The 56,694-nt window shown below is 33.6% G+C and overlaps 5 protein-coding genes and 1 pseudogene across 5 annotated transcripts; 5 read left to right on the top strand and 1 right to left on the bottom strand.

Moving 5' to 3' along the window:
* The first annotated feature begins 5,162 nt into the window (after nt 1-5,162).
* Nucleotides 5,163-6,515, top strand: LOC145002415 (uncharacterized). Its single transcript, XM_078961697.1, has one exon. It carries the CDS (start codon nt 5,163-5,165, stop codon nt 6,513-6,515), a length of 1,353 nt encoding a protein of 450 aa, XP_078817823.1.
* A 10,206-nt stretch (nt 6,516-16,721) lies between these two features.
* On the top strand, nt 16,722-18,074 carry LOC145002414 (uncharacterized). The gene has a single exon (XM_078961696.1). It carries the CDS (start codon nt 16,722-16,724, stop codon nt 18,072-18,074), a length of 1,353 nt encoding a protein of 450 aa, XP_078817822.1.
* Nucleotides 18,075-24,891: 6,817 nt separating this feature from the next.
* LOC145002496 (pentatricopeptide repeat-containing protein At3g42630-like) lies at nt 24,892-26,651 on the top strand. The gene is made up of 3 exons (XM_078961753.1): nt 24,892-25,135; nt 25,266-25,369; nt 25,433-26,651. Exons 1-3 carry the CDS (start codon nt 25,054-25,056, stop codon nt 26,531-26,533), a joined length of 1,287 nt encoding a protein of 428 aa, XP_078817879.1. The 5' UTR covers nt 24,892-25,053; the 3' UTR covers nt 26,534-26,651.
* Nucleotides 26,652-27,586: 935 nt separating this feature from the next.
* LOC145002413 (uncharacterized) lies at nt 27,587-30,080 on the top strand. The gene is made up of 3 exons (XM_078961695.1): nt 27,587-27,859; nt 29,266-29,317; nt 29,419-30,080. Exons 1-3 carry the CDS (start codon nt 27,587-27,589, stop codon nt 30,078-30,080), a joined length of 987 nt encoding a protein of 328 aa, XP_078817821.1.
* Nucleotides 30,081-36,340: 6,260 nt separating this feature from the next.
* Nucleotides 36,341-37,642, top strand: LOC145002412 (uncharacterized). The gene has a single exon (XM_078961694.1). The coding sequence runs from the start codon at nt 36,341-36,343 to the stop codon at nt 37,640-37,642; it is 1,302 nt and encodes a 433-aa protein (XP_078817820.1).
* A 282-nt stretch (nt 37,643-37,924) lies between these two features.
* Nucleotides 37,925-38,317, bottom strand: LOC145002411 (protein SMALL AUXIN UP-REGULATED RNA 12 pseudogene; annotated as a pseudogene).
* Between the last annotated feature and the right edge of the window lie 18,377 nt (nt 38,318-56,694).

Here is a 56,694-nt window from a genome sequence, read left to right as displayed (position 1 = left end):
TCGTCGAGTTGACCTTTCATCTCGCATCCATAATGATTCCTACTCGGCGAGTTGGAGCTCCTCAACTCGTCGAGTCCTAGTCCAAAACCCTAAAATTTTAGAGAAATAAATGATACCTGGAACAAGCGTTACAGTTGAATTCGTTCGATTAAAAAAAATTAAAAAAGAATATTAAAAAAACCTAAAAATTGGTTGAGATAGAGTGACACTAATCCAAATAAAAGTTATACGACAAAACTAAAAAAATAGTCCATGTGGTATGCATTTTTTGGATTTGTGGTCCTTTTAGGTATTTGCTTGTGGTTTTGGTCTATCGGAAACTTAAAAAACAAAAATACCCTTTTATTTTTATTTTACATTTTTAATACTTATTTTTATATTTTATTAATTAAAAAACAAGAGAGCACCCACTCATTTCCTTTTTTCCTCTCTCTCTCTCTCTCTCTCTCTATATATATATATATATATATATATATATATATATATATATATATATATATATATATATATCCCATAACTAGGATGTAAAAAATTCAACAAATTTACATGTGTTCTAGAATCAATTTTAACATTCACGATATCTATTTCACACACATACACACACATATTCAATCAGATATTTCTCATCATAGACTCGTTGGATCAGATATGATAAATTTGAGACCTTATTAGCCATTTCCAATTCGTGAATCTCCTAGGCTTCTGGAAATAAGTTGAGATTTTTAGGTGTGTAGTTGTAGATCTTTTGATTTTGGGCTTTGTAACTCCATTCTTAAATAGAAATAGTGAATTGGAGTTACGAGGTGCATGTGTGTGTGATTTTGGTGGTGTTTTGTGTAATTAAATCAACACTTGCAATTCCAAATCAAATTAGCTCCGTTTTCCAATGATCTAACATACCCAGTAGTTTTCAAATGCATTAACGTTGATGAATAGTTTTGTAACATAATGATGAGTTCAGCTGTCCAGAAATGGAAAACACACACACATATACAGTAAAATCAACGAAACTTCAGGTGAAATGGGTTTCTCTCATCATTAATCTTGGAAAACCAAATTCAATTTCAAACTATAACTCTTTGTGTTCCTATCCGCTCAATCTTTCCTCAAAGGGGGTCTTCTATATCGGTCGTTGCAACATTGGTGGTTGTGGGTGATGAAGGGTTATAGGTAGCAACCGACAACATGCGAGCTTGCATTCTTAGGTAACATCCCATGCACCATTGGGATTGATCTTGAAAATCAATTTCTATCGAAATGCAATTGAAAGAAATCTACATTGAAAGAGGATACGAGATCAAGAAATAAATCTACATATGTATATGATATACCTAGGGAAGGATGTAGAAAAAGAAAAGAACTTGTTGCTTGTGTTGTGTGTGAGTGATAAACCAAAAAAGAATAAAGAAAAGTGTAAATATAATTGGAGGCCCATATTAAATCTCAAAAAGATCCTTTGTGGAGAAAAGAGAGACTTCAACATAGGTAATCACTTATAAGATCGTATGTGCACCGATGTGAGATAGACTAACACTCCCCCTCAGAGTAAGAGGCTCGATAAGGATAAACAATGATGTGTTGAGCCACAATGGTGCATGACGCCGACTCTGATTCCATGTAAATATATGTGGAGCCTCATGTTAACTCTCTAAAAAAGCCCTTGTAGAGAGAAAGGTAACTCCAACATATATAATCACTTATGAGACCGTGTTACACCAATGAAAGATACACTAAAAAAAATGTGTGAGTTTGAGATGGAAGAAAGAAAAGAAAAAATAATGTTCCTATGCCTGCTATGCAATGAAGAGAGATAGAGAGAGAGAGAGAGAGAGAGAGAGAGAGAGACCCTCTTTTTAATTTTAAATTATTAAAATCAATTAAATAAGTATTAAATTAAAAAAGAATGAAAGAAAAATATAAATTAAATATACTAAAGACATTATAGTCATTTCAATTTTTGGATGGACCAAATATACAACAAAACTAACTCAAAATGACCAGTTATCTAAAATATTTAAGGTTTGGATCAAAACTAAAAAAAAAAAAGCAATATAATTTTTACAGTTTTGTCAAGTTATCAACTGCGTTTTAAACCCTAAAAACCCTACACATATTAATTTTTACAGTATTGTTGAAAGGTCTCCTGTTATTGCAATTCAAAAATTTATTACGTCCTCCCTACCAACATAACGGAAGATCGTGAAAGAGAACAAAGAAGGAAATGGAAGACCTATATTGTAACATCCAAATTTTCCAAACAATTTTTACATTTTCAAAAACATACTTTCATTCATAAATATTATAAAAATCTCATTGTATCACATATCAACCATAGAAACATAACCCAAGATCATAATGCATAAAAACTCCTCATGTGTGTACTGATCATGTCGGCGCCTTCCCGCGATCCTGACTAGTACCTGAAACATATAACACAACACTGTAAGCATAAATGCTTAGTGAGTTCCCCAAAATACCACATATAACACATAATAGCCACTTGAGGCTATAACTCTGTGGACCCTCCGGTCCTAACTCTGTGGACCCTCTGGTCCTAACTCTGTAAACTCTGAAACATACATAGCATAAACCACATAGAAATCTCATCATGCAAAAACATACAATTACTCTGTCACATAACTCTAATTACCACTCTGGTAAAGTATAACGAGAAGACTCACCTCGGGTAACTCGGAAATCTCGAACTCTGTAAAAATCTGGTCTAGCCTCCGCCTAATCATATGAAATAAACACTCTTAATTAATACATCTCTCAAGGCCAGACTATTCCCCTCTCTTTTCTCTCAGAATGGTAAAAGACCATTTTACCCCTCTCGTGGCTCAAAGACCCTAAAGTTGACCAAACCCTAAAAGTTAACAAAAGTCAACTCTTCGGGTTATGCTGCGCGTACCAAACATGTACGTAGGGCGTACCCGACGTCCTCACAGAAACGGGGTACGCGACCCCTTACATCACGCATATTGGGATTACGCCCCGCGTAACTCCCAGTTTCAAACTCCTTAGCTTTTGGGGTCTTAAACAGTTAAGATACACTTCCAACTTTTAGATCTGACCATCCCTAAGCCTCTTAATCCATAAAGTTGGTGACTTTAAGCCTTTGCATGGCTGGACAAATCACTAACACCAGTAACATTCCATTTCCAACCCTAGAAAGCTCATAACTCAAGCATGACCCCTTAACAATGACCAAGTTGGAATTTTTATGGATCTATAACACAAATATCACTGAAATGGGACAGATCTAGGTCCATGGAGTCCATTACACTCATAAAGTCTCCACCTTTGGGACTTTTAACCCTAGAAATGGTCCATGCAACATCAAACCAAATAAAGAGGAAAGTTTTGAACTTTATACCTCTAGATGAAGCTCCTTCCTCTGAAGATTTCAAATCCAAACTTGCACTTCAAGCCCTAGCCTCCACAAGCTCCTCTCCTTCTTCTTCACTAACACACCAAGGCACTTTTAGCTCCAAAACACTTACACTCAAGCTAAGGATGATGGAAGGCTCTCTTAGGGTTTCACTATCTGAGATGGAGGCTGGGAAATGAGCCTTAGCATCCCTTATATAGTGCACAAGCCAAATATTAGGGTTTGCATCTGGGCCCGCTACGCCCAGCGTACTCAGGCGAGTTCGCGTCCAACTTAAGCGCATGAGTACGCGCAACGTACGCCCAACATACTCATTTGCTACAAGAACTCACTCAAGGGACTAATCTTGACAACTTGACAAAAGGGAATGGTTAAATAGCTTTACTTGAATTTCGGGATGTTACATAAATAATCATCAAATTGAATCTTCATGCTAGTTCATTTCTCAACATTCAATCAAGTAACGTACACCGCCATCGTAGAGGATCAAATAACCGGGACCCAAGTTCGAAATGAGTTTGAGTAGTAGTCTAGTGTAATTTTGAACGAAATCATAGCACATTATCGATCATTGGCAAAACCCGCCGCCATGAGCAACCATCCACCACCGTTTTCGTTGTCGCTACGCCTAATTGTCCTCTAGACTACCCTTGAAATCTTGAAGCAAACCAACACATCCATTTTCTCTACCAGCCAAAGCCTCCTTATGGTCTCCTTCTTTCCTTCTTTTTGCTTTCTTTATACAGTAACATCAAAATGGCTACTCATTTCCTCACTTCCTTCACAAATAACAACCCTTGCATAAAATTCGTCATTGATCGAAATACCCCGTCTCCAATCTCACATCCACCATCACCACGAAATGCCACTACCAGCTCACTGATTTATATTTTTATTTTATTTTTTCCATTGGGGTTGTCAGTACATAATAAAGATTGAGCCAGAGAGTGATGAAATCTAAATTTAATTTTCCCATACATCTTAGAAGTTAATTATGAAGGGTCCCATGCATTAAGTGTGTGATGTCTATAAAAACATGAGCAACAACAAGAGAAACATTTTCATCTATGTTAGTTTCCACCAAACATCTTATAAGCAATTGTAAGTGTCGACTTCATTATAATCAGATGGGTTCTTCAATAATATTTTTGTTTTCAGGAAAAATATGTATAGGTGTATCCATATCCGGGTGCGGTGGCTAGAAAAGATGATTGATTAGTTAATGATAACCGAAAAAAATGAAATGATTAAATATGTACAAAAGTTAATTTAATGATAAATCTTATAGAAAACTTAGAGTTAATTGACGTTTTTGAACAATAAATGCGATTTTAGTAATATTTTTTTTTTTTTTTGAAGATGTAAACAGTTAGATTTGTAATAATCTGTCGAAATAAGATTTTATTTAAACGAACCACAATATATATTTAATTATAAATCATGTGAAAAAAATTATTATATATATTAATATATACTAGAATAATAACTTATTACCCAAAAAAAGGTCATTTCACTTCCGATAATACACAACTCATTTAATTGACTTCTTCTTTCCCTCGCAACATAACGGGAAAGAGAATAAAGAAGGTTAGAGAAGACCTATAAATAATCACCAACCTGAAAATCCCTGCTATCAAATCTTCATATCTCAAGATTCATCAAGAAGCGGAATCCCACCATTGGAGAGGATCACAGAATCGCAGAGAAGTAAATTGAATTCGGAATCAAGTTCAAAAGGGTTTTACATCAGTCATCGGAAAAACCCGTCGCCATGAACGACCATCCACCACCTCGGCTGCCGCCGCCACGCCTAATTGTCCCCCGGACTACCCCAGAAATCCTGAAGCAAACCACCACCTCCATCTTCTCCTCCGGCCAAAACCTCCTTATCTTTCTCCTTCTTTCATTCTTTTTGCTTTCTTTACGCGGTAGTGTCGAAATGGCTACTCATTTCCTCACTTCCTTCATCGACAACAACCCTTCCATAAAATCCTTCATCGATCGAGATAACGTCCCTCCCAATCCCACCTCCCCTACCCCCACCACCACCACCGCACTCCGCCAGTTCGTCCAGCTCATCCGCGGCGGGATCGTAGACGATAATTTCTTACCGGGAGACAACTCCTTCAATCGCCAATTGAATGCCACCTCATTCATACTCGACTCCTTTGATTCCCACCTGGGGTTCTCCAATTTCGTATCCGATAACGGAATTAGGTCATCTGAAATTGTCCGTTCTACTGCTAAGATGAATTTCAGATCAATCAAGATCATACAGAAAGAAGAAATAAATGCATCTGCACAGTTTAACGAAACGGGTATAAGTCAAATCTACCACCAGTCTTTCTTGAAGAGATTTGACCGCGAACTCCATGAATATACTGCAATAACGATTTTCATTCTTGCTTTCGCTGCTTCGTATTGGTTTTTGGTTCAGTCATTCGTCTTTACTTATACTAAGATTCATGGGATTATATTCGTATTGCTTCTGAATGATTTCTGTAAGAGAAGCTACTCTTTCGCCATTACTTACTCCAATGGTTCTTCTTTGGCTGTTGAAAGATTGTCTGGAAGCTTCATTGTAATGAGATGGGTTTTCAGGGATGTTTTCATTCAACTCATGTGCTTCTGGTTCTTAGGAGGAATTGATGATCCATATTCCCAAATAAAGATCTTCGTTTGGTCTAAGTTCATGCCATTTTCAATCATGTCGCCTTGGGATAAAGGTTTTGAGAAGGAGGTTTATGAGTTCAAGGTATCATGTTTCTTATTGGACATGCTCATGTCTTTTGTGTTTCATGTGGGTGCTTGGATAGTTATGGCGGATTCAAGAAAGAATATGAATGAAGTTGTGCAAGAAGTTTGGCATTTGCTATCTTTAATGATTGAATCCGCTACTGAACTCAAGTGTTGTGAATATATAGTTTGTGGGAGGAATACTAGATGGGTACTTACACTATGTTTTGGTGAGTTGTTTGCTATGGCTTTCCAGTCTTTCATGGAGGTTTATTTCATGGTTGCATGGATGATGTATTACTTGTCTGTGAAGTCCATTGATGCTAATTCTAGAGGTCAACCTTTTGGTGAACGAGAGCTTAAAGCCATGCTTAGAGATGTTAGATGAGACTTGATGTCAATTCTTGTAAATATGAAGTGGTAACCTTTTAGTGTTTTGGATTGGTTAATGTGTTTCAACAATTGTAAGTAATATTTTAGATGACATGAATCCAAATACTTTGTGTAAAATATGTGAATAGAATGGTTTTTCTTTTCCTCATGATTTTGTTGTTAGGAAACCTCCGGCTCCATTTTGAAACAGTTTATTTGATAAGCATCCTTATTGTAGTACTCGAAGCATCCGCACCAAAAATGTGAAAATTTGACATTTGGCTTATTGCTTCATAGGGTGTAATACTTGAGTGTTTGGTGATTAATGATCAATTTTGAGTAAAACATCACCGCATACTCCGTTAGGGTATCAACGGTGTATTGAACTCTATAGAGTTCACTGAATTGCTAAATTATTTTTTTATATTTCATACAATTCTATTATTTTTTTCTACAATGCATTGAACTCTACAAAGTTTAATAAAAGTTTACAAAAGCTAATTTATAGTATATATTTAAAAATAAAAAACTTTCATTTTTTCCATTGAAAAATTCAATGGCCATTAAACTTCAATTCATTGAATGTCAAGGTAATATCCCACTATGGTAGAGTTTAATCCATTGAACGACAAATAGTTTGTCACCTATTCAACCCTCCCATTAAACTCACAATTGTCAATGTTCTTAGTCCAAAAGTTTAATGGAAGGCGCTCATGTAGTATTAAAATGAAATCAATTTATTATTATAAGACAAAATCAAATCAATGGACTCTGTCGTTTTCTAAGTTTGCACCTACTGTATCTAACTTTCTTTTTTACGCGGATGGTGCTTGTTGCTTCAATTTCTTGTATAGTTGGCCTTGTGATTTTATTACAAACTACTTGCGAGACCCATGTATTACATTGTTTAATTTATAAAAAAAAAATTAAATATAAATGTTAAAATATTTAAGAACTTTGAATTTATAAGAAAATAAGAAAAATAATGAATTTTTTTTATCTTTTAAATTTAAACAAATAATTTAAATAAAGAAAAGAAACTAATTAGCTTTAATTTTGAAAATTTTGAAATTAAAATGTAAGTTTATTAATGAAATTAATATCCATTTATTGCAATTATTACATTAAAATATTATGTGAAATTTAATAAAATAAAAAAAAACTCATAAAATGACATGTGAAAAAAAATTAATTCAAAATAACCATAAAATGACATCTGACAAATTGAATGAGAGTATAACAAGTGGCAAAAAAAACTTCATTTATTATAAAGGATTTGATTTGGAATTACTATTTTATACATCATTAGATTTTTTTCTCTATTTTGAATATAAATTAAATAAAAACCCATTAAATCTATCCCCTAAACCCTACCCCATCCTTTATCCCCTCTATTTCTTCATCTCCTCCACTTTCAAGACACGAATAACCGATTGCCGGCTTCCATTGAAATTGTTAATTTTCATCAGCAAATCCTTCTGTTTAGAGTTCACTTTTTGATGCTTATAACAATCCAAGACACCCCCACCTCAATTGTTGTTTGAAGTTTTCCAAAACTCTCTCCAAAAAAGAATCCGCTCTTTGGTGATTTCCATGTTCCTAGTCTTCCAAGAAAGCGTCGATATAAGCCTTACTAAATGTTACTTCTTCCTTTTCAGACCATTTTCAAAAATTTTGACATAGGGTATAATTTCTTTAGGATTAAGGGATGGGTTGGGGTTCGTCGTTTGATTCTTCATTTTGGGCATGAGGGATGTGGGGGTTCGTTGCTTAATTATTTGAATTTTACGTTTTTAGCATTACGAAATTGCGATGCTCCAGTAATAGAACATGAGAGTTAGGTTTCAGGAATGAAATGTGGCTATTGTAGGACCGGTAAAACCATAATGATAACGAAATAGCCGAAATTGGTTATACAAATGTTGCATCTAAGTTGACTATATTGGAATTAATATGATAGGAATTAGGGATAATTTGGGATTTAGTTTCGGGAATGGAAATTGGAAACTTAGGTAAACCGCTTTCGTATTCATTTTGACATTTTAGTCTTCATATTGACTCGTTTTTGAATTTGCCATGAATATAATCCATTTGAAATGGATAATAAAACATTGGAACAAAATATAAAGATTGGATGGAATTTTAGAGGTGTGATTTCTGAAGTGGTTAAGTGTGATATATAGATGAAAAAATACTTCTTTTAATGATCATTGGTGAATGGTCTAAAAAAGATAGAGACTAGAGAAAAAGTGGGCTTGTTGACTTCCCAACCCGCTTTTCCCACAATGTTGTGATATTGTATGGTGGCGGATCTGTACCGCCGGCACCCAATTCATGACTAAACCGTGTCGACTTCGTGCACTGTTAATCCATACATTTTAATATGGACATACAAACATAAGTTACAAATAATGAATGCATAATCTTTAAGGTTTGGACGGATTCACTTACCCATGGATAGTGATGGATTCAATATTTAGATTTGTTGGGGGCATAAAATATATTTAATATTTTTTTTGACGGGTCCGATCGAAACAATTTCAAATATATGTAACAAAAACAATTGTGATATTACAAAAGAAAATATTAAAGTGCATACTATAATTGTTCTCTATGACCTCTCATATCTTGAAAACGATTAATTAAAATTTCATTTGGTGCTTGGAGTTAATAAAAGGGTTAACATCATAAAAATGTAACCAACTATCTAAAATGTTTAAAAACACTATCCAACTAAAAAGGTCATTAGAAGGTAACGATCTATGGTCTTGTTTAAAAGAATATCATTGTTAGAATGATATTTATAAGAAACAAAAACAATAGTTCGAATGATATTTTATAAATCAATAAAATAGTTCGTTACCTATTGATGATCTTTTAGTTGAATGTTTTTTTAAAACATTTTAAATAATTGGTTACCCTTTTATGACTTTAACCCTTAAATAAAATTAGGTTAAACAATTATTTAGATGAAAGACATTTTTTTTGAAGATTTTGCCCTGCCCGTAAAGGCGTAGACCCCACACCCTTCTAAGGTACCAAAAGGCCGGATGGAATGGGTGCGGTAAGAGTGAATGGAGGCGGCCAGGGACGTAGCTAAGTAAAGTGAACGTGGGTCTTAGGCCTCACCTATTTTTTAAAGATAATATAAGCTATGAATGAAAAAATGGGGACATACTTTTTGGTTTTTAAAGGGCCTACCTTAGAAACTTTGCCAAAAAGAAAATGGATCAAAATATATGAAACCTGTAGTTTATATTTCACTCAAATTAAAATAGTTAAGTGTTTCACTCCACTTAAACTTTAATCATTAGGTGATAGCCCAATTTATTTAAAATTAAATAAAAACAATAGCAAAAAGCTTGAAATTTGAAATGTCACTTGGCCTAAGGTGTGATCGAAATATCCAAAGCATCATTGTGTACCTATACCCAAATCCCCACATCCATCCCTATCCTCATCGAGCATTAAAAGCCTATCCAACCCCTAATGGGTAACGGAGATCCTCGTCGGGGATTTTTCTGCATCACCCTCAACTCGTTTATGAAAAGAACATAAACAAGGTGTATCCTGTTCAACCCCGACTCACAAAATTGGTGAAGCTTCAAGCACGTTTATTTATTTATTTTACTATTTCCGAGTATCAATATGCAATTTAGAGCCTACCTTTTTGAAGGGAATTAGAACATTTTGAAATGAGAAATTAAATATCCTCTTACTTTTTCTTCCTACAAATCTTCCTATCCAATTAAATGATGACATGTGTCACATTTAATGCTCATTTAATGGTATTTTAACATACTAGAATGACATGTAATCATTTAACTTTTGTTTTCTACAAGAAGCAATGTAGGATGCTAAATTCGAACTTTATCTCCATCTTTTATACAACCACCAAAAGCTCCTATTTGACTCTCATTTACCGATTAAAGATTTATTCTCAACAATATAATTAATTTGCAATTTTACATTACTAATTCGTGATCTACATCCTAAATTTGGCTAACCAAACTCACTAAGATCACGTCATTTTTGTGTATACTACATTAGCAAAAGCTTTATAAAATTATCATTATTAGCAGGGTTGAAAACTTGGTCTACTCGATCGGGTACTCGGAATCGGCCCTCCACCGAGGCGAGTTATGTGAACTCGGCAAAAAAACTCGGATTAAGTCAAACTCGGTAAAAAATCGGTCAACATCTCTCTAACTCGGTATTACTCGGTCTTACTCGGGCCTACTCGGTCAACAAAGTCAAACTCGGCCAACTCGGTCAAATGGTCAAAATTGTCATAAAAAGAGAAAAAAATCAAGAATTTCAAGATTAATATGTATAATACACTTAATGATTAATTATTTAACACACACATATGATTATTACTACATATATATATATATATATATATATATATATATATATATATATATATATATATCTTAAATTTTAAGTAATTATTCACAAAGTAAGACAATTGTATGTATTTCAATTTTTATGTATTCACATGTATTTAATTTTATTATATATTTCAATAAAATTATGTTTTTAACTTATGATTTGATATATATAATTTTCCTAAAAATATTTTTAAATGAATTACCGAATCCGAATACTCCCAAATACTCTTTACTCGGCAGTCTCAACCGAGCAAGTATCGAATAGTGAGTTCTACAACCTTGATTATTAGCCCAAAAAGTTAAGCTACATAAGTTGTAATTCTTCATAACGATACATGTAGGGTTCGGGATCGGATTTAGAGATTAGATGTACTCTCATCCCCATCCCCATTCCCATTTTTTAATTCATAGATTATCCATCCCCGGTCAAATCGTGTTCGGTTATTGGGTTACCCATTCGGTACAAATATTTTGTCATCCCTAGGTGCGGGGTATCCTCCCCATGTTTTCTCTTCTCTCTTAATTGGACAACTTAAAGGTTTTTTCCGTTTTTTTAATATTTATTAAATTATATATATTAAAAAGTTATAAAAATATATTAAAATTCATGGTTTTAAATTCCCTGTAAAACGAATATAATATTTGTATAAAACAATTTTTTAAAGAAAAAAAAAGATAATAAAATGTGACAAGTTCTTGGGTTTTTATGAATAAAAGGTGTTAGAGAAATGATTATTTAAATTAGTTTCTAATAAACCGTTTCTTAATTTATTTAAAAGTGTTTATAACTTGTGTTTGTTATACACAAAAAACTAATTATTCTTTTGTTATTGGTTTAGATTTAAAACATACGAAAATTGAAATGTAGTGTTTTTTTTTCATGACCACCAAAACACATATATACATAAACCTCACATCCAAACCCATACACTAACCACAACCACACACTAATTATATGTATATATAGTTTAAACCAATTTTATAAAAATCCCGACTAGGTTTCCATTAATTTTCGATTAATCCTTAGGTGGTATCCAAGCGATTAATCCATGCCTACAAAATGAGTGAAACAATAGCAAATAATGAAGTTTTAATACTTTGAAAAGTTCTATCTCAGTAATATTTGAGTAATGATTAGTCTTCTAGTAATCATATTAACTTATTTTGTTATGATATTAGTGATATTTATAATTTTTTTTTATGATATTTAAGATATTTAATGTTTTAAAATTCAACGAATTAACAATTTATGGTCCCCACTTAATCCACCAATTAATCCCCGCCTAACCAATTAACTTCTTAATCTCGCTCCACTGATTAGTTAACGTCGAACGTTTTTTACAACATTGGTTAAAACATTTAAAAGAATCTGCCAACTTATTGTTTTTTGGTACTACACAAATTAATACAAACACCTTTAAAATAAACATTATTACAAAAAAATATTAACTATTTTAAATAATTCAAAACACCCCTAAAATTAAACAACATATTTGGTTATGCAAGTACATTTTGTTTTTTTTTTTTCTCATATCACTAATTTGATGCTCTTCCTTAGTCCTTACTTTTATCCTTTTAGCATTTTCCATTTTTAGGACGTGTTTTGTTCATGAATTTTGAATATATTTTAAGGAATTGAAATGTAAATTTCAATTTAATTGCATTTGTCAGACAAAATAATAAAAATTAAAAAAAAAATCCATATGTTCGAAGTAGTTAGAGTCCATTAATTATGTTTGTTATAATAGCAAAAATCATTCTCATCTCCGTTTTATTTTAGTCATGATTCATTAAATCAAAACATATTATGGTCATTTCTCCGACATGTCACCCATCCATCCACCTACCGACCCTACCCTCACAACTCCACACTCACACGTATACATCCGTCTCACCTTATTCTAATACATATAAAACTTTCTCATCCCCACTCCATCCTAACACCCACACACCCTTGGCATATCCCATTTACCCACTCCACACCCACACCCGCACACTAACCACACCCCAAACCCAAACATCACCCCACCTCCAAACCCACACTGTGACATCCCCATTTTCATGGCCAGAAAATACCGATTTTATTTATGCTTTATAAAAATCAGAGTACTTCTTTTCATAAAAATGTTGCGGAATTTGTTCCCAGAAAAATACGATAAATACGTTATCAAAATATTTTCAAAGAAACGTATTTTATTCATTTTAAAACGTTTGGGATGTCATCGTCAATACAGAAACATAAGCATAAACAGAACTTACATTTATTTACACTAGTGATCTACATCTCTTTAATCTCTCAGTGTAATGTGACTTCATATCAACACATGTGATATAAATAAACTGAGTGGGTCAGGTTGGGAAACCTGGTGAGTACATAGGGTTTTCAACCCACAATAATATAATTATTATGTTTAAACAATCAAACAATCAACCCAATTACCAATCCCATTATCTTCTTTAATCTTAAGGATCTACCCTAAGAATCAGTTATTCCTCGTTCATTCATTCCTAAGGATCATCCTAAGGAATCGGCACAAAGTCCATCGTTGCCACGGTTTACACAACGGGCACTAAGTCTGCATAGTCGTCATGGTTTAGGCATCAAGTCTGCATGATCACCAAGGTTTAGACATCAAGTCGGCATGATCACCAGGGTTTAGGCATCAACTTTGCATGATCACCAGGGTTTAGGCATCAAGTTTGTATGATCACCAGGGTTTAGAGTACACCGGGTGAACACATCGTTCACAACACCTACAAGTTGCGAGCCTGCTAGTGTTTCACTGGACTATCTAGAATAGTCTGTGGTTGTCATCCATACTCTGCTGAATGACGGGGCCATCATTTGGGAAAAAAGGCTTCTCACATCGTCCACCTCTCACCCTCACCTCGTGGTCTATAACACCTCTCAACTCATCATTCAACTCATATTCTATCTATAATATCTACCCATGTTTACCCCAACATTATCGTAGATATAAAATACATATACAGTTTAAATCATTTAAAACATGTATAAAATCGTTCATTTAGCATAGACAACAAGTACTCAGATAATATGCACACATAGCACGTAATTTATATAAAATACTCCATATCTATGTGTAAGATGAAAGTAACTATGCACTTACTTGAAAAAGTGGTGATTTCGAACTCAGACAACGCTTCACTTCTTGAAAAAAAAAATTCCTTCGACGAAACATAATATTACTACCACTAGAGTTTAGTCTATTATTCACCGAGACTAATTAATAGTTGAGCTATTATTACTATTATATACCCGTTAAATAATACTTATATAAACCATAATAATAGCCCAATTGCATATTATATGTTCTTAATAACGTTAATATAATTAAATAAAAGCTATATTAAAAATAGCGTAGGTGTAGCTCACTTACAGCGGGTTTTATAGAAAACCAGGCTTTGCTTGGAGCAGCATTCCCGTGCAGAAAAGCTCTTCTTCTCGGAGTCGTCGAGCACTCAGGGGCTTCCGCCTCGTGCTAGGGAGGTTCCCTAGGCTTTTCAGGGGGTTTTGGGGCTAGAGAGAGGTTCTAGAGAGAGAGAGAGTAAAGAGAAGAAAGAATGAGAAATGTGTGAAGAAAATGAGGGTGGGAGAGGTTCTATTTATAGGGTGAAAATGGCTGAACTTGGTGCCACATGTCACCATCTAGTGGCAAGACTTAGGGAGAAAGCAATGGCCAAGATTGTGTCACATCACCCATTTTCGCACAACACACTTCCGACTTCTAAAATCCGTAACTTTCACATACGACCTCCGTTTTTGACGTTCATTAAATCCACGCGTAGGTAAAAATAATATCTACAACTTTCATTTTGACTCCGTCGGCTAATTCTCGACCGATCTTAAATTTAACAGTGCGAGGCGTTTAGACTGTTAAATGACCGCGAAGAATTTGTAACTCCTTCATACGGACTCTATTTTCGTCTGTCTTTTTACTGTTAAGGTCCTATTAATGAGATCTTCAACTCTCATTTAAGTCACGTAAGCCAAAAACCGCTCGAACTAAAATTCGAGTTTCAGGCCGTGCACTGCCAAGTTGAATCTTAGAAAAATCATAACTTCTTCATACGAAATCAGATTTGGGCGTTCTTTTTATGGATTTTCTCGGTTTAACATATTCTACGACTTTCGTTTAGATCACTAAGGCTAAAAAGTCCTCCATCGTAAAATCACTATTTACGCTTCCCGGTGTCGTGCTGGTTCCGTCGCGAAACTTCGACGGGTCATAACTTCTTCGTTATAACTCGGATTTCGACGCTCTTTATATGTACGGAAACCTTGTGACATATTCTACAACTTGGTTAAGATTATTTATTCTAAATAATCTTTTGTCGAAAAGTCATTTTCGACCCCTATTACCTCTAAATTAACTAGCCCGGATAGGGATGAGCAAAAGGACCGAACCGGACCGGAACCGGCTTTGGCCAAAATCAAGAACCGAACCGGCCCGGCGATTCTATCGGTCCGGTTCTACCGATTCCCGGTTCCTACCGGTTCTTGTCGTGTCTTCAAATGTTGGAACCGATCCTTGAAAAATAGCATCATACGGTTCCGGTTTTTGTCGGTTCTACCAGTTCCGGTTATATCGGTTCCGGTTCCTACCGGTTCCCGGTTCCAAAAATATACAAAAATAACGTCCCGGTCCCGGATCGACCGGTTCCATCGGGCTCCGGTTCCGGTGCCAGTTCCGGTACCGGTTTCGGTGCCGGTTCCGGTTCCGGTACCGGTTCCGGCCGGTTCCCCGGTCCATTTGCTCATCCCTAAGTCCGGATCTACGGGCGTTACACACACCAACACCTATATGCACACTCATACATACGTTCACGCCCATATTAGACCTCGATGTCTGCTCCATCCTATCCCTACACCCACACACATACACCTATCTATCGTTCACCTACCCATCACCTATATATCTCACCCTTAATCCCTACACCCATGCCCGTATAAACACCATTGCCCCAATCCACCCACCCTACCTTTATACCCACCCTACCCTCATACTAGCTAGCACTTTCCCACACATCCCCTTCAACCACCCACCCATGCATCCTTCCCACTCCACATCCATACCCACATGTACATTTACACACCTAAGCACGCTCACACACCCAAGTCAACAAGCCCACACCAATGATGCCGACACCCACACACACTCGTCACATCGACGTAAATAAATGCATATAGGTTTGAGTGGGTAAGAGTTTAATATATAAAAGTTTTATCTTTTTTTTAAATATTAAAAAGTTACAAAAAAATCAATAAAATAGTATTTTTGTAGTATTATATAATTACTTTTCAATCTTTGACAAATATACAAACTAGACATAAAAATGTCAATAGAACACATAACAAAATTTAATTCTTTCATATTCAAATTCATTTATATCAATTCCTTTGTCATATTTCATTCTTTCCAAAAATATTATACAGAACAAACACTCCTAAATAATGAAAATCTTAAAAATTATACTTTAATCATCTTGATTAATGGGTACACTAATACATTATAAACCCTTTATAATAATTTCACACTTTATTTATAAAACACTACTCATTTTGTACCTTTTGACTTATATAACAGGAAATCTTGAAAGAGGTCAAAGAAGGAAATAGATTAGCTATAAATAATCACCAAACAAAAAATCCATGCAATCAAATCTTCATTTCTCAAGATTCATCAAGAAACGCATCCCGCCATTGGAGAGGATCAAAGAATTCCAAAGAAGTCTAGAGTAATTTTGAACCGAATCTTAGTTCATCTGTGTGCACATCTAGTGCGACCGTTGTAGAACCCGTCGCCATGAGCCACCATCCACCACCGCGGCCGCTGCCACCACGCCTAATTCTCCACCGGACTACCCCTGAAATCCTAAAGCAAACCACCACCTCCATGTTCTCCACCGGCCAAAACCTCCTTATCTTTCTCGTTCTTTTCTTCTGTTTATTTTCTCTACGCGTTAACGTCGAAACAACTACTCATTTCCTCACTTCATTAATTGATAACAACCCTTCCATAAAATCCTTCATCAATCGAGAAAACGTCCCTCCCAATCCTAACTCCCCTACCTCCACCATCACCACCACCAGCTGCCGCCGCCACTTCCTCCAGCTCAGCCGTGTCGGATCGCGGATTCTAGTTAGTGATTTCTCCTCAGGTGACGACGAGTCCGATCACAAAGTAAACGCCACCTCATTCATACTTTACTCCTTCGATCTACAACTGGAGAGCTCCAATTTCGTATTCGGTAACGGAATTAGAGTGTCTGGAATTGTCCGTTCTACTGCTAAGATGACTTTCAGATCAATCAAGATCACACAGAAAGAAGAAAACGTAGGCATTGATAAAGTCAATGATTCTGCACCTTTTAACGAAACCCACTTTCAGTCTTTCTTGAAGAGGTTCCACCTCGAACACCATCAATTTACTGCAATAATGATTCTCATTCTTGCTTTTGCTGCTTCATACTGGTTTATGGTTCATGTATTCGTTGGTACTTATACAAAGATTCATGGGATTATATTCGTATTGGTTCTTAATGATTTCTGTAACAGACGCAAGTCTTTCTATGTGACTTTCTCTAGTGGTTCGTTTTTGGGTGTGGAAAGATTGTCTCGCAGCTTCATTGCAAGGAGATGGGTATTCAGGGACGTTTTCATTCAACTCATGTACTTCTGGTTCTTAGGAGGAATAGACAATCCATATTCCCAATTAAAGATCTTTATTAGGTCAACGTTCATGCCATTTTCAATCATGTCCCCTTGGGATAAAGGTTTTGAGAAGGAGATTTTTGGCTTCATGGCATCCTGTTTCTTAATGGACATGCTCATTTGTTTTGTATTTGATATGGGTGCTTGGATAGTTATGGCGGATTCAAGAAAGAATGTGAAACAAGTTGTGAAGGAAGGTTGCTATATGGTGTCATTAATGATTGGACCCGCCATTGAACTCAAGTGTTATGAATGTATAGTTTGTGTACTTACACGATCTTTTGGCCTATTGTTTGCTATAGCGATCCAGTCTTTCATGGAGGTTTACTTCATGGTTGCATGGCTGTTGTATTACTTGTCTGTGAAGTCCATTCATGCTAATTCTAGTGGTCAACCATTTGGTCAACGAGAGATTGAAGCCATGCTTAGAGATGTTAGAGTTTAGATGATACTTGATGTTAAGTCTTGCAAATATGAAGTGGTAGTCTTTAGTGTTTTGGTTAAATGTGTTTCAATAATTGTGACTAACATTTGTTGATGATATGAATCCAAAAGCTTTGTACAAAATGTGCGAATGGAATGTATATATATGTTTTCATGATTTTGTTATTAGGAATAGGAGACTATGTGGATATAATTTATTTGATGTAGAATCCCTTAAAAAATGGGGCATCATACTTTACACTAAGATTTGGGTGTGTGGTCTCAACACCCACCAACTCGGCATCATCGGCGGGAAAATGACTTAAAACCCCAACGAAGTTTTCAAACCATTCAAAAAATCTCAATCATGTTTTGTCTGTTCAAAAAAACCCAACGAACCTAACATTTTATCTAAAAAGTCCAACAAAGTTTCAAACCGTTCAGAAAATTCCAATTTTGTTTTGTTTAAGTTCGTTGGGTTTTTTTTTAACAGTCAAAATATGATTGGAGTTTTTTAAACGTTTTGGAAACTTCATTGGTCTAACAAATCATTTTCCGATACGGTAATAAGCCACGTCATCTGCTTTCCTTATTTGACTTTCGAAAAAGTGTAACTTAGTTGGGCTTTTTAGATAAAATGTTAAGTTTGTTGGGTTTTTTTGAACACACAAAACATGATTGGAGTTTTTTAAACGGTTTGGAAACTTCGTTGGACTTTTAAGTCATTTTCCCCATCATCGGCACACACCACATACCGCCTCTTGGCTTCAACATGTCAAGCAAATGCATCTTCCACATCAAGCGTTTGTCGAGCCTCTCTCCTCCCCTTTACTCCCATTCTCTCTTCCTTAACCCATCCATCCTAAATGACAAGTTAAACATGTAGTGTGGAAACATCAATATGATAGTGATGTAGCAGACAAAAAAATAAGGTGACGGTGCACCAATTGTGACACCACTCCTCCAGCCGAAAATGTGACACCTACTCATTGTCACCATAACACCATGCCATATCCACTTGCTCACCACAAACCTAGGAAACACCTACCATTTGATATCAACTATATCATTTTATTTTTTTAATTTTGAAATACAACATTTTGATATACCTCCAGCAGCCTAAATATATCAAGAGTGGGAAATAATACATCCCACTTGTAACTCTAACTCTCAGATTTTCATACTAGGTATACCTTAGAACTTAACATTTATTTACAACATATTATCAACAACATGCTTGTAATATATTTTGCAACATTAACTTAATAAAATAGATTTATGTCTCTTTTTCATCATATGAGATTTTAAACATATTTTATACCTCAAAAAATCTTACTCTGAAGCTATCATATAATCATCGAACATTTTATTAAATTGCTTTGGATATACTCTGTCCAAAGTAATTATATCATTCGATACGTCTATTTAATAACTACTCTTCCATACTGCCACACAATATTAATATTCACCACATCTAATGTGTATATAAAAGTTAATAATAGCATAATATAAATCTACTATTTTGCAACAACACACATCAATATCATCGAGTATTAGAGTAGAGTTACTCATCTAGCTAGCTAGTAGATTGACTCCAGCTTTAATCTCTAGCCATATTGCCTCTCAACTTGCCATATACCAATACCTGTATAATTATTAACAAGTTCTTAGTATATGTAACAACTTACTACGAGCTAAACTCTATGACCATTGGTCACCAAACTAATTAAACTCCATAATACAACTACCACCGACTTAACCTCATAAGTCGTTAGTTGAATCTTGCACATCTGGTAACTCCTGTAAATTAGGGCTTATAACCCTCGCTGTCCAGAAGATATTTATAACCATAATATTTATCTACCAATCTTTCTATCAACACTATATCATGAACTCCTATAACACATACTCGGGCCTAACAATTCTCTATGAAATATTACATAAACATAATCATGTAATAACAAGATAAAAATACCTCGACTCGTTTCATAGCTTAACCCTGATATCCTCGTCTACTAGTACAACTTATGCAGTTATAAGTCCTTAGAAATGCCTCTTGAACCTCTCTCCCGATCGTGTGTGCAAAAACTCTTCAAATGCCACAAAACACAAATATTTATACTACCTCAAAAGCGTGTCGCGACCCCTTCCTGACCGCACTGCATTTTGATTTTCCTTGAGAACCTGGCACGTAATATATGCAATCGGGGCAAGGTCATATGAAGTTAAAAGGTTACATCACGTAATATATGTTTGTATCATATTGCATAATATGATTCTTGAAGACGAATGAAGAACGATATGTCGGTACAACGAAAATGAAGTTTTGTTAAATGTTGAAGGAGTAATCATTGGTACACAAGAGTATAGGGCGAAAAGAAGAGAAGTACACAATCGCGACATTCATCACGCTCTTCGTGCTGATTTGGTGGAGCACATTTATATGGCTCATATTCAGCCCCCGATAGAGTTTTCTCACGATGATTTGTTTGACGAATCAGAAAAGGACGAGGATTCTGATATGTTCTTCGAGAGCGAATATTCCGATGACGAGAGTGACGTTTGGGAGAATGAGGAAGACGATGAGGTTGATGACGAGGACGATGATTCCGAGTGACGTATTTTGGTTTTTTTAAATTAGAATATTAATTATGTTTTCTATGTTGTGGGTTGTTTGGTTTTTTGTTTGCATTTTTTTATTTAATTTTCTACTTATTTAAATATTATTTTTAATGTAATTTTTATTTTAATTAATGAAATGCTTTTTATTTTTTATTAAAATTTATGTTTAGTATTAATTTAAAAATTATAAATCATAAAAAAAATTAATTTTATTTAAAAAGGTAAAAAATAAAAGAAAAATAATAAAGAAAGTGAAGGAAAGGATGGAATCACCCAAAAAAAAATTAGAAAGCTTCCCTCACGTACACATGTGAAAGGTCGGTAACTGATTTCTTATTCCCTCGCAACAAGGGAATCTTGAAAGAGAATAAAGAAGGAAACAAAAGGCCTATAAATAATCACCGTAAAATCCATGCAATTAAATCTTCATTTCTCAAGGTTCACCAAAAGCTAATCCGCCATTGGAGAGGATCAAAGAATCGCAGAGAAGTCAATTGAATTGCGAACCAAGTTCTAAATGGGTTTTATGGTAGGATCATAAGTCATCGTTGTGCACATCTACTCAAAATCCATTACCATGAGCTACCGTCCACCACCACCACCCCTAATTGTCCTCCGGACTACCCGAAAACTCCTGAAGCAAACCACCACTTCCATCTTCCCCACCGGCCAAAACCTCCTTATCTTTCTCCTTCTTTCCCTCATTTTGTTTTCTATACGCGTTAATGTCGAAATGGCTACTCATTTCCTCACTTCCCTCATCGATAATGACCCTTCCTTTAAATCCATCATTGATCAAAACAACGCTCCTCCCAATCGCACCTCCCCTACCTCCATGATCACCACCAAACGCAACCTCCTAAAACCCCAATTAAATTCCACCTCATTCATATGCGACTCCTTAGATCCCCAATTGGGCTTCTCCGATTTCGTACCCGAGAACGGAAGTAGGGTATCTGAAATTATCCCCTCTACTTCTAATTTGACATTCAGATCAATCGAGATCATACACAAAGAAGAAAACAATGATTCTTCACCGTTTAACGAAACCTACTTCCAATCTTTCTTGAAGAGGTTTGAGGTCGAACTCCATGAGTTTACTTCATTGATGATTTTCACTCTTGGTTTCGGTGCTTCGTATTGGTTTATGATTGATGTATTCATTCACACTTATTCTAATATTCATGGAATCATACATAGTAAATTATACGAATGGTCCTATGGTTTAGGTTAATTTGCACGCTTAATCCCTGATGAATATATAGTTTGCGCGCTTGGATAATTATTGGGGATTCAAGAAAGAATGCAAACGAATCTGTGAAAGAAGGGTGTCATTTAATGTCATTAATGATTAAACCCGCCATTAAACTCAAGTTTGATGAATATATAGTTTGTGGGGTGTGTGTTAGATGGATACTTACACAATCTTTTGGAGTGTTGTTTGCTTTAGCTTTCCAATCTTTAATGGAGGTTTACTTCATGGTTGCATGGCTTATGTATTACTTGTCTGTGAAGTCCATTGATGCTAATCCTAGTGGTCAACCACTTGGTCAACGAGAGCTTGAAGTTGAAGCCATGCTTAGAGATGTTAGATTTTTTATGATAGGTGATGTTAATTCTTACAAATGTGAAGTGGTAGTCTTTTAGTGTTTTGGTTAAATGTGTTTCGATAATCATGACTAACATTTTTAGATGACATGAATTCAAATGTTTTGTATAAAATGTGTAGATGGAATGGTTAATGTCACTTCAATAATGGGGTTGCATACTTTACACTAAATCTAAGAGGTGTTTCATTAATCTCAAAAACAATTTATTCAAAGCGTTTGTTAGATTAATATTCTACGGAAAACATAGTGTCATACTGCATCAACCCATTAATTTAGAAGAAGATTTGCAAAACTCAACATTGATATAGTACTAACTATTAATGCAAATTATTTTTATAAAGACAAATTGCAAGAATGGTCCCTGTGGTATGTCAAAACTAGCAACTTTGGTCTAAAATGAGTTTGGCTCACAAGGATGGTCCAATAGTTTCGTTTTGTTGCGAGTTTAGTCCAATTTCTTATGAACTTTTTTATAATGATGGATTTGCCCCTTATATTTTATTTTCCAGTTTTCTTTTATTACAACAATTAAAAATAAACCAAAAATAAAATCTATCTCTCTCTCTCTCTATCTCTCTCTCATCTCATCTCTAAGCAGTCGAACCCATCTCCATCACCTTCACCCGCAAATAGAAAGTGTTTTCTTCTTGAACACCATCTCTGTCTCTATCACTTTCACACCTCCAAATCAAACACCATCAATTTTCTTATTGATTCAAACCTATAAATCAAGAGTTTTCTTCTTGCTTCAGACTTGCAGATATAGAATCAAACAAAAGCCCATCACCACATGTTTATCGTTTTTCTCTATCCCGTGTTCTATTCATGAGTTTTTCCAAAAACATCCCACATCGAACTCTTTCTACACAATCCATACATCTTAATCTTGTAAGACTTAACATTTGGAACAATATCTCTCTTTAAAATTTGATTGAACAAGTCTTGATTCAACATTGTTTTTAAAACAAAAGGCAAGAAGAAGAACAACCAAGGAGACCACCGGAGCAACACCCTCGCTGTAACAGTTGCCCGACAGTGAATACAAAGAGCAAACCCACAGAGGGTTGTCGGTCTCGACAAACCCCCTTGCACCTCATCGCGATTTCCCTGCCACACCGGAGCTCTCGTCGATCTGCCTTTCAGTGAATCGCATACAGCCACCCCCAAATCAATATAAGAAACATATAGCAGACAGGTGCAATTCAAAATTTTTCAAGAAAAAAATTGACACTATCTAACCCTATAACACCCAAATTGAAAATCAGAAATCTACGAGGTGAAGTAAGAAATCCATTTTAGTTTAAGAAACTTTGGGGAAGTGGAATTGCACCTGCTTCTTTTAATAATCAAACTATTTTTGATGATGTTGCCCCTAACAATGGAATCGTCCACCACCACCATCGGTTTTCCCTCCAAAACCGCTCTTACCGGTAAAAGCTTCAATTTCACCCCAAAATCATGAATCCTTTGAGAGGGTTCACTGAATGTGCAACTATTGCCGCCATCACGCCGAAATCTAGGACTACAATCACCGCGTCACAGTCGACCGACGACTCTGTGGCCATGATTTCCCCAAATTGACGACGGGATTCATAGACAGAACTCCCGAACATGGAGGAGTTGGGTAGAGAGAAATAGATGTGCTCGAAGATACATGATTTGGGTTCTAGGTGTGGCATTAAACAGAGGTATCGGATGCTGCCTTTATCGTCGATTAAAACTTCACCTGAGTTCACTTCTCTTTCGTATTTAGCTTCGATGGTTTGTCCACGAATTTTCAGGAAGACGGGATGGAATTACTTGGTGTATTTTGTATATATATATATATATATATATATATATATATATATATAGAGAGAGAGAGAGAGAGAAAGAGAGAGAGAGAGATTTTCTTTTTTTTTTCTTTAATAAAAAAATTGAAAAAGGGAAAATACCAAGGGCAAATCCGTCATTATAAAAAGTTTTAAAATTTTTGGACTAAAATCGCAACAAAACGAAAACTATTGGATCATCTTTGCAAGACAAACTCATTTTAAACCAAAGTAGCTATTTTTGACATACCACAGGGACCATTATTAATTTTTATCTTTTATAAAACACTATAAAAATAAATGATCCATGTAGGATGCCGTTTCAATTTTATTTGTAGTTGATTTTTGTAATTTTTTGGTATAAATTTGATTTGGAATTACTATTTTACCTCTTTTTAGATTTTTTATTATTTTTATTTTCTATATTTTAATATAAATTAAAGAGTAAATTACACAAATGGTCTCTATGGTTTGGGATACCTACTATTTGTTTTTGTTACGTGCTTAGTTCCTATCTTACATAAAAAGACTATTTTGTCATTGATTGTTTAATTTATTTAAATAAACACACCCTCAACCCCACTTTCACCTCACCTTATCTTACCTTATCTATCCTATTTTATTTAAATAAATTAAAAAATCAAGGGCAAAATAATCTTTTTAGGTAAGACAGTGACCAAACGCGCAATAAAAACAAACTAGAGGGATCTTCCGAATTAAAAAATTAAGTTAGGACCACACATACAAATTATAGGGACCTTATTCTAAATTAAATAAAAACCCATTAAATCTATCACATAAGCCCATCTCATCGTTTATCTCCCCCCAATTCTTCATCCCCTTCGCCTTCAAGACACGAACAACCAATCTGCCAGCCTCCATTGTCTTTAGTCATCATTATCATCGTCTTTAAGCAGCGCCACCCTCAACCGTCTTCGTCTCCCACCATCATCGGCATATGTTCCATCCATCACCACCATCATGTTCAAGCAGTCACCGGTCCTCCACCGCAATCGTTTCCACAACATCTGTCGTCTCACGTAGGTTCTCAACAGTCAACTCGATCATATCTTAAATTCAAATTCGGTCATTGCCTCATTGGTATTCCTTTTCTATATTATTTTTTGTTGCTTGTATTAATCGGATTTTGTGAAATTTACCCCTTTGAAGCTATCTCGGTTCTTTCTGTACCTCATCCTATTGAAGCCAAATTGATTGGTTCGAGGACATTCTGCAGCCATAAGAACTCACATGGTAGAAGTTCAGCTCAAAAGGTAAGCCATTTTCTCGATACAACTGATGTAGCACTTCTTACTTTTCCTTATATTTCTACGCAGGATAATCATAAAAACTGTGCTTCTATTATTCCAAGTTTAAACAGAAAGGGAACACATGTCCATAAATTGCAATCCGAAGGTTTTGTTCCCGACAATTCTACCATGACAACTTTGATGTTATACAATGCAAATAATGGATTTTTCACACAGGCAGATTCCATATGGAATGAAATTATAAACAGTTCTTATAATCTTGATATTCACACAGTTTTGGGCCTAATTGATGCTTACATTGAATGGAGGCTTTTTGATGAAGTAATCCAAATTATACATCAAATTAGTCTGAGGCGTCCTCAATTACAACACCAAGTTTATGCACACACCATATCTTGTTTTGGTAAGATAGGAGAGCTTGAAGTAATGGAGAATACATTAAAAGATATGGTCTCAAAGGGATTTCTTGTTGATTCTGTTATGGGTAATGCTTATATCATGTATTATAGTCGTTTTGGTTCAATACCCATGATGGAAAATGCTTACAAACGTCTAAAAAGCTCAAGACTTTTGGTTGAAAAAGATGGGATTAGGGCAATTTCTCTTGCTTATATAAAGGACAAAAAGTTTCATAGTTTGGGTAGCTTTTTAAGGGATGTGGGTCTTGGTAGGAGAAATGCAGGAAATCTTCTTTGGAACTTATTGTTATTGTCATATGCTGCAAATTTTAAAATGAAGAGTTTACAAAGAGAGTTTTTAAATATGTTGGAAGCTGGATTTGAACCTGATTTGACCACTTTTAATATTCGAGCTGTGGCTTTCTCAAAGATGTCTTTGTTTTGGGATTTGCATTTGAGCCTTGAACATATGAAGCATAATGGAATTTTCCCGGATCTTGTGACTTATGGTTGTGTTGTTGATGCGTATTTGGATAGGAGATTAGGGAAAAATTTGGACTTTGCTTTGAGGAATATGAATGTGAATGATTCGGGTGTTGTGTTAACTGATGATCTTGTGTTTGAGGTGTTGGGGAAAGGTGATTTTCACTCTAGTTCGGAGCCACTTTTGGAGTTTAATAGAGGGAAGAAGAGGTGGAGTTATAAGGAATTGATTGCAACTTATGTTAAGAAAAAATATCGGAGTAATCAAATCTTTTGGAATTACTAATTCCGATGCATTATGATGGTGATTGAAAAAGGATCTCGTAGGGGTTAAATGACGATAATACCCCTTGTATATTCTCGTATATTTGCTCTAGTTATAAAAACCATTCTAGTTTTTTTTTTGTTGATAAATCCATAAACCAAAAAGAAAACATTATTTATTTAATGTCAACAAAACAGATAACTAATTTTAATTAATTCATATCCTAATTTTCTTGACAAATTTCATTATTTTCTATCACAAAACCCCCCAATCTAGTTTGGTATCATAAAACAAAAATCTAAAATCCTTTGATAACTTGGATATACGAGTGGAATAGTACATTATAAACCATTTTTATACATTATTCTATCACAAGAAAAATATAATAAACTCATTACATACACGTGTGAGAGGTCCTTATAAATTGATTTCTCCATAGCAACAAAGCGGGAAATTTCAATGAAGAAAGGCATGCAGCCATTGGAGAGGATCAAAGAACTGGAGGGAAGTTGATTGTAATCAATAATAGAAACTCAAGATCCGTTATAATTCATCGGTAAAACCCATCACCATGAACGAGCATCCTGCACGGTGGTGACGGCGGCTGCGTGACTGCCACGCATAGTCGTCCTCCGGACTACCATTGATATCCTCAAGCAAACCACCTCCATCTTCTTCAACCCCAACAACCTCCAGATGCTTCTCCTTCTTTCCCTCTTGGTGCTTTCTGTACGCGTTAACGTTGAAACGACTACTCATTCCCTCACTTCCATCGTCGATAATGACCCTTCCATAAAACCCCTCATCTATCGAATTCACGACCCTCCCAATACCACCTCCCCTACCTCCAACATCACCACCAGATGTCGTCGTGTTCCCCACCTCACCCGTGTCAGGACTAGGACTCTAGACGATGATTCTTTCCCTGGAGACTACGAGTTCGATCATCGATGTTTTGGCAGCAGACTCCCAAATTCCCAATTATATGCCACTTCATTCATACTTGACTCCTTCGACCCCCAATTGGGAGTCTCTGATTTTGTATCCGATAACGGAATTAGGGCATCTGAAACTATGCGTTCTACTGCTAAGATGACTTTCACATTAATCGAGGTCATAGAGAAAGAAGAAAACGACGTCATCCATAGAAGCAACGATTCTGCACCATTGAACGAAACGACTGAAAGTGAATCCGAATTCCAGTTCTTCTTGAAGAGGTTTGGCCTCGAACACCATGATTTTACTGCATTGTTGTTTCTTATTGGTGCTCTCTCTGCTTCCTATTGGTTTATGATTCTTGGATTCGTTGCTACTTATACTATAGTTCATGGAGTTATATTCCTAAGGGTTTTTGGCACTGTAGCACAACAAAGTTTGAGGAATTTACACATTTAGTCATCCATGTATTTTTTTGCGTAGATAGTCCTTAAAGTTGGTTTTTACCTGTTAAATAGGGGCTTGACCCCCAAACTAACAGGTTTCCAGGTTAACTCCACTTATTTGGAGTCCTACATGGCAAAATAGGTTTATATTAATGCCAGATGTTGCATATGTGGTGTCCATATAGATTACCATTTACTTAAATAAACATTTAACTGGTTCTCTTTCTTTTACTTCCTCCAGTGAATCGAAGTTATCATCCTTTTTTTCTTCTCTTCAATCGATCGCATGTCACATCTCCCTTCCTATCTTCAATCGATTGCATGAAATAAAATCACACCCATTCTCTTTCTTTTACTCCCTCCACTAAATCTTCGAGTCTCACTCCTCTTTTGTGTTTTTTAATTTCACTCAAAGCAATAGATGAACAGGTGGTATTTGGTGGTTTGATTTGTGGTATTTGGTGGTTTGATTTGTGGTGAACAGTGACTGATTTCCTTGGATGTTGCAGATGGGTATGGATTTTCCCTCTTCTCCCTCTTGATGTGTTCCTTTTGAATTACAGGTGTTGTATGGTTGATGCAATGATGGAGGGTGAAGATGGTGATGATAAATATCATCCGTGGCATTAAGTGAAGGATTGTTGATGAACAAAGCAAGGAGTGTAAATATTGATGTTGGTCAAGGCGATGGGGGATGAAGGCGATGGCGATAACGCTCCTCCAATTTCATGAGAAATGCTTTAAGATAGTTTCCGGGATTTCCCCAATCAGTTCATTCTTGTATATGTTCAACAATTTCCGATGGGATTTCACAAAATAATGAATCTTAGGATGTCAACAAGTTGAAGATGTATCAACGGAGAAAGTAAGAGCACCATAGATGCTTCCAGTCAGCTTATTCCCTCAAAATAGAATTCTGTGTAGCCCTAACTGAAATACCCAGATAGGAAGAAACCTTGTGAATGAGTTCCGACTTACGTCCAAGCTCTGAAGATTATGGCATGAGATATCAATGATCGAGACTTGCAGATTTAGAATACATGTCTGCAGATCTATGTTTTCTGGTTTACCTAATGCAAGCGAATTTTTAGGGTTTTCGGATTCAAATGGTTTTTGGAATCGAAATTTTCAGTTTTGGAATCGATATTTGCATATCCCATGTTCGATATTGTAAAAGTTAGTCTTCTTGAAAATCTCCATTAATGCCGAAAATGTACCTTGTCTCCAAATTTTGTTGTGGATGGAGACGGTGGATAATGGTGGTGGGAGATTATTTTTGTTCTTATTTTTAGTTTAGGATATGTGCCAAAAGAAGTATTTTATACTTGGATTAGTGAGAAAGTGTTTTTTTTGTTATTTTTTAATTTCCAGGTCAGCAAATATAGCAAATATACCGGTTCATCAGGTTGCCTAGCTAAATATGGTATAACTGAAACAATTTTTTTAAGTTTAATGACTAATTGTGCAACAAAAAAACTTGAGTGACTAAATGTGTAAATTCGTCAAAACATTCTTTTGCTACAGTGCCAAAAACCCTATTCCTAATGGTGCTGAATGATTTCTGTGAGAGCCACAACTCTTTCACCATTAATTTCTCAATCAGTTTGTTTTTGGGTGTGAAAAGATTATCTCCCTTCATTCTCATGAGATGGGCAATCAGGGATGCTCTCACTCATCTACTGGGCTTCTGTTTCTTCGTATCAATCAAAGATCAATATTCCTTCTTAAAGATCTTCCTTAGGTACAAGTTCATGCCATTTTCAATTATGTCCCCTTGGGTTAAAGGTTTCGAGAAGGAGATTTACTGGTTCCTAAAATCATGGATCATATTAGACTTGTTCATGTCTTATGCGTTTGTTGTGGTAGCTTGGATAGTTATGGCGGGTTCAAGAAGAAGCTGGAGAGAAATTGTGAAAGAAGGTTATCATTTACTGTTATTAATGCTTCAACCTGCTGTTGATCTTATGTTTTTTGAAGTTGTAGTTTGTGGGAGATATGTTAGATGGGTGATTTCACAACATTTTGGGGTGTTCTTTGGTGTAGCTTTCCAGTCTTTCATGGAGGTTTATTTCATGGTTGCATGGATGATGTATTACTTGTCTGTGAAGTCCATTCATGCTAATTCTAGTGGTGAACCTTTTGGTAAACTAGAGCTTGAAGCCATGCTTGAAGATGTTAAATCTTAAATGATAGTTGATGTTAATTCTTGCAAATATGAAGAGTAGTAATCTTTTGGTGTTTTTGGTTAAATATGTATCGACGTATGTGATTAGCATTTTTAGATGAGATGAATTCAAATACTTTGTATAAAATGTGTAAATCGACTCCTTTTTTAGGATTCCTCGCATTGTTCATTTCCTAATTTCAAAATGATGACATCAAAAAGAAAAATCCAAGTTAAAAAAAAGTTATAAAGATAATTTTTAGAGAAAACAAAAAATATTAGTAACTAATTTTGGTACTTAAGTTTTAATACCACATAGGTATAAAAACAAGTTCCTTTAAACCTAAGGGTTACATTTGAAAGTATTTGAGATCTTATTGTTAGGAAGTTAGTAAATTGAAGGCAAAAGCCTTAGTAGTAAAACTTCATTTAAAAGTCTAGTCAAATGGTGCATATTTGAGAGAAATCAAACTTGACGGTCCATAGTGTAACATGTTAGGGTATTAAGGTACTTAAGCTAAAAGATTCTCCTCCATTTGGGAGAGGAGCACAATCTAGAGAAAGGAGAGGATTCAATGGACGAGTATTCTCTCCCAAAACTTTGGTACTTGAAGCTTGAGGGTGTTTGTTGGAGCTTTGGTCAATTGTACTTATAATCTAGCTTTCGAAGGTATATTTTTCTTACTTTCTCTACCAATTTCATTATAGGGTTCATGTGATTCTTAGAATTCGAGTTTCCTTTTCACCTATGGTGTTCATATGAGTTTTAATTTATAAATCCATTTCCAAACAACAACTAAAAAATAGTTGAGAGATTTGGAAGACAGTGTTATTTTGAAGGATTTTCTTAACCCTACATCAAAGAAATCAAACTTTTGATTTGATTTGAGAATCCATATTTTTATGTTCATCTAATGTATCTAGTTAATTATTTGTGGTTGGATTTTCAATTCATACTCCCATTTAGGTCTAATTAAGTTTTAGTCATATTGAAACGTCCTAAAATATAAAACCAAAAATTTCGTTTTCATAATAATAAAACCATCAACCCAAAGGTGTTCATAAAACCATAAAGAAAAAACGAAGTATGTCAATCAGTCATCTCAATACGTCAGAGTCAAATAAAACAGAAACTGTGGTGTGTGCGATGTGATCATCTTGAGCTCTTCCCCTTCGATCCAGAAGTACCTGAAACATAAAATGAAAACCGTAAGCACGGAGCTTAGTGAGTTCCCTAAAATACCGCATAGCTCAAGGTTATGCCGGGTCTATTTCACCCCCGAGTCTATTTCACCCCGAGTCTATTTCAACTCATGCGTCAACACAAGGCTGTATTGGTTCTATTTCACTGATGGATCTATTTCATCCCCGAGTCTATTTCAACTTATTTGTCAACACAAGGCTATACCAAGTCTATTTCACCTCCGGGTCTATTTCACCCCACATATATATAGAAAACAAGCATACATGCATATAACATATATATAGTAGGAGTCACAAAGACTATAAGTATATAACATATCCTAGTGTCATACAATATAGTGATCAACTCACCTTAGTCTGTGGTCAGTCAAACAAATGATCGAGCTACTGAACCGGAAAATCCCCACGCTAATCAATAAATAAAACCCCAATTAATAATTGGGACATAAACCATAACTAGGAATCTAGTTCATTTATCCAACGCCCAGGGTAAATGGTATTTTACCCTTTCCTCACTTAGCCCAATAACCGAGGCCTAACCCGAAGGCACCAAAAGCCTAATATGTCCGAAAATCCAAAAGGATACCCAAAGACCATTATGGGCTCAAATACAAGAAGGCCCAAAGCCTAACAATGGCCCAAAGTTAGAAAGGCTAGTGGCCCAACAAGGCCCAAAGCCCTAATAGTCCAAATATGACCCAAATCACAAAAGTCAACAAAAGCCAACAATTGCTGAGTACGCCCGACGTACACCTCCATTGGCTCGTATGTGCTGCGTATGAGCTGGGTACACCCATCGTACTCAACAACAAGCCCAATTCGCCATTATGTGCTTAATTGGTTAAGCAACTAAGTATACTTCTTAGATCCGATCTAAATGATGTCTTAACATGTAAAGTTGGCAACTTTACTCCTTTGCATGTCTTAATAGGACCCAATACTAGATTTTAACCAATAAGGCACACAATAAGAACCCTAACTCATGCATGGTCCAATATAACACATCAAGATTGCATTTTTATCCACAAGGAACCTGAAAAATGCTAAGATATATCATCTCTAGCTTCTGGAGTAGCTTATACTCTTAAGCATGACTTAAGGGGCTATAAAATGCACAAAACAAGTCCGAACTAGATCTATCATTATGAACCATCAAGTTAAGAGCTTTATACCTTCAAAAGCTTTCCATGTTAGTGATGATTCTGGATCCACAAGCTCCAACCACACCAATGTAACTTCCAAGAGCTCTTCTTCCTTCAAGATCACCAAAAAGATTCCCAAATATCACTTCCAAGCTCAAAACACTCAAATGAAAATTAGGGTTTCGTTCTCAAGGTTCGGAGAAGTGGAGGATGGTCATAAAAAGGTCCAAGAATAACTTAAGGTGTTTAAATAGGGCTTAAACCCTAAAAATTAGGGTTTATCCCAGGCGACCGTAATGCCCTGCGTACTCTACATACGCCCTGCGTACTTGGGTGCCTCCACGATCTTCATTTTGACCCAGTATGCCCAACGTACTCCTAGCGTACCCCCAACATACTCGGCCAGGGACCAAAATGCAATAGTTTTTAATTAAGGGAAAAAAGGAAAAATACCTGAAATGCAAATGCTACATATATTTTGAGGGTTTTCTAACCCTAGAAGATCTAGATCCAAAATTTAATAAATCTTGAAGTGTTAGGAGGTTTTTATTATGTTACTTACGATGTTTTATCCTCATATTTGAGGTATTGTTAGTAACCCATGCTTGGAATGATGTTTATTGAGTTTTTGAAGAAGTTAATCTTCTTTGGAGTCCATGTAAAGTTTGAAGTTCAATGTAAATCAATGATTGTCTTATAAACCTTGATGAGTTCCTAATTCCATGCGTTTTAAGTTGTAAGAGTTTTATTTGTTTATTTGGTTTCAATCCATCATTCATACATAGTGATTTGGTACAATGTGAACTCTATGTGCTCCTTCAACTTCTATATGAAGTTTGATAAATGTTTTGGTGTCTGATGCCCATTCCAAGGTGTATGGATGACAGTTTCTTTCAAGTAGCTAATATGTATTATGCCAATATCATGAAATACATACTCATCTTTTAGAGGTATGTATTTAGTTTTAATTTATTAGAACTCCGTGAGCCCAAGGTGATTCTAGTAAGGATTAGTGAAATTGGAGAATTGTGAGTTAGGAAAAGGAACGGATGATTCCATCATTAGAATCAAATTAATTCACTCACTTGGAATAAGTACAAACATTATGTATAACCACAAAACATGATTGTATAATTCAGAAAACATGATCATTATGTGATCATGTTTTGTGGTTGGAGTTTGAAAAAACATTTAAAACATGGAAAAGTCGGTAAAATGTTCCAAAACTCATTTCCACACAACTTGAGAACTTAAGTGGTGATTTTTTGAGCTTTCCATGAGAGATTGAAGCCAAACCAAGGAGATATCGAACAATAGAAAAGATTTATCATCTAATCCAGATAAGGTATATATCCACTTCTTCATCATTTTAAGCTTTTAGTAGTCTTCCATGGTAGAACATGAAGTAAGTAGCTTGAAATTTAACCTTAGTGTTTAAACTCTTACTTATTGTTGTTATAAACATGGTAAAGATGCTATTGAACTTAAATAAATGAATTAATGGTGAAATTCATGATACTGAAAAAAAAAATGGGATTCAAATCCTAAGTAAGCAATGAACAAGATGAAGTGACATTAAGCTACGTCTTAATGAATTTAGACATAACACTAAGTTTTATGTCAATAATGATGGTTGTCATGGAATATGACAAATTATATTGAATTTAACTTATAATGTTCATATATAGGAGTTGTATGAAGTGAATAGATGTCTTAATGGATTAACACAATACATAAAGATTTATGAAAAAGTTGTATTGAAATAACTCATTGAGTGAAAATAAAAGCTTTATGAGTTATATATATGAAATGGGAATATGAAAAACCTATATGATCAAGTAAGTGATCATATTTTGTTTGAGTTAGCTATTAAGCTCTTAAATAAATAAGTTAAGCTAAAATAGCTTGATCATATTATTGAATAGGAAGTGAAAATAAGCTTGATCCAAGAAGTGCCAAGCCAAACACCGAAGCCAAGAGAACTAGTTAATTTTCATGAATTATTGAGATGAGTTATATATGTGTTATTATAGGAATATATGGCTTATTACTTAATGAATTAAGTATTTGATAGATAGTAAGTGTTGAAAATGGTGTACAATATCATTAACTATTTTTGTAATATTTCTATTAATAGTAGGGTCATTTTGGGTTAGCCTCATGAACCAAATAACATAAGCAAAAGGAGATTAATAATAGGGAAATTGAGTAATCTAATCCATATAAATGACTATTTTAATAATAATAACCAACTTATAACTTTTTTTTTCGTAAAATGAACACTATCTTTGGAATAGAGCATTTCGAAGTAGCAGTAATCATTCTGGAGCATTCACGATCCAAATCATCTAAATTTGGTTCCAAAATTCTAACACGTACTTTTAGAACAATTTGTATTGCTCAAGTTATGAGAAAGAAGGATGAACAAAATTACATATCAGCAACCACATCGACCTACACTTTTAGACTTCTTCAATTGATCTCCACAACTTCTGTTAGTAAAATCATAAAAACCCTTTCATTAGCATAATCTATTGATTGTACTTTTCTTGTATTAAAAGTGGAGACTTAGTTATTGAACAATCATCATGATGATTCAATATCACCATTGAATATGAAATCTAATATTGAGATATAAAAGACAAAAAAAGGTTCTAAAATAAAAATCAAATCATTTTAGTTAAAAAAACGCTTAAATCTTTCAATGGTAACTCTGATAACACTTTATAAAACCCAAGATTTAATAGTGAAAGATAAATGCAGAATAAAATGAATTACCAACATAAAAATGAGAACAATATTTTAACACATTTACACAAGTTTAACAAAGACATGCCTATGGGCACTTCAAGTATGAATACCTTTGGTTAAACACATAGAATATTTTCATAAGAGCAATTCCCAAACGCCTTTCTAAAATGCCTTAGAACAAAATCTTCATTTTATCTTCACGAAATCAATAATTATCCATTGTTACATCTACGTTCATTGCTTAGATGAAATTGTTGGTGTCATAATTTGTGGAGAAAAAAAAATTGCAATCCAATTGACGAATTCGGCTCAAATGTATTATCTTTCTTTCTTTGCTATTTTGGTGGTGCGAAATTGATACTTGACCTTTTTCAAGAGTATTTATTCTCTAACTAAACCTTTTTATACTTTCGAGCTTTTCTATCTTCTCTTTCTACCTATGTTTAACATTGTCTTCTTTCATTTGTTTTTTATTTGCTTCATCTTCCTTATTTTTCTATCGATGAGACATATCCTCTAAAAAGATTTCCTCAATCAACCAAAGTCCGCATCTTGATCATAAGTGTAATATTATAATTTGTGTGTATTCAATGCCATTATTAAAATGGTAACTACTCTCTTTTTCTCACTCTCTCCCATATAATCATGTGCATTTTTCATATCTAACCCTGGAATATTTATATTTTGCATGATTTTTTTCTCTGGTAATTCATACCATGATACCATGCCTAAAACAAAGAGTCAAATATGGCATAAAAAATATCGTTTGATGACTTGGATTAATCATGTTCATTTTGATACCAATTTCACATTTTTCATTATTTTTATTACAAGAAATAATACACAACTATTTCTTTTGTCGATCGAGTTTTACAACTAAAACCCTTTCCTTTTAAGTGCCACGTGTCAAAGTTATTACAATTCGAAATCGGTTCCTCTGCCCTCGCAACAGAACGTGAAAGCTTGAAACAGAACAAAGAAGGAAATAACCGCCAAACTGAACAAGATTCAATCAAGAAACGCATTCCGCCATTGGAGAGGATCAAAGAATTGGAGGGAAGTTAACTGAATTGGGCACCAACTTCGAAATGGGTTTATATATAATGCTCTAAACAAATCATAGTTCATCACTCTGCACATCTAAATTCTGACCAATAATAGAAACTCAAGATCCATTGTCATCGCCATGAACGAGCATCCTCCACCGCCACCGCCACCGCCACCGCCGCCACGGCGTATAGTCGTCCTCCCGACGGCCACTGCTGTCCTGACTCGAACCACCTCCATCTTCTTCACCCGCAAGAATTTCCTTATGTTTCTCGTTCTTTCCATCCTTCTGTCTTTTCAACGTCTTAACATCGACATTGCTACTAATTCCCTCACTTCCTACATCGATAACCAGTCTTCCATTCAATCCTTCTTCTCTCGAACTCACGAACCTCCCAATCCCACCGGGACCACCACCGTACGCCGCCCCTTCCTCCATCTCCCCGGCGTCGGGTCTCTAGACGATGATTTCTTCACCGAAGACGACGAGTTCGATCGTCGCAGCCTCCCAAACCCCCAATCAAATTCCACCTCATTCATACTCGACTCCTCCGATTCCCAATTGGGATTCTCCAATTCCGTGTCGGATACTGGCATCAACGCATCTGAAATCAACGATTCTGTTCCGATTGATGAAACGGCTGAAAGTAATTCCGACTCGCAGTCCTTGAAGACATCTGACCTCGAACGCCATGGATTTACTGCATTGTTCTTTCCCTTTGGTGCTTTCTGTGCTTCATATGGATATCTCGTGCTTGGATTCGTTTCTACTTATGCTTACGTTCATGGGGTTATATTCGTATTGGTTCTGAACGATTTCTGTATGAGATACAACTCCTTCATCGCGACTTACTTGAATGGTTGTTCTCTGGGTTTGAAACGATTGTGTCGCAACATTCTCATGAGATGGATAATCAGATCTGTTTTCTCTCTACTCTTGGGCATCTGCTTCTTCGGACAAATTGAAGACAAACATACACTCGTGAAGATCTTCGTTAGGTTAATCTTCATGCCATATTCCATTTTCTCTCCATGGGTTAAAGGTTTCGAGAAGGAACGTGAAGACTTCATTTTACCATGGCTGTTCGTAGATTTCTTGACCTCCTTTGTGCTTACTCTGGATCCTTGGATAGTTATGGCGGATCCAAGAAGAAATTGGCGGGAAGTTGTTCAAGAAGGTTGGAATTTGTTGTCATTATCGCTTCATCCCGCTTATAATCTCAAGAGTTTTGAAAGTATAGTTTGTGGACCATATGCTCGATGGGTATTTGCAAGAACATTTGGGGATTTCTTTGCTAGAGCTTTACATTGTTTAATGGAGGTTTACTTCATGGTTGCATGGTTGATGTATTACTTGTCTGTGAAGTCCATTGATGCTAATTCTAGTGGTCAACCTTTTGGTCAACGAGAGCTTGAAGCCATGCTTGGAGATGTTAGATGATAATTCATGTGAATATGTGATGTCTATTCTTGCAAATATGAAGTGTTAGTGTTTTGGTTAAATGTGTTTGAACAAATGTGAATAACATTTTTTTTTAGATGATATGAATTCAAATGGTTTGTATAAAATGTGTAGATGGAAATTGGAATGGTTACTTTTCATGATTTTGTTGTTATGATTAGGAATCACAGTTTATTATTTCATCAAGAATCCCTTCAAAAATGGGGTTTGCTACTTTACACTAAATCTAAAATCTTGAAGAAGAAAAAAATCTAACAAAATTCAAAAACAGAAAGTGGTTTTTTGATCATGTGGCAATGAAGCAACTTTGAGGAAGACTTCCTCATCACAAGGGATGTAGAGTTTAGAATCAGCAGTGAAGTCGTATTCTTCTCGAGCTTGATCCAACAACTCGTTGAATGACGGGTTTTTTAGTAATTTCACATTGATGACAAACCTACTCTGGTTTTGACCAACGTAGACTACAAGATGACCCTTTGGGACGTCCCTTGGAATGGAGTCATGTTCATCATCTTCATGTATGGATGGTGATGATGATGATGATGATGCTTGAGTGATTCTCCATGGACACCAGTTTTTAAAGCTTAAACAAGATGCAACTCCATCGATCTCCCTCCTCTTTTTAAGCCATGCTTTCAGAATCTTTACTACCATCATGTTTATATATACATGTGTATGTAGTAGAGGGAGAGAGAATGATGTATATGATGGTGGACAACTGGGAGAGAGTAATATATATTTATAGTGATCATGAAGTGAGGAGAGAGGAAAGTAAGATGATGATGACTAAGAGGTTGTGGTTAGGGAGATTGAAATTGATTGAGCACTTTGGTTGAGTATAGATACTAATTCCTATCTAAATTTGGAAATGTGAATCATATCTATTGTGTAAGTGGAAAATGATTCATTCCTATTAAAAAAACGTTTTTCTTTGGGAAGAAAGTTTATTATTTTTCTTTTTTGTTTTTGTTGGCTAAGAAACAATAGTAACAACAATAATACTTGATTCTCATTAAGAATGTGTAAGAAAGAAGTCATTACTCCACTTTGTCATAGAAAGACTATTTTCAGATGATCTCCAACATGTAAATCGTGTGGAGTGATAGTGAATAGAGGTGGTAAATAAGAAATTTGTTTTTGGCAATTAAGCGTCGACTTAAAGGGAAAAATAAATATGTAAACATTGTAAAGAAAAAAAAAACTATGACATATTTTCTTGCTCCCCAATCCTGATTTTTAAATTTTAATCATCACTCCTTGTATGAATACATATCATCAACCTATACTACTCTATTGTAGTGGTGTGTTGTCTCATATGGACATGCCAAAACCACTACATTCTTGAATCTTGATTCTTCCCTCCCTCAATTTATCATTGATCGACATCACTCCTACCACATTAAATATCTTGGCCAATAATGTTCTAATGCATGTCATTCATAACATCCTCATTTTAGAAACTTCCTCATTCATTTCATACATCTTCGTAATCGACTATCGTTTAGACTAATATATCAGATTGTCACCATATAAAACTTCCACTTTAGTTTCAACATGACATTCTTGTCGCACAAAACTCATATAGCCACTATCTATGGGTGACAATATGTCATGTTGAGTCATTTTCGGGTTGACATGTTTAATTAAATGTGTTGACAACCCAACCAACACGTTTAATTAAAGATGATAAGAACTCTTAACACAATTCATCATGTTTAATAATAGGTTGAATTTATTTAATAAATAAGTTTAACCCAAGTTGACCCATTTGCATAAAAAACCAAATAAATAGAACTTATACCTAATTAAATAAGTTACATATTCTAATAAATGTATAAATAAAATTAGAAAAAAATAAGTTACATATTCTAATAAATGTATAAATAAAATTAGAAAATTAAATTACAAATCCCAATAAATGTTTGCGTTCGAAAAGAATAATTACAACCACAAACACAAATTAAATGTTCAAACAACATTACAAAATTCTAAATTCTATTTTCTACGCAACTCAAACACGCAAGATGACTAAGGAATAACCGAATGAGGGGTTGATAGTTATTGATTACACACTTAATTGTTAGAGTTCGAGATTGTAAAGGATAATGAGACGATGAGTTAGGATTAGTACCTTACTCGTTTGAGAACCAAGTTTGTGAAAAATGAGATGAAAAATTGAATATTGAAAGTGAAAGAAAACAAACTTGAATTTATAATAGGTTGTTTTATTTGTTGTTTCTTAATGGTAAAATATATAAGATAATAATTACAAAATATTTATATTAACTAAATTTAAAAAGTAATTATTTTTAAACGGATTAACAAGTTGAAATTGTTGAATTCAATGTACAATAAACTAATAATTTAACGTACTACTACTTATATGTAAGCATATGTGGTCGCATACAAAAATCATTTTCCCTAACATAAAAAAAGGTAAAATATTTTGATGTGATATATAAATTGATTGTTTATCAATCAAAATAGATAAATAAATGGTAATATATTATTTATTAAATAAAACAAAATAAATGAAATGTCATAAGGATATACAACTAATATCCAATTATATATCTATTTATGGTTTTGAATCTTAATGTCTATTGAATGTTATAAATATATATGTGCTTCTTGCGATTTGTTAAGAATACAACTAATATCCAATTATATATCTATTTTACCATTATTAACTAATAATAAGATTACTATAATACTTTTATATTATTTATTAAATGATTTAATTTATCTAAAATCTGATTGATGCATATACTAACATAATAATTACTTTAAATACCTGAACCTACTTATATATATAATAGCATCAGAATTTTTAAAATGTAATTTCATAAGGGTAAAAACTTTGCCTACAAGTTCAAAAATTTTATACAGAGTTATTAGTACAGTGGACTTAACGAGTTTCACGATTAACTATTGTTATCCTTCTTTAAAAAAACAATCCTAAAATTACGTTTAAAGTCTAAATTTGGTTCTTGTAGTTTGTCAATACTTACACTACATGTTCAAAATTCGGTTTTATATCTTTTAACTTCTTTATTTCCATATATTTTTATTTTTAGTCAAAACGAAACTTGGTTTACTATTTTTTTTTTTTTTTTTTGTTTTCATATATATAGTTTTATATTTTTTGTATTTTTTTTTTGTTTTTTTATGTTTTGTATTTTATCAATTTGATAACTTCTTTTGATATTTTTTAAAAGATGTAAAGTGTATGAATATATATATATATATATATATATATATATATATATATATATATATATATATATATAGTATTTTTTTGTTTTTTTTTTTCATATTTTTTTACGTTTTGTATTTCATCAATTTGATAACCTCTTTTGATATTTTTGAAAAAGTGTAAAGTGTATGAATATAGTAGAGTATATTACATTTTTGGTGTTTAGTTTTTTTTTTTTTTTTTTTTTTTTTTTTTTTGTGTTTTCTATTTTTTTAAATTTAGGTAGTTTATGGTTTTTCTATTTTTATTTTAAATTTTGATTTAATATGTGATATTTATGATTTATAATTATTAAAATAGGAAATAACTAAAACACGAAAATTAAATCAAATGTTCAAAACTCGGTTTTATGTTTTTTTAACTTCTTTATTTTCATTTATTTTTATTTTTTGGTTAAAAATAAACTTTTATATATATATATATATATATATATATATATATATATATATATATATATATATATATATATATATATATATATATAACAAGTTTATTTTTAACCAACAAATAAAAATAAAGAAGTTAAAAAAACATAAAACCGAGTTTTGAACATTTATTTATTTTTTTTTATTTTTTTATTTTTTTTTTTGCAAACTACAGAGACCAAATTTACACTGTAAACATAAGTTTAAGATTGATTATGCAAAAATTAAAACAAGTTTATTATGTTAAGTGGGCTAAAACAATAAGTGTACGTAAAATTTATGGCCACAGCCAACAAAAAATATAATAAGTTTTTTTCCTTATTTTAATTACTTGTGAAAAATTACGGTTTTTATAATATTTGTCCATATCATGTGTGTGATTGTATTTCTTTGCACGTGACTATATTAGTATATATTGTGTATTTATGTGTGTCGTGTGTGTACCGTTGTGTATGTAGTTGGCAAAACCATAAAATACATCTCTCTCTCTCTCAATTTTTACAAAAAAAAAAGAAAAAAAAAAAAACATAGCTTAAACTCTCCCACAATACACATACTTATACCCTCGTTTAAAACAATGGTTACAAAACAATGGCTACATAAAAAAAAAGCAAAAAATTTGAAAAAAGAAAACTCCAGGTGTAAAAGCTTCTACGATTATCAACAAACTTTTTATTAAAATTAAAAACACGTTAGCTAACTTTCGGTAGAAAAACATTTCGGATATTATATATATATATATATATATATATATATATATATATATATATATATATATATATATATATATATATATATATATATATATATATAGGGTTGGGTTCATTTGAGACCATCTATATTTTGTGAGACCGTGAGACGTATTTTTTTTTTTTTTTTTTTTTTATTAGTTAATTTATGTTCCGAAAATAATATTTAAAAAAAGAATTTTTTGATTTTTCCATTTATTTTGCATTTTAAAATTATTTTTAGAATATGTACAGTATAATATTCTATTTAGAATATTTCACGTATTTTTCAAAAAAAATAGAATTTTTTTTTATTTTATTTTTTATTTTTTTTTAGTTAATTCAAGTTCCGAAAATAATATTTAAAAAAAGAATTTTAAGATTTTTCCATTTATTTTGCATTTTAAAATTATTTTTTAGAATATATCAGTGTAATATTCTATTTAGAATATTTCACGTATTTTTCAAAAAAAAAAACGGAATTTTTTTTATTTATTTTTATTTTTTTATATATTTTTATATATTTTTTAGTTAATTCAAGTTCTGAAAATAATATTTAAAAAAAGAATTTTTGGATTTTTCCATTTATTTTGCATTTTAAAATTATTTTTAGATTTGGTCTCACGGTCTCACAAAATTAGAATGGTCTCAAATGAACCTGAACCTATATATATATATATATATATATATATATATATATATATATATATATATATATATATAATTTTTTTTTTTGGATTTTTCCATTTATTTTGCATTTTAAAATTATTTTTTAGAATATGTTAGTGTAATATTTTATTAGAATATTTCACGTATTTTTCAAAAAAAAAATGGAATTTATTTTTATTTTTTTTATAGTTAATTCAAGTTTCGAAAATAATATTTAAATTTTTTTTTTTTAGATTTTTCCATTTATTCTGCATTTTAAAATTATTTTTTACAATACGTCAGTATAATATTCTATTAGAATATTTCACTTATTTTAAAAAAAAACGGAATTTATTTTTTATATTTTTTATAGTTAATTAAAGTTCCGAAAATAATATTTAAAAAAAGAATTTTTGGATTTTTCTATTTATTTTGCATTTTAAAATTATTTTTAGATTTGGTCTCACGGTCTAACAAAATTAGAATGGTCTCAAATTAACCTAAACCTCTATATATATATATATATATATATATATATATATATATATATATATATATATATATATATATATATATATATATATATATATATATATATATATATATATATATTGTTTCTGATGATTTTATTAGTGTCATACGAAATCAACTGTCACATTATATTATATATGAAAAGTGAAAACAAAAAGTATAAGATACCAAATAGTGGAAAAGTTTACCATGAGGATTCATCCCCTCAAGCCACACCAGAATCAATGAGTCATGTCACCTCCTTCCATACCCCAAAATGATTGGGTATTGTCACATTTCATAATTAATTCAAAATTAATAGCACATATTCTTACGATAAAAATTCTTTGACCTTTATTAAAAAATATAATATTAATATAAACAAGAAGAAAAGAATCTGTGGACTCACATGCAATAATTACTATAAGTAGATTACAAATTCAAAAATTAAAATTTGATAAAGCCAATATTATCTCTTTTTGGCAACTGTATAATTTTGAACTAGCATGTGAAAAATATTTGATAAAATGATATGTAAAGCAAACTTTAAAATAATTAGATAAACACTTCTTCTTAAGGAGCACGAGGTTTTATATTTCATTTTGTTTGATAGCAATTCATGTTACGTGTCAGGTTAAGTTGATATAAATAAAAGTCTTATTCAAAATCAATAAACAAATATACATAAATTAAGATCATGATGACAAAATAAGAAAGAAAAACGATATAAACAATCATGGAATTTATGAAATTTATGTAATCAATTAGAATTAAATGATTTAATGGTTGATAAGTTTGATTGAGTCTAAAGCTCTAACTGAATTTGTCTCCATATAAAATTTCAATTGCATGTCATAAAAAATGATTATGTGGTAAAATTATATTTGATGCCGAATATACAACATTATATGCTATTTTTTTTTTTTTTTTTGATATATATTTTAATACGAAAAGTGTAATAAGGTTTTAAAAATTGTGAAAAAACAAGGATTCGTTTATTGAATGAATGTGATTGGGGCGCTCAAAACACCATTCTTCCGAATCTCAATCTTCTGACATCATATATACGAGGGAGTACAATTATAGTAACGGTACAACATTTGATGCACAATGTACAAATTCGAACAAAATAAGGCATAAAGAAATGAATGAGATGAGATTTGTTCATTCATGGTCGATTAGGTTCAGTGTTTGAAGACGTGCACGAATACACTGGCAACACCCATGGTTGATTGGTTTAGTGTTTTTTTTATGAGAAAATATGTGAAAGGTTAAAAATGTAAAAAATATTAAAATATTTTTTATTATGAAAAAAAAGGTTAAAAAATAGAGATGGCAACGGGTTCAAGAGTATTAGGATCGAGTCTCCATTATAACTAGTTATGGATTTTCTCTGTTAAATTTACTATCATAAGTTTACAAATCTTAATCGACGAAGATATGTTAGTTCATTGATATGCGTTTATAGATTTTAAAAGTATAAGAATCGATTTTTTGTAAATAATAAATGATCAAAGAATTCTTATATCAGCCTATTTATCTTTTGTACAAGTTTTTGGAATGCACTAAATTCTACTAATTGATTGGTTCAATGAATTCTTATATAGTCTAGTGTTTCAACATTTTTTTTTTGTCAAACATATCATTTATTAATTATAAAAAAATTAATCTTCCATATGTCTTTTATGTTATTTTATATATTCCAACTAGTTTATCATTATTTTTTATCAAATATTATTTTTTATCAGTTAGTTTTTTAGCTAATTCATCAGTTTTGAACCTCGGTCCAGTTACCACCCACCAACCTATTTCACATAGATGAAAACAACAAAATTGAACCCTTAAAAGCAAAGTACAAATGTTTAAAAGAACAATTAAAATAATATATATAAAAGAACTAAATAATCATACAACTAAAATACTATGCATTAGGCAAATAACATTAAGACGAACACAAACAATTTGCCCATTAATCCACTTGCTCCCATTGCCATAAAGCGCCTTTTCAATTTGATTGAAAGAGGCATACTTTTCCACAAAAGCCCAAAAGATATACCACCCAGCAGCTTTAATAATATCTTGGTCAGAATGCAAGTCTTGCAATCTTTTTGATATCAAAAGCCCATTACAATCTTTAAACGCAGCCCATTTAGGACCCAACAAAAAAAAAGAGAATTAAATTGGATCTTCCAAATGTCAAGGGGAACCCATCTTAACCTCAAAAAACATATATGATCACATTCTACCAAAGACTTCAAATCACATTAAACTATGAGCTCATAATAAGCGTCAACTACACCTTTCACTTCCATCTTTCTTACCATTAGACAGACTAGAGGGTGTGTAGTAGTATCTACGGTTTGACCATTTCAGCATGCAACACATCAGTATGTGTTGTTGTTTGTTGGGTGAGGTTCTCCTTTGTTGGCTGTTTAAATTTCTTAAGTGGGCTGTTTTGGGGCTATAAAATATACACATTGTTGCATAAACAAATCCTTGGAAGTATTTATTGTGCTTTTTTTTTTTTTTTTTTTAATTTGAATTATTCCTAAGATGTTGAACAAAATATGACACGTATTAAAATTTTTGGGCTTATTTTCGATGTTTTATTTGGAGAGCCTCAATGCATAGAGTACCTGTGGCTGATGCCTTAATGTATAGGGGTGTTAGCATCTCCAATCCCCTCTGTCCATTATGCAATAAGGTGAATGAAACAACCGATCATCTATTCATTACATGCGAATATACCCGGGAAGTAATTGATTGGGTTTTTAAATGGTGTGGCATACAAAACAGAAGCTTTGCAACCGTTAGAGACTTCATTGATTATGTGGCTGTTTGGGGAAACTGTGCTAGAAAGAAATCAATCCTAAATATGGTGTTTTATTGTCTTATCTGAAACATTTGGATGACAAGGAACGATAAAGTCTTCAAAAAGATTGATGTACCCCCGATAAAAATTGTTGACAACATCATTTCTTTATCATATATTTTGTGTAAACATCGCGGTAACCTTGGTTGTAGAGATTGGGTCAACTAGAGTATTTCACCTTTTTCTCATTTTCTATTGTAATTTCGATTCATTTTTGTTTTCCTTTGTAATGTTTTGGCTCGCTTAGCTACTTGCTAGCGGCACCCTTCTAATGATTATTTGTTGTTTCAAAAAAAAAAAAATTCTTCAAGTAAACGATGAAACAAATGCGTTGTAGGACTTTTATTTAATTAATGAAGTTTATATTTATATTTATAATTTTATATTTTTAAGTAATGTGGTTTATGTTTTTTATTAAAAATAAATTATTTTTATAAAATTAAAAAAAATGTTTGCCATGGTCCCCACACCTAGTGTGTGGCAAAAAACCGCACTTTAGGTGGTAGAACTGACATGACATCTATGTGACGTCTAAGTGGCAGAAGGGGAGTGTGGTTCTTGTGACACTACACCCTCCAACCTTATCCTATCAACTACATCTTTCACTCCATCTTTCTTATCATTATCATATATGGCTTTTCTATATAGTTGATTTTACAAAACCCTTTGATGATTTGATTATAATTGTGCTTCATACCACTTTGTTCCATTATCTTCATTATCTTTTCAGCCTCTTCAAACTTCAATCCATCACATTAATAATTTAAGAATATGTTATATGTAACCAAATTAGGTGTACACTCGTTCTTTCTCATGTCTACTGCGTCCAAAGCCCATTCTTCCATGTTACCAATCACATCAACATCACTCTCTATACACCATTCCTCTCCATGTATATTAATCAATTAGCTATCTTATCTTACTAAAGATAAAATACCCCATCTGCTTTTAAAGATTTTTATAACCATTTTACATAAACAACAAACACATATGTATGTATGTATATTCTAGGATATATGTATAAATCTATTACCTATGAACGAAAACAAGCGAGAAAATGTGTTTGCTTAAGTATTCATGTTCTCAGTTAGTTCAGTTAAACCTAAATAAACATCATGAACAAGCATCGTGCGAATTCCTTTGGTTCATTTACAGCCTTAAAAAAACCTCAGGATAACTACCATAATAAGTGGGGAGATCTATTATCCCCCTCCAAAAAAATGAAATCTTCCTCAATACTCCAATAATTAGTCAAGGGTCTTTACATGGATGAAGTGGTCAGTTGTCACACCCCGACCGAGGCGGCGGAACATGTCAGGTTGTGCGACTTAGTTCATGGATCATAAGCAAATTGAATATATATCAAAAGTACAACAATAACAATACAACAGTTATATTCCACTTTAAAGTTTGAATAGATAGTTCATACATATAATAATAGTAAGTACATGAATTTGCCTTACCAAATAGGCTGATATAACAAAAGCCAGAGAAAACTAGGTTGCTCGAAATCCATGAACATTTTTTCTGCTAAAAGTTGGTTCTATGATCTCCCAAGAATACATGTAGTTTGAGAGTCAACACAAAGGTTGGTGAGGGTTATAGGTTTTCTGCTAAACGCAGTAATAATACTTTTTAAAAGCTGAAAAGTATTTCTTTGTAGTTAAAATCATGTTTGAAAATGTTTGATAAAGAGAGAAATCATAAATAAACTCATACTTAAAATGTTTGATAAAGAGAGAAATCATGAGTAAACCTATACTTAAAATGTTTGATATAGAGAGAAATCATAAGTAAATCCATACTTAAAATGTTTGATAAAGAGAGAAATCATAAGTAAATCCATACTTAAAATGTTCGATAAAGAGAGAAATTGAATCCATGGTTCCTAGATAAAGAGATTCGGTTAATGCTTATAGTGAGTCCTATAACCAAGCTATGTGACTAGACATAACCCCTTACTATGCTTTATTGGACGTCGTAGATAAAGTCTATAGATAACTATCAACCGCTACGATTTATCCGTCAAGGTTATAGCTAGCAACCGTAGGTGGGGGTGTCAGTTCGTATAGATCTATACATTTGTATCTCGCTTCAAGGATTGAAGATTATAGCTGAGTGGGTATACTATGTGGTTAAACTTAGGTAATGACTAGTGTCTCACTATAAAGGTCATTAACTAAGGTATACGATAAAGTTTCACTATAAAAGCCGAGTAAGTTCAATATATTCGTAAAAACGTATATTACTCGCTTAAAATAGATTGTAAATTTCTTAAGTGCATGAATAGATTTCAAGATATAAGTGTTATAATTTATACATATCTATTTAACATATGTATAAATCTATGCATGATATATGTAAAGTAATACAAAGCTCATAAACATTTGTAACACATATTTTATTGACATGCATTATTGCGTAACATCATAATATTCTTATGATATATAATTTATGACATGCTATTTCGTTAGATAAAATCATGACATCATATAATAAAATGATAAGTTATCTTTTCAGTGGTAACATGTATTAAACCACTATAACATGTGGATGTCATGATAAAACTATTTATGATATATTATTTTGACAAAATATCGATTTTAACTAGATATGAGTTTAACATGCATTTTTCATATTTGATATATGTTTTTCATATGTATTCTCCCATAAAATGATAAAAACATTAAAAATGGACCATAAGCACTCACTTTTGTAGCATGAACTAGATTCGTTGGTGTGAAACTTGTCGTGAGAAACTGCAGTGTCACGCTCTTTGCGTTTAAAACAAATAGTCGAGACTATTTTTATTACCTAATAACCAAAAGGGGAGTTTTGGTATTGTTTAATAAGTTTGGGGGTGGTTTTGTAATTTAACTAGCTATAAGGGTTGTTTTGCTAAAATAATCCAGAATTGTGACTGATTTTGTAAGAATTTTCCAAGGGAGGGGTTTGTTTTAATTAATTTGGATCAAAGTTTGAGAGTAAAGACTGATTTTGTTAATATTTGTGACTAAGGGAACAAACCTATTTAAATGAAATCTAAGTTTGAATTAGCTTGTCTTCCTTGTCTGTTTACATTCACAGATTGTAAAAAAAAATGAAACCCATCAATTTAAAAGGTCTCTCGATCCTGTTTGATCATGGACGAAAGCAGTATGGAGGTTGATCGGAAAATACGACAGCAACAACAAGAGGTGGTGGCAGCAGGTTCGTGATGGCAGAGCTGCGATGGCTAGGTTAACATAAGATAATTATGCACTAGTTTTAACCAACTAATGTAACTAATTATTACTCCTAAAGCAGTGTACCTAGTCGAAAATATAATAACACAAATAGTCGGGTATCGAACACAGGGAACAAAATTACTAGCTAGTGTTATCTACTAAGTTACCTAAATTACTATTAAATTAAAGAGATTTTTCTCTCTATTTTTGCAAGACTAGAAACTTAATTAATCAAACAAAAACTTTGAAAGAAACTAATTATCAACTAATGAAACAAAAAGCAAAACCAAAAGCAAGAAACACTAACGATGATTGTAATAAAGATAAATGAGAGACTTTCATTTAGATTCAATTTACTTGTTATTATGGCTAATTTAATGGAAGTGAAATTGATTGATGCTTCGTTGATTACCGATTCCTAAGATGATCAGATTAATGTTCACTAACCTAATCCTTTAGCAAATAAGTTCATTCATACAGTGATCAAGTAGATAAACTAACAAATTTACCAGTGTTCAGTTCAAGTTATGTTAGACTTATAATGGATTAATCTATTTGGTTAATTAAATCAATTCAATATATGATTGGTCCTCATATATTAGCTCCTACATTTACTTACCACTTCTCTATTTATCCCTAGGTTTTAGTCAAAACACTAGTCCTATAATTTTGCAATTCATAAGATCATAAGATTCAAGTTAATCAAGAATGATAGGTCATGCAAACTTAATTAAACTCAGCAATAAACACAAATTTAGTTATCATAAGAATAAAAAGGTTCTTTAATAAGCTAACACAACAAATAACCAACTTAGCATAATCCAATCCATAAATCAACTCATAAATAAACAAGTAATCTAGTCTAAACAAAAGTTAGGGTATTTAGCCCATAACTCCAGCAAACAAACATGTAAAAACAAAATTCAACTTGTAATCCATGACCAAACACAAGAAGAATAAGTAATTATAATAAGTTTTACCTCAAATCTCTCAAAATCAAGCTTCTAATCGATCTTCTGCTACTACAAGCTTCCAATTAACGATCTTGGCCTTCAAAATCCGACTAAAGCTACAACAAAAGTTAGTTTATTGGAGGAATATGCTTTCTATATATATTTTTCTCAAAGTCAGTACACCACGTTGTGGTAAGTGCACCACGATGTGGTCTTTGAGCTTATCAGGTAATCATCAAGTCTTCGAGGTTCATCAGGAGAATCCAAAACGCCACATCATGGTAATGTCACCACGTCGTGGTAATGAGACTTTTCTTCATTTTAGCCTTGATCCAAGTTCCTAGCTTCCAGCTTTCTTTTTGCTCCTGAGCAGGTCTTCTGCTTCTACATCATAATATATAACAGATTAAGTATCTTTTGTCAAATAATGAGCATAAAAATGGCTAAAAATATTAAGATATGATGTAGAATATATATGTAGATATACACACTTAACCTTTGCTTGCCCTTAAGCAAACTGATTTTTAACTTACCAATATCGCATAAAACAATCCATTTCAAACCCAACCATTATCCCAAGACCAAAATGCATGTATTTGTGTCTATAATTCCTAAAAACTGCTCATTCCTAAATACTCACAATCCCTTATGAACCTTCACCCCTTAGTTTATATGACATTCAATTTTGCAACCCTCTGAATCCATCCTCAAAAATCTTTCTTAACCTCAATGTATTTTTGGTTAAGCTAACCAATCATACATATTATCTAGAAAGAATTACAACTTTGATACCATAATGGAGCTCTTCAAATTCATCTCTTCTTGGATATTTGCTTTTTGATTTTTTTTGAATTTAACACTTTCTTGTTTGATTTTTGGTATATTCAATTTTTTTTTTATTCTTCAGAATTTTTGAACTTTTGATTTTCATACTTTGATAGCTCCAGAATTCCTTCAACTTTTGCTATTTTTTTATGACTCACTTTTTTCGCTCAAATCCTACATGCTTAAGCAAGGACCTTAACTTCAGCCTTTATTGCAAGTTATAGAAAGATATAAGCACAACCATAGAAAGAAGAAGATGATAACAACATTTGATGATATTTGGGTACTCTAGGGGAGGCTTGGAAGTTGAAGGAGAAGGTGGAACCTTTGAGACGCCAACAAGTTGTCAACTTGATGTATAATGCTAGTTCTTTTGTTAACTCTTAATCGTAGAAGCAAATACCCAAGTATTTGATCCAAGAGAGTGAACACCAAGTAACAAACTCTTAATATACTTGAAAGAATAATTGAGTGAAGGGAGAGACTAGTTTTGGCCAAATGCAAGCAATAGTGCAAAACAAATGCAAGTATCATGTCTATATGTATAAAGTGAAGATATTAACCATTAGATCTTAACACTTTAAGCAAACATGTCCCTAATTCATTATTATGATCATGCATGCATCCTAGAGTTGATTTCTTTTCAATAAACAAATAAAGAACCCATGCTTATTCTCTTTCCTCCTACTTTCAGAATTAGTAAAGAAAAATAGAAGAAATGTGTAAATTTTATAAACTCGAAGTTTATAAAATATAAACCTTATCTTTAGGTAAAAGACAAAAAGATTCAACTAGTCCAAAAGGTTGTGAATGACTTATTAATTCATAACATATGAAATAATATGTTTCTTGTTATTGTAAAATAATTATTTCCATGAAATAAAATTTTCCCAATTTATTATAAGAGTTTATGAATATTTATTAAAATCAATTTCTAATGAATAATCAATTGTATCAAGCTGTTGTCAGTGTGACCTTTAGGATCATATGTTATTTAACAATATCATTCTAATATTACTCTTGAGCATAATAGATCTTTCAAATTCTAGTGGGTTGTCAGACGCGCGTTGCACCCCATGTCGGTGCATGCTCAAGTGCATATATTTTTATCAGAATTTTAAAAATTCGTAATTTCTTCATATGAGCTACGTTTTTTATGTTCCTTATATCTACTCGTTGCTACCGACGATACTAAAACTTTCATCTAGACTCCATCGGCTAATTCACACTTTATGTTAAAGCTGTATTTTTAATAGGCTTAGAATGTTAAAGTCTGTATAAAAATCATAACTTTCTCCTACGATATCCGTTCTCGACTGTCTTTATACCGATGGATAGGTATTGACGAGATCTGTCACACCCCTGAACCAGACGGCGGAAACGTCCGAGGGCTATCGTGACTCATTGAATACCATCACAATGCATATACATGAAACATAACATTATACATCACCAACATTTGGAATGATACAACTGGTAACGTTACATTCATTACATTGTTCAAAACATTACATTCTCAAAAAAAAAATAACTGTTTGATACTACTTAAACCACAGCAAAACGTCATAGAGTACAAATCATCCTTCACCTTATCTGACCTGAGAATACAAGTATTTTGAAAACGTCAACATATGAAATGTTGGTGAGTTCATAAGTAGTGTTTGAAATCCAATGTATTGTTTGAAAACCATCAGAAAATCCGATATTTTCTAAAAATAGAATAGTGTAAAAATATGTGATGATCCATGAGTATGCTTGTTTGAATTCTATAGATGTAAGCGTAAGAGTTGTGAAATTTGACCGGTAATTCATAATTGTAATTGTTGAAACCCTAGGAAAACCCGACGTTTTCCTATCACTTTGCTTTACTTAGTTTGTGTACCGTTGTTTCGTTGCGTTAGAGGAAACCGTTGAGCTCCGGAGGCATTGAGAATACAGTGGGTGGTGAAGTGTTGTGACGTGCGTTAATGAAAACGTCCAATCGACAACCTTACAAGCGATCCCTTAGGCGTCACTCGTAATTCTTCACACCACTCAATCCTCCCGGACTTGTGTAGTCCCACGACCGGAGGGAAGAAGAGAAGGTGCAAAACCCTCGGTATTTCCCCGCGTCGTTCAAGACCATTGCAATTGCGAAGGGCCCGAAGCCCAACCCGCAATCGTGAGTTACAGACTTTACTAGCAGCACTGAAGGACCCTTGGGGACCAGCAGCATGTTTGCCATTGAAAGTCCTTTTACGTTATGTCGGATCGGTAAAACCCAACACTTCGTAAGAGAGAGGTCTTCGGGCCTTAAGATCAGGTCATTGGGCTAGCTAAGCTCAACAAACAAGATTTTACACTTTTGGGGCCCAAAGATGGTGCGTAGACGTCTGTGCACACTCGCATGTATAGTGACTTCCCAATCGTTATTAGTTATGAATCGTAATGTCGTAATGTCATAGTGTCGTCGTGTTAGTAGTTTCGGATTGTTATTGGTTCGAGACCGAACCAATTCGTTTGACAACGACTTTTGGTATTGTAATGTATTGTATTTCGTCGATAGGCGTGGTACTATCATTTGGTCAAATTGCATGTATCGAACTAGCCTTGAGAATTTTCTGTTTTCAGTCCCTCCTTATTTGTAAAATTTACCCTTTTCACCCCTTTATTTAAAAACTTTCCGGTTTAGTCCTTAAATCAATTTTCTTGACATTTTAACACCAAAAATTATTGAAATAAGTATTTTCCAGCATATTTTTCATAGAAAACAGCTTAAGTCCTTGAAATTGCAGTTTTCTCGGTTATAACCCCTCTTTTTCGCAATTTATACATTTTTGGCCCAATTTGGAAAATTTTTGCAACTTTGGTCCTTTTTAAATTTGAAAAGCATTTTAAACCTTTGAAAAGTTCATGGAACACTTATAGTCCACTGTTTTACAGAAAAATGCAGTTTTGGTCCTCCAAAATAGAAAATTTCGCTTATTGGGTCTCATTGGGCCGAAAATGTCGTATTTAGCCCAATAAGCTTGGAATTTATGTTTTTAACCCTCCAAATAGTATATTTTCAGAAAATACATTATGTAAACTGTTTTGACTCATCTCACCCATCAGATTTCGAAATATTTCATTTTAGGCCCTTCAACTTTGTATTTTCAACATTTTGTGTCAAAAAAATGAGTTTTTAGCCCAAATTAAGTGTTGTCAAGCCATTTGGCTATTTTTCTTAGTATACTTTGCATGTAATAGTATATTTTATGCTAGAATAAAATATATATCTTGGTTTTTAGTATTTCATCACTAGATCTAGCATCAAAATCATACAAAACATACATATAAGCATAGAAATCAACCACAACATACACATAATGATGGATCTACACCTTTTCTTGTATTCTCCCCCACAAAAACTTATAAAAACCGAAAATAAGGGGGTATGAAACTCACCTTTGGATGTTGATTCGGTTTTTGAAGAAAGGATGGAAGAAAACTTGGTGATTTTCGACCCTAGCACCCCTTGTTGAAGATCTCGAGTTTATGGAGTTCTAAGACACATGTTTATGATTTCATGAGAGTTAAGAAGAGATTTTTGGATATAAGAAGAAGTCTAAAGTGTGGATCCAAGTTTCAACTTACCTAGATGATGATCTTTGTGGAAGAACTCCCTTGAATTCCTCTTAGATCTTCGAAAATTTGGAGAGAAATGGAGAGAGCTCCTTGAGAGAAAAGATGAGTGAAATGTTTGTGTGTGTGTTTGGGATTCGGCCGAGAGGGGGAAAGAGGAAAGAAGAGGGTGGCTTTGACAAGATAGATGCTTGGAAGTATGAGTTGCATGCATGGATATCCATCAAATAAAAGTGAGGTGGCAATCCAAAGTCAACTCCTCCTTATTCTTGGGCTTGGGCCGAGAATGGAGAGGGAAGAAAGAATTTGGGCTTTTTGCCCCTAAGCCCAATATTAGAGTTAGTTTGGGTGATCTTTGGCCTTATAAGATAAAATTGTGATTTTTATGCTTTATTAAGCTAGATTAGGTTAATTATGGATCAAAGATTTTAAGTCATTTCATTCTAGGCCCAAAATGACCCAAAATCTTGAATTAAATTAATGTGGGTCTAATTAGAGCCCACTTAAGGGTTCTAAGCCCATGATAGTCAAATTGGAAGCTTATTGGTCCATTTAGGTCCAATAAGGAAGTTCTAGTCCAAAATGGACTTAACAAGAACTTCTAGGGTTTTCCAATTGCTTGATGTAGTGAATTTGGGGTTTAGTTTTCCATTGAGTAAGCATCATACATGCTTTTGAGTTTTTGATTTCCACATTCACTTGAGTATAGTGTTTACAAGACATAAAATTTCTAGTTGTGACATCATCCCCCCGTTAGAGGGAATTTCGTCCCGAAATTCTGTTTGAAAGCTAGATTTGAGAGAGCTAGAATAGGTGAGGGTACTTTTGCTTCATTTGGTCTTCGCGTTCCCAAGTGAATTATGGCCCATGCTTTGCGTTCCACCGTACTTTCACGATCGGGATGCGACTCTGCTTAGTACGCTTCACCTCCCTGTCCATGATTTCGATTGGTTCTTCAACGAACAGGAGATTCTCATTGATTTTGATTTCGTCAAGGGGAATGATGAGTGTTTCATCTGAGAGACACTTCTTCAGATTAGAGACGTGAAACACGGGGTGTACACCGTTTAGCTCTATGGGTAGTTGCAGTCTGTATGCTACTGGACCAATTCGGGCGACGATTTCGAAAGGTCCAATGTATCGTGGATTTAGCTTTCCCCGTTTTCCGAAACGTATAACCCCTTTCCAGGGCGAGACTTTTAATAGTACTCGATCACCGACCTGAAATTCTAAGGGCTTTCGTCGTTTGTCAGCGTAGCTCTTTTGTCGGTCACGCGATGCTTGCAATCGAGCTCTGATTTGAACGATCTTTTCAGTGGTTTCACGGATGATCTCTGGTCCCGTTAGTGTTTTGTCCGACGTGTGTGGTTTTGCTAGCTGGGTGTCACCTACTTCAGCCCAACATAACGGTGATCTACATTTACGCCCGTACAGTGCTTCGAAAGGAGCCACCTTGATGCTCGAATGGTAACTATTGTTGTATGAGAACTCGATTAAGGGTAGGTGGGTATCCCAAGACTTTCCAAAGTCTATCACGCATGCGCGGAGAATATCTTCGAGCGTTTGGATGGTTCGCTCGCTTTGACCATCCATTTGTGGATGATAAGCGGTGCTCATATCGAGGTTTGTTCCCATCGCCTTATGGAGTGATTGCCAAAATCGGGACGTGAACCTACTGTCCCTATCCGAGATGATAGATGTTGGTATTCAGTGGAGTCTCACGATCTCTCGAATGTATAAACGCGTCAATCTCTCCATCTTGTACGATTCTTTTATTGGCAGGAAATGGGCAGATTTTGTTAGTCGGTCGATTATTACCCATATAGTGTCTAATCCATCCGACGTTTTGGGTAGCTTGGTCACGAAATCCATAGAAATCCCCTCCCATTTCCACTCAGGGATTTCCGGTTGCTGTAACAATCCTGAGGGTTTTTGGTATTCCACTTTTACTTTGGCGCACGTAAGGCACTTACTGACGTAGGTC

The sequence above is a fragment of the Lactuca saligna genome, chromosome 6 (genome assembly GCF_052625555.1).
Source record: "Lactuca saligna cultivar CGN05327 chromosome 6, ASM5262555v1, whole genome shotgun sequence".
Taxonomy (NCBI): Eukaryota; Viridiplantae; Streptophyta; class Magnoliopsida; order Asterales; family Asteraceae; genus Lactuca; species Lactuca saligna.
This window is presented reverse-complemented; position numbering and strand designations above follow the sequence as displayed.

Bases quoted from the DNA above. Each gene is read 5' to 3' on its own strand.
- LOC145002412 (XM_078961694.1), top strand. From the start codon at position 36,341: ATGAACGAGCATCCTCCACCGCCACCGCCACCGCCACCGCCGCCACGG.
- LOC145002496 (XM_078961753.1), top strand. From the start codon at position 25,054: ATGTTCCATCCATCACCACCATCATGTTCAAGCAGTCACCGGTCCTCC. The intron at 25,136-25,265 runs GTAGGTTCTCAA...ACCCCTTTGAAG, and splicing joins CACAACATCTGTCGTCTCAC to CTATCTCGGTTCTTTCTGTA. The intron at 25,370-25,432 runs GTAAGCCATTTT...ATTTCTACGCAG, and splicing joins GTAGAAGTTCAGCTCAAAAG to GATAATCATAAAAACTGTGC.
- LOC145002414 (XM_078961696.1), top strand. From the start codon at position 16,722: ATGAGCCACCATCCACCACCGCGGCCGCTGCCACCACGCCTAATTCTC.
- LOC145002415 (XM_078961697.1), top strand. From the start codon at position 5,163: ATGAACGACCATCCACCACCTCGGCTGCCGCCGCCACGCCTAATTGTC.
- LOC145002413 (XM_078961695.1), top strand. From the start codon at position 27,587: ATGCGTTCTACTGCTAAGATGACTTTCACATTAATCGAGGTCATAGAG. The intron at 27,860-29,265 runs GTTTTTGGCACT...TTTAATTTCCAG, and splicing joins ATGGAGTTATATTCCTAAGG to GTCAGCAAATATAGCAAATA. The intron at 29,318-29,418 runs GTATAACTGAAA...CTTTTGCTACAG, and splicing joins AGGTTGCCTAGCTAAATATG to TGCCAAAAACCCTATTCCTA.